Source organism: Symphodus melops (genome assembly GCF_947650265.1).
Source record: "Symphodus melops genome assembly, chromosome: 4".
NCBI lineage: Eukaryota > Metazoa > Chordata > Actinopteri > Labriformes > Labridae > Symphodus > Symphodus melops.
In genome coordinates, this window is record NC_136694.1 from 4,765,713 (window position 1) to 4,831,963 (window position 66,251).

The window sequence follows — 66,251 nt, forward strand, 5'->3', positions numbered from 1 at the left end:
TGATTTTTGAGAGTCTTATTATTTGCTAACATTAACAGTGGTATTTAAAATCGACGGTCGGCGATACTGGATTGGCTCTTGTGCTCGACCAATCATCATACACTGACCTCACTCAAATTCCCTCTTATGCTTGAAGAGTTTCCACTGTAAAGCAGGAGCAAAAAAAGGTTCTTATAAATGAGGTTGTCCAGATGGAAGGTCCTTAATTAAATCTCACCATTAAAGAACTTAACTGTGCCAGTTTCTAACTGGGATTTTGTGACCCATTTCCTACTGATACTGGAGAGATCCAATCAAAAAATAAAAGATGGGACAGAACATTTGGAATAATTTGATTGAATCGTTAATTTGTCCAAAATTACTAAATGCCCCTTGGTGCAGAATGGGACGTCATACATTTGAAACGTTTAACAGAAAGAGAAATGACAGATATTTTGATGTAAAAACACCCATGTGCTTTATTTAAATACATGTGGAAGAAAATGGCTCCCACTTTTCATTTCATCGGGACATTAATGTCCAATGTCCAAGACACACCAGGAGCCCAGCAGGTCACACTGCAGGCAGAGGTGAGGCGAGCAGCATGACAACAAAGTGAACAGGATCCATCATGACCTATTCCTCTTAAGTCTACTGAGGAGACATGATGATGGACATACTGGACATGATGATGGACATACTGGAGCTTTATTTTCTCTCCTCTGCTCTGTAGAGTTCACGTGTAATGCTGTCTTGACTTTGAAGGCTGGAGGGAGAGACTCTCCTCGTATGATTTAACATACTTCAACAGTGGTTACTTGAGGGCTTGGCTGTTCTTTAGCTCCTCCAGAGTGGCCCGCTCCATCGGGTCTCTTTTCAGGCACATGCGCAGCAAAGTCCTGCAGTCTGAAAACCAAGAGAGAAAGAAGCACATCAAGGTGTTAATATCCAATGGAGAAAAATACATACTGTCATTAATGAAACTTTGTAGGTGTTTCTGTGCTCTAAAGTGTGACTCTTACCTCTGGACAGCTTCTTGTTGATTTTAATTTCCTTGTTGATGAAGTCACTTGTGGTGAAACGCTCATGGCCAGGCAGTAGAGAATAGAACAGAGCGCCCAGCTGCCAAACAGTGGTTGGGCAGGCTTGGTACCTCTTATGGTCCAACCACTCTGGAGGGGCGTACATTTGGGTACCTAACACACACAAAAACAAAGATGGAGGTACACAAGAACGATGAGATCACTAAAAGCATAAATTAGATTATACACGTCATTATTTAAAAGACTGAAAATGAGAAATGAGCGGAAACAAGAGGTCATACCGCTGAAACGGTCAAATGTCTCTGTGGAAAAGCTGCCACAGCCAAAGTCTATCAGGCGCACTGTTGTTGCATCAAACTCAGACTGAATCAGGACATTTTCTGGCTTAATGTCCCGGTGAAAGATGTTCTTCGAGTGCAAATCGATGGCTCCATCCACCAGCTGCCTCAAGATATCCTGAAATGAAAAGAGACAACATAGGTTGACATCTGAATGTTTTATATGGACACTTAAACGACACTTAATTTAAATTATAAACCAATAAATGAGCTTTTTGTGAGTTCATGTAACTTATGTCCACAAGACCAAAGCTCTGGTGAAATCAGCATTTATTACTTCTAACTTCTTTTCACTCAAATGTAAACTTTATTGGTTCCCTTCATTGATTGAATCACTAAAGGACACAGAGGAACTCTTGGCTAACTTCTTGGAGTTGAGGTTGAATTTTTGCACTGGTAATAATGAATTGTATTCAAACCATTTTGAAAATGCCAACTTATGAGAAGGACAGACAGTAGAAGTGAACGTCTCCAGACGTGCTTATGACGCTCTATGCTAGTTAGCATGTTCGTCCCCCGTGTCCACCTAGCGTTTTTTTCCGAGTGCTATTGTTCTTTTTTCAATTGTTTTCAATGAGGAGAGAGCGCTTTCAGCAGAAAGCAGCCGCCTGTATAAAAAGAGCAGCGCCCAGCTTCTTTCTTCCCGCTCCAACTTTTATGTCAAGTTGAATTTCAGAAAGGCGCTGTTGATGTCTCGACACACAAATGCTTCATGAAAGTCTTCCTGTGGATTCAAACAGCTCTTTTCTGAACGGTTAAAACGCTAGGTGGACAAGAGGACACGAAAATACGTCTGGTGTAAACTAGCAGCACTGCATGCAACTGTGAATTCATGTCTTTGTACTTCTTCCTCTTGTAACCAGGATTTATAATGTGCATGTTAATGTTAACAAACTAACTTAAAGAGTGAGATACAACTTCCTAGCTGGAGTTTGAACTGGACCGAATACTCAAATTTCTTCGCTCAGAATTCATACCTTTGCCTCACGCTCATCCAGGGATCCACCGCTAGCTTTAAGATACCGTCGGAGGTCCTTGCAGGGATCAGGTTTTTCCATAACCAGAATCAACTCGTGGTCCAGAGTGTACCAGTCCAGAAGTGACACTGCAGTGGACTGTCCAACTTCTCCTGGAGGACCTGCAGCTTTAAGCATGAGGGCCACCTCCAAAATGATTTCATACGTCTTTCCATTGCACATCTAATGAAAAGAATGGAAAGATGTTAAGCCTGCTATCTGCCCCAACATCTTTGAGAATAGTAAGGAAGGACATTATTAATTCAAAGCAGATGAGAGTTGATGTGAACAGTACTGGGGCATGTAATTAGTATTTCAAAGTTAGGTTTTTGGTTGCTGTTCATTACAGATCAAATTACTCACCACTTGCTGACGTTTTACTTTCTTTTGATCGATGTGTTTAATGGCAACCTGCAAGACAGAGATCATCGTTGTTAGTTTACTTTCCAAAGATCAGTGAGAAGGTTTGAACGTTAGAGAAAGCGTTTGTGTGACTTACTGGGAACTGGTCTGATTTACGGATGCCACTGTACACAAAGCCGAAGCCTCCTTTGCCGATTGGAGCGATCTCTTTGTATTTGAACTTAAAATTGGCTAAAAAAAAAAGCAAAACAAAAATACATAATCTTAACATCTAAAAACTTTCTATTTTTGTACATGTATTGTTTAAATTAATATATTTAATTGGTTTAACATACCTCTGCTTGAGTTCCCTGAGGAGGACATCTTGCAGAGATCTTCTGTCAAGATGCTCTTGGGTGTCGGGCTGTCAGCGCTGGACTCAGAAGAGCTGGAAGCTCTTGATATAGTGAAGTAGGCTGAAATGCAGCTGCTCGTCGTGTGGCTGCACTTCCTCTTACTCTCTGGGGTTTCACCTTCATCACTGGCCTTTCTCTTACCCCAATAGATACTGACATCCTCCATCGATTCACCACTGTATTTAAAGAGGTTGTTGAGGAAACAACCCATTTGTTTATGGAGAACCTGCCCATCCACTGAAGCCCTCTTCTTGATGCAAGGGTCAGTAGGGTTGGTCATTTTGCCTCCTCGATGAATCTTTTTTTTGGGTGCAACATCAGTTTCCAGCCTTTTTTTCTTCCTTGAATTGAGATTTGTCTCCATGTTGACGACTGAAAATAAGGACAACCCAACAAACGTCATGCGTTGTTCTTAAATCGCTGTTCACACATAAATTTAAAAAAAAAAAGAATAAGGAACTGTGTGTTAAAATGTAGAGATTTTTCATTATTTGAAAATGTAGTTTAGGCACCACTTCTAGTTTTAAAGTACATTTATCAGTTGAATCAAGTCACAGTATAGGATACCATGAAATATAAGTTATTTTAAGAAAGCAAATCAACATAACTCCTCACACTTACTTTGGTTTTCTCCAGAGGCCAGAGACGTGAAGTCTTGAGGAAGTCCAGGAAAAAATCAAACTGTTGTACTTTCACAAACGATGATATGAAGTTTTGAAAACCTTCGGATACCTGCTGCGAGTCTGATACGATATGTGCTGATACTGAGCGTGTACAGATACAGTGAGTGTGTCTTCAGTCTGAACTCAAAGACTCCAGAATGAGATGACACACTGTGACACAACACAATGGTGAAAACTCCAGAATCAAGATTATTTAAATGAGCATCCTGGAGTTCCATCCTGACAAGATTTGTTTACTTTCAAAATGGTGATCGAGTTTATTCAATGAAGGAGTTTGTGACTCCTTACGGTGCTCTCCTATCCTTTGAGACATTTGGTTTAGAAGTGCAGGTTTGTCCAAAAACAGATGTGTTTCTTGTCACTACAGAGTTATTAAACACATAGTCTCCAAGATGCAATGGTTTAAATAAAAGTGACAAATCATGGAATAATTAATCATACCTGGTAATGGGCTGGCCCACCATTTTCCAGAAGTGGTGTGATTTATAGAAAACGTTTCGGCTGGTATGAAGACATTTGTAAATCTTACATTTAACAAAACAAAACAAGTGGTTCAGGTCTTTGGGCCTTTAACATGACAGGTAGCCTTGGTTATCAAAGATTTGTAAATGCATATATACACACACATGTTGTGATGCCATATATGTTTGCTAAATCTTGTTCTTGTTTAGTGGAGTTGATACGTTCCTTATAGATTGACGTATTAGTAATTCCATGTTAATCCGCTAAATCACAGAGGCTTATTTTGGACTTTGGTACTCAAAAATGATCTTGAACTGTAAGAAGTGTACAAACTATGATTTAATACCATCATTCCTCTTCATTGGAAAGCAATTTTCTTGAAATTTGAAGATTTTTGTTTCAGTGTCATTCGTCACCAGCAACATTTCCAAGAGTTTTAAGTGAATAGAACATAATATATCAGTGCAGTTGAGTGGCCTTGGTCTGACTAAGGTGCCTATAGGTAGGTGAGACAAAAAAATCAGCACATTTTATGTCCTTCAAAGTATGTTAGAGCAGCGGCATACAGATCAACAACGGACCAGTTTCAGCACAAGGCCTTCATCCGCGCTGACGTCAGACATTCAGACTGCTGACTTCAGTGTGCGCCTGAAGAACTGTATTCCTGTGAAGTGTGCTCTTAATTTGCAACTTTGAGCCTAAAACCAAGAGTCTGACATACATGGTGAATTGTAAAAGTCAGTACAGTCCCTTGGATGTTCATTTTATCTGGGGCCAGAAGTGCTTCAGTGTCTCGTAGGTCAGAGGAGGAGAAGATCATTTCAGTTTACCGTGTTAGTGCTTCAGCCCTCTAAAAGAACTGACATCATCCATAAAAATGCAAAAAAAAACAGCCCAACACCGTCAGAGAAAAAGATGCAACCTTGTTAAAGGTTTGATCAAATGAGAAGGAGTCACATTGAATCTAAGTCCACCTTATTCTCACACATTCAGATTTGATTTTTTGTCAAAGTCTTGATATCAACCCCAACAAAGAGACACTTTCGGGTCTTAATCGTGAGGCCCAGCCAGGAAATCACTTTAATCCCGAGTTCTCATTCATTTAAACTTCTATTGAAATTACCTTTGCATGAAAAGGACTTTGTTATATAAAACCTGAGATCAGATCAGGAGTTGAAACCATCGGTTCACTGCTCTCTAAAGATCCCATTTTTATCTGACAGGGATGAAAACAATGGGAAAGAATATGTGGAAGATGGATGACATAAACAACCGTCCCCTTTAAGTGTTTGTCATTGAATACATTTCCCATTCAGCTGTGGCACTGAATCAAATCCAGACCTCACATTATGCTAAGCCTGCCAGTAAGCGCCGACTTAGTTTAAACACCTGGGCACATCAATATATGACAATCGAATATCCATTCAGCCTACATTGAACCTCCATTCAGCCGCTTTGCTCCATTTATTCAACAGCAAAGCTGAGAGCCCACATGTTGCTTAGTGACTTTTTTAATGATGATATTGGAGAGGGCTGTGTTTGTTGGGAGATAATATTCACCACCAAAACTCATAACCAGAAGAGCTCTAGGTTATATTATGTTATAAATAAAACAAGGTAAGGCACAAAACAGTTGAAGTCAAATTGACCACACCAAGATTACAAGTATCCTAAAGATCTGTTGTCTGATTGGGTGACAAGGATGGATCAAAGACTGCTGTGAACAAAACAAAAAATCTTCAGTCTACGACTCCATTTCTTACATTGTGCTCATCCAATCTTAAAAGAGCAATTTAGCCTTTCACCTGCATGATGCTGGGGGACTAACAGGACGCAGACTGAGGAATGACGAATGACAGCCGTGCACCAAATGACTTCTCAAGCGAGTTCACTCTCCCGAACACATTTTGAACGTTAGACTATAACGTCGCACACTCCTGAACTTTCATCTTACCATGTCAGATAGTTTTAAACCTCAGTCAGAAAGTTGTTAATTTCTGTTACTTGTATATCATATTCAACTTTTCACTTTTATCACGTGGCTTTACTTTCAGTTTGCTTCAGTTTCAGTTTGGTCAGTGTTCTCTCTCCAGCACTTAAGAGGAGGCAGCATTTGTTGTTTTATCAGTTTTTCTACCAATTGAAGAATTATAATAATTGTTCATTCCATATAAGACCACATTTATTGGTCTGATATTTCATTATAAATCTAAATCTATAATGTGTTGTGAGGTGAAGAAAAGGAGGATGTTTTTTGGGGGAGACATTTTTGGATAATCCACTTCTACTCGTATGCTATTTCTTGCAAACTGTGGGCCTATCATTAAACATTAAATGATGAGAGTTTGAAGAAGGTTATATCTGAGTGGTAAAGTAGGCCAGATAGAGCAAAAGAGACAGATCAAGCAGAACTAAGGGAGAGGAAATAGGGAGCTAATTGGGACATATTAGCAATCAAGAGTTAAGTGGAATAAAGGGTTAAAATTAGGGAGAGACTCCCTCTCGAATTGTAAGTGTTTGAAGGCCTGCTGATCTTTGTCTAGTAGCTACTAATGCCAACATAGCTAACATTATATAGCCTGATTGACTGTGGACTACCATACTAAGGCTACAGCGTTGTAGTCATGTAAACTGTAACAGCGAAAGATAAAACAAGGTGATTGTTTTGAACATATCTTTCGTTCAATGCCAGATTCCAGAATTCTAAAAGTTTTCCTAATTTCTGTCTTATTCTTCCGATGTTTTTTTAGACAAAAACAGTGTCAAAAGCGCAATGTTCACCCAACCTAAAGCTGCCAGGTTAAAGTGTGATTCTGGACGCTTTTTATTTCACTTTGGTGGGTTCGTCTGCAGAGACGTGAAAACATCTCAATCGAAGCGGCCAGACAGAAAACAGTCGACGGTCTCGGCGTCTGTCCAGCTGAGCTCTGAAGCGGTTCATTTGAGGTAAGACCTCAACAAGGAGTCAGGCACGCAGCCAAGGAATCCTGATTAATGAAGCTCAGTGCAAGGTTTCTCTGTCTCTCCAGCACAGACATGAGCTGCTTCAAATGATGTTGTCATGATAAATTTTCTTAATCTGTCTGTCTCTCTGTGGGTGGACACGACCTGTACAAAAACAAATATATCCCTCCATCACGGAGGTTGTATTACATCCCAGGGCTCCTATGAATAACTTTAATACAGAACATGTGTTGTAATAAAATATCCCTAATACATTTAATCTGTTATTAATGACTTCATCAGTTCTCTGGCATATACCAGGGTGATTACTGAAGAGCGAAAGTCGATTAAAGGAATTCCTGGTTTAAGCTTTTAACTCAATTTATTACATATGTTCAAAAGCATCTTTTCAACAAAGCCTCCACGTCTTTGGTTGTTGGGGTGCAACGCATGCCTTTCATTCTAAATGTAGAATTTAGAGGTCCTCTTGATCCAAGTCAGACAATGATTGGATGTTTAAATGGGGGAAATTATAGTTGGAAATTAAAGCAGCATTTTACCTTTTTGTTAACTAATTAGCATTTGGAGAGCTTCGAAAACATTGATCCCAGTGGTCTCTGCAATCATAGAACTCTGTGCTTGTGAAAAAACAACAACCCATAATTGAGACAGAAAGCTACCATTAAACACTCATTAAAGTCAGAATTGTTAATAGTTTTCAAATGATAAATGGACTGTACTTGTGTCGCGCTTTAATAGTCTTCTGACCACTCAAAATGCATTTACACTTTGCGTCACGTTTACCTATTAAAACACTAACAGCAGAGAAAGCTGTGTATTAACTAATCTCATTCATACCCATTCAAACCTGACGGTGATGCCACTTTGAACGATTTGGGATTCAGCATCTCGCCTAATGACAACGTGAAGTCCCCCAAATGAAGATCCTGAGGCAGTCGCCTCGAGTGCACAGCTTGAAGAATGCTGTTGAATGTAGCCCCTCATATGATGTTTAACATAAGTGTACTGCCATATTGTCAACATCCTAGCCCTGACCTGCTCACGTTTACTACTTCCTCTCTCACAACCCTCTGCCGACCCTGATAACACCGAGTGAGACGACAGAGTGAACTGAACTCTCTTCCCTCCCCTCTGCCCCCATGAACACTGAACATTGGAACCTCCTCCTGTTTGAACATTGAAACAGAACCCTGGTCACTTATTGCACATTGCACGCATGCACAAGTTTCACTTTTCTTATAATCTTGTTTTATACTCCATTTTATTTAACTTAGTACTTTTGCACATTTAGGTTTATTAATGTAAATATTATTTATCTTTTTACCTTGTTTTATTTTATTTACCCTTTTATCTACATTGCACCGTGGGGAGGGGGGAAACGTAATTTCGATTTCACTGTATGTCTGACATATTTTGGAATTGACAAATAAAGAACCTTGAACCTTGAACCTTGAGTGCTCAGGTGGAGCTCTAACTATGGACGCAGGGTCAGAAAGCCTCTGCAGCGTTTAGTAACATGATGTAGACTACATTTCTCTTATCATGACCGTTGTGTCTGATGCCACTTTATTCCTGTATGTTACACAGACACTAAGTCAGCAGTGTGTGATGGAGGAAAATCACCCAGGGGAGAGTCACCTTGTTATGTGGTAAAAGATATCTCAACTCATTTAAGTCTAGGACTAATATGGGTTGGGTTTAAGAGAGGCTGCATGAACTTCATTAAAAGGTTCAAGTATGTTCTGCTGCTCCAGACGGATACTTTTTAAGGTAGCTGTCGGCAAATTGTTCTTTTGATGGAAAAGGTTGCCAACTCTCATTCTAGGCAAACAGTTAAAACTGTCACAATACTCATTATACTCGAACTCATTATGAAGCCACAATCATTTTGAATCAAAAATAGATTTTGAAACAAATCATGACCCCAAGAGTCAAAATCGAATCAACTCATCAGACACCCAAAGACTCCCAGCTCGATTACAGAGTCACTAAGACTACAGATTTTCATCAAATCTCATATGAGATAGGACATGCAGGCAACGGAAAAGTGAAGCTGGATAACAAAGCAGTCACTCACTCATCAACCAGGATTTACCAAATGTATTCTAGTTTTTGTACAGAGAAGCAGAAGAAATTCAAAGATTTTTTCCAAAAAAAAGCGAAACAGTCCTTTTTGGTTGTTTTGGATTTATTCAAGATCATCATGAAAGCATAGAAGTTGTTCTCAATATTAGTGTAACAACATACAGTGAGTACAGCTGTTAAGACTTGAGGATTTCTTTTGGCACACAACATTCAATCAGCTACATGTGACTAGAACGCAGGCTGACAGAAATGATGATAGAAGAGAGGGACAATACGTGATAAACTCAAAGTTCTAATTAAAGGTAGACAGCGTCAAACCTTCAGCCACATTTAAAACAGCACACCAGATCAAAAGCTTGAGCTAATTAAGGCTGCCATTATTAATATGGTCCGCCTTTCACAGTTTCATTACGAGTGCGTCCAAACAGCTCCCTGGATGAGCACCAGCACACGGCGTTTCATGTTGTTCAAAGATCCCTTTAAAACGTCACCAGTCTGTACTCACCTCCTCACTTATCAACGACTCTTCCTGGAGAGTCAAGCCAGAGCAGTGGAATATAATGAGCATGAAAAACCATTACAAAGTCAATGCAGCTGCACCTGCCAGCTGCAACGTCAGGTCCACTCAGCCGCAGAACATGTATAAATCAATGGATGACGCGGAGTCCACCGAGGAGGAGGAGGTTGTATCATTAAAAGTTCTCTTTAGCCACAGCCACTTTAACTTCTCTTTTCATTTGGTCATCAGCTTTGTTGCGTCTAACTTTTCTCCCTGAGCCTTCTAAACACTTCAACAAACACTAAAGGAGGCGCTGCATCAGAGCTGAATTTCACTACTGAGCCAATGAGCTTCAGGAATCTGAATCTCCTACAGCCAAACTCAAAGAACAGCAGGACTTCAAGGAGCATCAAACTACAGGTTGAATCTACGTATTTCAGTTTAGCCAGAACTTCCACTTTGAGGCATATTCACTGTTATCTTTGCTGAAACATGGTATAGTCAGAGGTTTAACTTTAAAGGGATAAAACAACACATCATTTGTATCCTAATAATATTTGTCCATGTATGCGTCCTTTAAATTAAGCCCTGTTTTATTACCCGCTTGATAATGAAACTCGATTCATAGTTTTCAGTCATGTGACTGGCACCGAGGCCTGGGGGGGGGGGGAGGAGAGAGCTTCAGAAAGCTTGCGGCACAGACTCAAGTTGTAGGCACTTGTATAAAATCTGTGAAGTCCTTGCTAGAAATATATCCTGTCATAAGAGCACACGACTGGAGTGAGCGTCAGCCTGACTCTCTTGTTACCTTTTGGGGTGTCCTGGCTGTGATGACACGGCCTGTTTCTGTTCCTCTGGCGCAGTAAAGATTTAAATATTTAACAGATGGTGGCCAGCCAGCGTGTGATCATGCACAATGTAACATATAACGCTATCGTGCTGTTAGGACACATTGTCACACTGCTGCCACAATGAAAGCTTTAAGTAGTTGTTAGCTGAGATCATCCTGAGCGCTACAGCAAAAATACACTGCAGAAGTCCAACTCAGGCTGGTCTTCTTGTCGGTTAGTGAATCCAATTGAACTAAAAAAAAAAATTAAAAAAAATAAAGATTCTTTGAAAATTCCTAAATTGTTGAATGCTTAAAACATGTAGGTGTCAACTGAGCAGTGCAGCAGTGGGAAGAATTTCTCACCTGCCAGGTGGGCGGTGCCATAAGTGAGTGACATCACATGAAAAGTATGAATTGCTCGTTTGAGTCATTTAGCCTGAAATCTGGTGCAACTCCATCAGGATCCAGGTAACTTCATTCTGACCATGATACTATGTTAGTAAGCTTTAGCAAAGTTCTTGGTTTTACTGTTTGGAAAAAAAAAAAAAAAAGACAGAACCATGGAAGCTGTACATTTCAACCTAAACGTTTGGCACCAACATGTAAAAGAACTTTCTTAAGCTTGACATGGCTTAAGGATAGAAGAACCTGAACGGATCATTTAGATTTCCCAGACACAGACACGGCCCGAGAATGTCTCTATTACATTTAAACAGTTTAAGTTAGATCTACGGACAACAGGCACACTACAACAAGTACAACGATTTTCAGGAGACTGGGAGTGTTAACGTGCTATCACGATTTACCAGTTAAAGTGCAGATGTTTTTTTTTTAGTGTTTTAAAGTTGTTCACATTGAAGGTGGTTTCACATAAGGGACTCGGGCCTGGATCCAAGTACACTTGACCCCAAATTTTGGTTCATTTGGTCAGTGCCAACACAAGCACACCGCCCGCTCAGGGTCAAAGGGTTCAACTGTGAAAACGCTCTTCAAAAGTCACGTTAGTCCGTACAACAAAACCATCCAGAGTGTCATGTAAACGTGAACTGCACAAATACAGTCAATTAGAAGGAAACATATTAATCATTTTGATTAATGACATACAATTAACTGTATTAAATGATTACAATATGTTGAAGTGCAAACATCAGAATCAAAGTCAAACTAAATGTTAAGAAGGAAAAGTTTCACAAGGTTGAAACGCACCATTAGATTATATTTGACACTTCCAGCTTTAATGTCATCTTATCTTGTGTTTCTTCTTTAAAACAGGAGGATAATTCATTTACTGCCCATGTATCTGTTAGAATATCAAACCTCTTTACTATTTTATGAACTACTAATAGATCAAATTGCCCACAGATGACATAATTACATTTCCTGAGATGAAGAATACCTCTCTAAAACACTGCCCGATTTAATGCATTAAACATAAAAACCATTATTCTTCTTTGAATGAATATTTAAACAAAACCATTTGTGGTATCTAAGAGCTTCCGAAATTGATGGCAGTCAGGAGAATTTGATTTTGTGTCGGATATTCTCTTTCAGTAAGAGCCAACCACATCAAAAAAGAAAAAATATTTCAAAAATATCTTTTTTTGTTGTTGTTGCTTCTGTGCAAATAAGCTTTGGCCAACCATCTTTTCATTCACTTTAAATGAGCACATTTCTGTGTGGCTGCAGTAACCTTCGAGTTAAATGGTCAGTGTGCAAGAAAAAGTTACTGTAAAGCCTTTAAACACCTGTCATGTGGATGACTCACACAGCTGTGAATCTGGAGCCTACAGATCCAGAGCTGCACATCGTGCTGGTCACCAGTGATGACGATCCCTCTGCCTCCAGAGCCTCTGCTCCTATCAGGCCCTGCTGGTGCAAGTTCAGTATGGAGTCGGCGATGATACGCGCCGTTTTCTTCTGGTATCCCCCTGATGTCACCATGAGTATTGGGACGCCTCGTCGCCTCGCGGCTCTGAACACGATCTCATCTCTCTTTACAATTCCCTGGAAGGACAGGAGGAAAGAAAAGCTGCTCTGTTAGTTTATCCAAAGCCTACAATGGTTGCAATTTCTCTGAATTCTGTCGAGCTACAGGCTAACATTCCTATCTATGCTCCCTTCCTCCCCCCTGAGAATTGATGGAGGTCTTAAGGCGGCCATATCTCACGACTCCACTATGCAGCACCAGGTCCTTTAGGGTGACACACATGGGGGAAAAGACACACACACACACACACACACACACACACACACACACACACACACACACAGGAGGGGGAACAGCTTGTGTGAAAACTCTCATTCATTATGGAGCTATTTGTAACACAAGGAGCGGTTTTAATCTTTATTAGCCATGACAGGAACACATGTTCAAACAGAACTTTAAGTAACAAAAATGAAAGCCGGACTAACCAAGCATTTCTTTTGCTTTTTCTTTTAAATTCAATTATATTCCACTCATAAGGCCATCTCTGCAGCAAATCAGAGCCCAGTCCTCACACAGTCCCTTATTTGCAGTAATCACTTTCTGGGATTTGTCAGATCACTTCTCTGCACACAGGAAGCAATAAATCTGAGTTTGGCTCATCAGATCGGCTCTCAGTGTGATTCCAAATCTCCTGACAAATAAGTTTCATGTAGTTTTCAGCTTTATCGTCCTACTTTGCCAGTTATAGCTTTTTGGACTCTTAAGAATGACCATCTTTGACGTGACGTGTTAATAGAGTAAAGGAGGAAGTAAAGTAATCTTCAGATTGGAAGTCACTTCTTTATCACTTGTGTATAATGTAACAGACTGTAAACGCTGCTTCAGGTTGGGGTCTGTGGTTTCACAGGGCCAGCTGTCAGCCAGGTGACGTTCGACCTTTTTTTATCTGAATACTCTCTTACTCTTTAATGCACCAAAGACTCCCATTTTAGATCTCAGATTGAGGGGTGACGCCCTGAGTCAGCCAGGATCAGTGGAGGGAAAGTTGAAGACTGCAATATTTAGTTTTTATGTTTATTATCTTTATTTAAAGTTTTAACAGAACTCAACTTTAAAAAGACAGATTATCTTTAGTGTGAAATGTTAAACCTGCAGCAGCAACAGAGTGAACCTTGCTTAAACTTGTATCATTAAAATAATACAGAATGAACAATTTAAGTCAAACTTGGAGATGTTAGTGGATGTATTTCCTGTTCACCTTCGTCTTGATCAAAGACTGTACATATCAATGAATGTATTAATGTTACTTCAGGTCTGGAGGCGCACATGCAGCAGCTGTCATGCTGGAGAATCGGCTAAATGTACAAAAGTGCTTTTTTGCACTTCTGAGGCTCCTGCAGCCTGCCTCAAGTGGACACTCGATGAACTGCAGGGTTTTTCAAGACTGGAGGTTGCTAGATGGTCTTGACACTTTGTGGTGAAAACTGCTCAGCGTTTTTTCCTGTTCTGAATGTTTTTACCTTGATTTAATAAAGGCATTTTAACTTTTTCCTTTGCTCTCGTGAGAGTTCCTAAAGTGACCCTCATGCTTTAGATAACATCTACAGTATAAAAAGGTCTGACACATCAGGTACAGCACCTGTGGAGATATCGAGAGTCCTCCAAGCGGGTCTCCGTCCAAGATGTCTGTCCCTGCGTTGTAGACGATGATGTCAGGTCGTACCTCGTTCAGCGCTCCCTCACAGTGAAGTTCCACTTTCTGAAGGTACTCGGAGTCTTCAGTGCCCCAGTCCAGCTCCACCTTCCTCTTTATGGCTCCTGAAGAAAGGAAAGAACGGAGACAGGAAGTGATGCATCATGGATCAAAACAGAAATCTAAACAATCAATAAAGCAATCATTGTAAAATAGTACAGTATAAACTGAATTATAGTAAATGTGTGGGTAAATTCAGGGACCAGATATAGACTATACGCAGGTTTGTAATTATGACAATGAATGAATTCCAATCAATGGTCAAGTAGGTATTCTTGCTTCTCCTTTAAATACTCTCACATGTATATCAAATGCACTGCTAAATTAATTAGCATTTACATTTCCAGTAATTTATGCAAATGATGAAAAAAAGGTTAATTAGGAGGTCATTCTTGCTAGTTTTTTCAAGTCTTGTTCTGCTTCTTTCTAAAGACTTCAAAGCAGAAGAAAGTGTCCAAATAAGGGATATTTTAGTCTTTGAAGGTACAATAAAATAAAGGTGTCTCGGAGGAAAAACATAAGGTAGAAGTGCAATGTATTTTATCTAAAACAAGCCAGAATGTGTGTTTACTTCATGCTCTTAAGGCTGGATGATTACAAAATGTTATAGTTCAATTCATTTCAGTGAACAGGAGGAGGACCAAAGGAGAGAGAGAAATTTAAAGGTCACATATTATAGTCCTTTTAAACAGGTTTAAATAGTCTCAGAGTTCCCCATAACGCGTGTATGAAGCGTCTTGTCGTAAATCCAATCTGATCCTGTATTTGCTCATGCCTATAAACCCCTCTATTTCAGTCCTGCTCAGAACAGGCTGTTTCTGCGTATGTAGCTTTAAATATGTAAATGAGCTGTGTCTGACCACTCCCCTCTCAGGATGGACTTGGGTGTCTTGGGCTTTCTTGCAACACGCCTCATTGTTTACAGCCAGAAGGCAGACTCAGAGGGCAGAACAAATACCTAGCTGTGGGAGTGTCATCCACCTGGAGGAGGAGCTACTGCCCTTTGTGATGTCACGAAGGGAACATCTCCAAACAGCTTTTTTGAGAACACATTTTCTGAAAAGTGGAGCAGGAAAATGACAGAGAATGGACTATTCTCATAATTGAAGGGTTCATAGACAGACTAGAGACACATGCTAGTGTTCATGGTATGGTGCATTTGTAAAGTGCGTTTTGGATAATATGTGACCTTTAAAGTCAGGACTGTAACATTTCAACTGCAAAGTGAAGGTTAGAAATGGTGTTAAAACGTAAACTGTAGTTGCCGTCAGGTGAGCTTTAATGTACTGGCTTATTCATTTGTGTAAAAGCTTTGATTATTGTGTTGCATAGGTTGCTGCATGACGGATCTCCTGCTAAATGCCAACAGAGTGAGTGGTAGTGGATTGGTGGAGCAGCAGGACAAACAGCGGAATCAAAAGGCAATGTAATCAACCGCACTCAACCTCGAGCCGAGCATCAGGAGGAGGAGTTTACCATCAATAATGCTTTCCACTCACTTTTGGCAAACGTATCCCCAGGATAAATGTAGCGATTATACATATCCATGATGAAAACTCTCTTGTCCTCCAAGAAGTCTCGCTCATGTCCATTTCCCTACAACAGAGCAGATTTATTACAAAAGTTATAAACAAGCCCTTTGGCGCCGACTCTGCTCCTTAAAAAGTAATCCAACTATGACAAACTGGATTAAATAGTTGGTTTTTCACCCTTCATGTTTCCTCATTCATGTGTAATACAAAGCAGTCCATAACTCAGAGCAGTTTGACAGCCGACTACATTACACGACGGTGCCAAGGCCGCACAAGTGTCACTCACACACTTGTTCACCTGAGATACACACTAACATGAGTGACAGCACCAGGTCAGGGATAAATAGTCCTGTCATCTTAATGTATTTAATGGTGAAAACATTTCTAAAGAGTCATTGCAACACCATCATTTTTCATTTCCTGCACCCCTTTTGCCACCCGAGGAGCCGGGCTGCTGTCAGGAGGGGATTAGGCTCTGTGCCAAGTTTAGTATTACTTGATGAAAGGGACGATGTATAGATGTGTAGAATGGTTCAGTGTCAGCTGTACATCATCCCCCCTGAGACTGTGTAATCCATTGTTAAAGCACATACATTCTAATGTGCTGCTTCTACTACAAAACTAAGTATAGATCAAGCTGCTGTGTATCTATATGAAAAGAGAAAGCAAAAACTTTTGGGACCTGTGTCCACCATGCATTTTTTCTGGGCAGAAAAGCGCTGCACGTCTGTCCTGTCTCTATGACAACAGTAAATTGTCAACATCCCTGTATGACGAACATCGCTACCATAGTTTTTACCTAATGCTTTATATTTGAGGTTATACACGGAGCGAGGAGATAGTTGGTACAAGACACGTTCTGTAGGTGGCTAAACTACAAAGTATATTGTACATTTGGAAAAGAGCACCGGTGACGTCAACAGCTTCTTTCTGAAAAGTTAAAAGGTTTACAACTTGAGTGCTCACAGGGGCCACACGAAAAAAAGGGACGGATCGCTTGGGGAAAATACTGTTGGCACTGCGCTTATTCTCTGGATTAAGATTAAGATTGATCATTTCCATAAAATAACTTGTGATGCTTGTAACCACTGCAGCTGGGTGTCAGACAAAAGCAGATAAAGCACCTTTCAGAAACAGCCTACGTTGTAATTTTTCATAGCAAAGTTTCACAGTGAGTGATAAAACTGACTAAAGACTGCAGGATGTTTTCACATGTGCAGGACAAGATCGGTGTCAAGATGCTTTGTCCACAGGGGGCGCCAAAGTCGAGACTACATTTATACACAGACACAGACTACATACACAGAGTTTTTATCAGGAGGATTTTCGGAAGCATGTCATTAAAATAACATGTAAATCATGAAAACATACACACCTAATAGCTTTAACTTGCTAATGTTGGTATTGTTCTCTGGAAACATGGGAACTAAAGTCTTCCTGAGCTCGACATAGCAGACTTTCATTAACACCACAAATCTGACTTGAAAAACGTACAAGGTCAAATGTTGATTTTTGGCATAATTGGTAATTTATAATTGGATAAGCCTGATGATAGGGAAATGTGTTAGTTTAATAATAATCTACACATTACAAGTGTTGCTGCAGCTGTATGACCTCCTAAAGCCTTCGTTAACGCTCCATGCACATAGTAGTTGGTGAAGTTGTACCAGAAAATGCCAATTTGCTTCTTCAGTGGCATAACTGGTATATAATGTGAAAATATGGTTGCTGACATTTTTACAAATCCCATCCTGTCTGAAGGTCCTGCTTCTATCGTGCTAGCTTAAAGCGATCTGGGGCATGGCACCGAGCACACCTGAGAGCTGGGGGAAGGGGGTTAAGTGGAGTTCAAATCAAAGGTGGTGAGGATTAATTAAAGACCCTGGTCTCATTTTGTTTGGGACAGACAAGCCAATCACAGTGCTGCATGATGACAACCGTTTCACAAAAGGAAGGAAATCCCATCGTTATCTGGATGAAAGAGAGAAATATTATGAGGACACAGAGCACCAGAGGTGATTTTTTTGTTGTTGTAATTAGTGAGTAAAATAACACAAATAAATTCCTTGACCGACTCATTTGGCACAGTTGTTTGTATTTGTATTTAATTTACCAGAATACTGTTTCCTGTTATAATTCTACTTTGTTTCTGGATAATAATAGAGTTCAATCAAATCTTCAGATGTGTCAGGCAGACTTTGCTTTGAAAAGCAGTTCATAAACAGCTGAATTTATCTTTCACAAGGGGCTGAAGAGGCTCAAACATGCAGCATACTGAGTTAAAGAGAATCCCTCATGTGTGCAGAGGTATGTGCGTGATTATCCTGAAGCAGCTTGCTTTCATTAACACGTGATTTATAAACACGGTGAGAAGATTCTAGGAGATGGCACTGATCTATGACACAGCGCCTCTCCAATCTGAGGCAGCAGATTTATCAAGACGTGCGTCCTACAGCCTGCAAAGGCCTGCAGGGATTTAAATACCCAGAGGAAGTGTTCAGATCTTAAAGGCAGCTGGTAAATACTGATAATGTTAGAAAGGCTCAGTTTCCTTCACAGACAAACGCACATGCACTAACCAGCACTTTTGTGTTGTTGTTTTTTTTATACATCCAATGTAAACACATCCACTGGCTGGAATCTTTATTAAAGTTTCTTATTTAAAGATAACTAGTTAAAATTCAGGGATGGGCATCTTTGGTCAAAGCAAGGGCCACATGCATTTTATTCTCACTGCCAGGGGGCCAAATTGTAGAATACGAAAATAATTACAGTCAATCATGTCTCAAAATCAACTCAACATATATGATAAACATGTTTCTGGTTCTTAAAATAGAATAAAAATAGACCTGAGGGCCACATTGAGGGTTGATGGGGGGCCTTCAGTTGCCCACCCCTGGTTGAAATGGTGGGAACACTGCTACTTGTGCTGCTTCCTGTTTCGTAATGAAAATAGGGCCACAGAAATAAATGCTTTACTTACTTCCCGTATATTTGAAGTACGCTAGTGGAAAACAAGCCGGGGGTAAGATTAAAACTGGAGGACTCCAGCCTCTGTACATGGACAGTGTGAACAATGGTTTACTGATTAAATCACAAACACGGTAGGCCAGGCGTCCCATTACTTTTGGTAAATGATAAAGAGACTTGAGCTAGTATAGCGCTGTGGCTGCAGTGTACATCGACCATCAGAGGTAACTAATCCCACCCTAAACACATTCATATGCTGCAGACGAAGGGAGCGATTTGGCCTGAAGTGTCGCGCCCAAAGAAACATCGGACAGGTTGCTGCAGGAGCTGGGGATTGAACCCCCAGGTCAGGAGAGGACCGACTCTACCAAATGAGCCTCAGCCACCCCATTGTGTGACCTGATCAGAAAGAGCGAAATTACTGATAACATACTGAATATCAATTCCCAACACACACAATCTGTTTGTGTTCGAGTGCAACAAGAGTCTTATTTTCCCTCGCTTTAATAGTGTGAGCCTAATTTAGAGTAGTGATAAGGTCATATCACAATACACAATATAATCACGTTAATTATCAACCTATAAGGTTGTAGAGTAAAGTTACTAAAATAAACAACAAAACTAAACAAGCAAATTGATTTTTTTTAAGAGACATCAAGTGATTTAAAACAGTTGGTTGAAACAACTTGAAAAGGCTTCATCATTGTAAAAGGCTGAGAGCGGCGGTACATCTCCAGTGTGCATATACAGAGTAAATACCACATTGAGTTTTGTGTTGGCTGTTCAGTCTGCACTCTGTGGATTAACCAGAGAACTCGCTATACGGCTAATACAAGCTTCCTTGAGACAATGACTAAATCCACATGTAAGTGAATTCAGTGCTCCGTTGTGCCTTTAAAAGACAGCCTGAGACTATCAATCAGCTCATATGCAGACTAACCTCCTGCTGCCAGCAATCTTATTAGTCCCATCCTCTCCCCCATATACTTTACCATAAAAGATGGCTGCTTCAAACCATTTGTTATTGTCAGACAAAAGCCTGACTTATTCCTTGGAACAGCCTCTCTCTTTTTTTCTCTGCTCCCTTACCAAGTTCAAACATCTGCACTGAAATCTTTGATCCATCCTATTTCGACCTAAAACAGAATGAAAAGGGTAGATGTGCAGCGCGAGGAACACAGAGAACAGAAAAGAGAAAGAATGCTTGTAGAAAATGTAAGTGGTCATTAATGGTTATTATCAAAATCTTAAACATGTAGATCATTTTAAGGCAGTTGGTCATTTTCGAAAACTAGCATGATTTTGAAAGTAGTTTTCCCTCAGTGCTCCGTCTGCACTCACCCCCTCCCCTCTGTGTTCGCTCAGAAGCCACAACCCTACATGCACATGCACAAGCACCATTGGTCCAGAAGCGGACGTTAGCTCATACTTTGAGTGTGGACTCGTACATGCATGGGTTAGAGAGCGAACAGGGAGACAGGGAGGTTTCATTGGTTCATCACATTGGTATCTTGTGGCAGACATTGGTCGAAGTTCTTACATCTTCGACCAGTTTACAACCGCTACAGATGACAAATTTCCTTTGTTCCTTTTTACGGAGCATGAATTATTAATGTCTGTCAAGACGTGAAGACAATTTCCCCTACCGAATTTCCCCCCTGGAATTGATAAAGCCTTTCTGATTCTGAGTTAAACCAAAATCTTCAAAAGCGTATCTGAAGAAAATGACCAGCCCTGCCTTCAACAGTGACAACAGCACATTTCTAAATGAGAATGTAGCTTAGCTCTATCAAGAGACACATTTATGGATTTAGCAGTTTAGTGCATCAGCTAATGAATCTCTCACACAGCAGACAGATTGCTCAGAGACAACCTGCAGAATGACTCAAAACTTTCAGACACCACATTCGTCGTTGGTAAGTAATCTGTTCATTCAACAAGGTGGATTTGTTTGTGTTTGAATGGGATTAGTTGACACAAATAGAGACTTTACATAGCAGCCCCTGGCATCAGTGTGTGAAGGGGTGTGAATGGATAGGCGTCACGCCTAAGATAAATATAAGTCGTCTGACTGCATGCATTGTTCCCTGACCCCTGGTTCGGGACGAAAATAAAAACCATTACAGGCCTAATATTAGCTAATCCCATTAATACACATTTATACCGAAGGGGAAGCAATTTAGGGTTACGTTTTTTTGACCAAGGACAAATCTAATGTGTTGAATCACGACTCCCCACTATCCGTATGAGACGACCGACCATACCAAACTGAGAGTCGACCGACTCTACCAACCCTCACTGAACAGAAGTGGATGGTCGAGGCTCTATATCAATGCGTGGGTGCATTGGGTGCAATTGCAGACACACACAGCTCACACCAGTCATAGTAGAAAGCCTCTGAAGCATAGCTCAGTCAAACTTGTTCCAAACTCAACCTCAAATTGATCATTAGAGTTTTGTTGTTTAGCAACACAGCTGTCTAAGCAATCATCTCAATTGAAGTGAGGACAGAAGCACTTTAAGTGTCATGTTTCAGGGTTGTAATTAGGATCTAGTCCACATCACCAATATTTCCCTCAGTCTAATTATCTGTGCGTTGGGTTCTTGAAGCATTCGTGCCGATCTGCTCTTTTGCTCTTCTTCATGAATTATTTACTCAGCATCTGTATTGATTTGTGTCAACAGGTACAGGCACATCATTACCATTGAGCCAGAGCTCAAAAAGTAAATGCTTCACTTCTGGATTATAGCCATGGACCTCCGGAGCCTTGAAACATCATCAGTTTTAAAACAGTTCTCAGGGCTAATTAGAGGGGGGTACAAGTCATGATGCTTAAAACCCAAAGTAGGAATAAAATATGATAATCAGACATCCAAAAATGTTGAGTCATTATTCTTTAAAGCCAGGATGAGCTCAGTCCACCAACATTTAGCTGATAAATCAGAATCAGAGTCTTGGACCGCCAAGTACATCTCAGATAGAGAATTCACCTCGGTATATTGGTGCATCATAAAACAGCTAGTGAGTAGAGAGTGAAGACGCGCTTGTTTTTAACAGTGACCTACATTTCACAGTTCAGTATAAAAAGCATGAATCTGCTTCATGTGCTCCCCATCATGTTCAAAGTTGACATAAATAAAAGGAAAGTGTCAAAGCATGTTTTGTTCGTATTTTAAACCGTTTCTTAGAAACATATGTTCTTTAAACAATCAGGATAAGAAGATAAAATTCTTGTTACTTTACAAACATAGAAATGAAATCTGAACATATTTCAGTTTACAATAAGAGACGATGGCTAGCGCTTATATGCTGTACACAGGAGGGGGTGGATATTATGTAATTAATAAGTGACAGTTTTATTTCTGCATGATTCATGTCTGACACAGTGGAGTATTTTAAACACAATCTGAACACCATTTTGTACCAAATGATTCATGAGTTAGGGGGACAGAGCATTCTCTTCTTCCTCCAACCCTCTGGAACTCACTCCGGATAAACATCAAAGACTCCCCACACTCACTTCCTTCAAGAAAATCCCGAAACCCTCCCCTCTTAAACACCGCCAACAATCTCAACTCTCATCCTCCTTCTTTTACATCATATCTTTATGGTGTTGCTTCCACCATTATGACGGTCCTTGTTAAGCTCTTTTGAGTATTTATAAGAGCGCTGTATAAATCAAATGTATTATTATTATTACACATTTTTCTTTTTAAACAAGGGAGACTTCTTTTTCACTTACAACATCTTTGCGATGCACAGCACACGTTATGATCTGACACTAAGAGACACAGAGTCTGATCCAGACTTAGACTCCACCTATCACAGTAACTCAAAAGGTACCCAGCTCAGTCATGCAGTTTAGTGACTCTATGTGAAGGACCTGCCTGTTGTCTAACAGCTTATATCCATGCTGGATGTATACTACCAACCCAAACAGTTGTGGAAATGTGTTCCTCAACAGGCTCTACAGCAGTGTTTCCCCAAACTTTTGTTCTGAAAGTTCTTGTTTTTGAAAATGACAATCCATCACTTTTAGCTGGGTCTTTGGCTATTATTTGCAGAGCAGGGATTGGTTCATTCCCTCATTCGTATGCTGGCTAACTTAGCAGGCGATAGGTTGGCGAGCATTAGCTGTAGCCTGTTTTTTTTAGCTTGTTCTTTCTTTTTAATTAGCCAAGCATCCATTTCTTGTTGCTAACTTCAGGCTCACAATGAGTTTGGTAGAGTTGCGGCACCTCATGTGGCTCCAATGTGTACTGCAAATATAAACCTTAAAAGACTACGTGATTTTGCATATTTATTTGGCGGCCCAAATAGAATCTCTGACCAGTCTCTGAGAATCACTGCTCTACAGGAGGATAAACATGTGATCTGCTAAAATAAAAAAGTGCACATAAATCACCTTCCATTAGCTCATTACTTTGTGCCTTTCTTTTGGAGTGGTGGGCGGTTGTGTCCGGGGAAACACTGAGTGCATTGTATTGATAAACTAGTGAGCACTCAGCTGTGTGCCAGTGGAGATGTTTTTTTAGATATATTCCACAGAATATGACAGTGAGGACCAATTGAAGCCACAGGGAGCCTCATTGATTGGTGTCAGCCTCTCAGCTCTGATGCACATTGACAGATGTAATGATGTGGGCTCACCTGATGAGCATCCAGATCGATGATGGTTGCCTTGGAGACGCCTTCCACTCTCTCGAAGAGAAACTGGAAAATAAATGGTCAAAAACATTTGATTTCTCCCGGGAATCCCGGAACAGCAGTGTGAATAGGTCATCCTTCCAGCTTCATGTTGACATTTCTCACTTACCCTAAAACTCTTTAAAGATTTTCTTCAGTCATACAGGTTCTCAAATATATGATGATGCCTCTATATGATCTAGAAAAGCAAACCAGGAAATCTAGAAGATTGTCGGTAATTTGCAGTTATTGTTTATGACTGTCAACAGGTACAACGCTCTAACAAAATGTGCATAAAATGACGACAAGCAAACTACAGAAGCCCGATGTTTGCATTTTCCTTGGGTGACATTTACTCTGTAGAATTACCTTCCCTGCGTAAAATCAAGCAGAAACATTTCCTTTAGAGTCAAAATGGGAAGAACAAGTCAATATTGAGTCAAACAGATTTAAGTTAAATAAGAAATGCAAGCATCATTTTAATACGCAGCATGGAATCAGGACAGTGTGTTTTTGGGGGGGCTTTGTGAGTGACTCTGTCTCTTTTACACATCCTGTTCAAGGTGGGCCTTGGTTAGGTTAGGCCTGAATGTGGCTTGCCTTGAGTGTAAAAGGAACAGAGTCGTTCCAGCCCTGAACCATGAGGGAGGCAGGAACGGAGACAATACAGAGAGGACAGTGTCTGTGTGAATGGCACATCCAACAGGACACAATCTGTATGTGAAGCTCACTCAAATGTAGCTTCTCTTCTATGAACACCAGAGCCCTGTGTAACAATCACAGACTGTACAAAGGCTGAAAAACTGAGATACTGTGCCGTCACTCACTCTCTGTGTATAAAGAGCTTTAGCTGATTTTCTGGCTCCTTGTTCAGGAATTTATTTAAATTACTCTATAGTCAATTTTTTTTTAACAAGCAGTACTCTTAATGTATTTCTGAATTTGCATCATTGCTGAACTTGCAGCCATTTTGGTAGTTTAAGCGTGTTTCCCCTTTTGAGCAACCAACGCATCTTTACAGAATGAGGCATCAATCAATCCAGGAAAGTTTATGAGAATATTTGTCATATCTGTAAGTTCAATGTGTTATATGAGGCCTGTTACAGTTACAGAAACATACTGTATAACTTCTCTGATACATGTTTGAGCTGAGGATAAATCAGCCAATTCACTTTTAGAACCTTAAAGGCCCCTCGGTTCGAGTTGGACCGGCACCGGTCTTTTTGGACGATTCAGGGCGTTGGTGAGAGGAATTACTCTGATTGGCTGTTCAGGGGTTTCATGTATCTCCAGCTCGCGACACAGGTTCGATAAAGCCACTTGAACATGCCGCTGTAGTATCCATTATTTGTCAGCCCCGCCTCTTTTTCTCCTTATCCACTAAAAGATCAAGGGCAAACAACCCCAGAGCTTCTTTCAACCTTTCTATTAGACATCATTTTAAATTAGTAGGCTACCGATAAATGTGAAAATGGTCCCTGCTGGCATGGGGACTTATTTCCTCTCACGCATGCGCAGAGCGTACGTTGTCCTTGCGGTGTGTTCAAGTGCAACTTTCTGGCAGAGACAAAAGGTGAATTGAGGCGACGCCACTTGTGGACTTTGTCACATGTTGTTTTTTAGTGTCTGCTTGATGTTTCAGGGCCTGAAGATTTTTTTTCCAAAGAATTTTTGACTTTGTTTTTACAAAAAAAAGTCTTACTCTTAAATTCTTCAAATCATTTCATTTTTGTGTCCAATTCCATTAAAGCCACAGTTAACTATTCGAGTGACTCTTTCTATATTGTGCTTGACATTAGACTTACCTTGATGGCCAGAGTGATGTCGGCGTAGGCACAGAAGCCCCCTCCCTTGTCCCCTGAGCAGTGGTGGAAGCCCCCTCCTGGGAAAGAGAAAATCCACTGGCTCAGTGTTGAGGCCATTAGACACGCAGAGAAGGTCCTATCACACCATTATTCTAAATGGCCATAATAGGGAACTTAAAATACACTGTTATTGAGTTTATTGCAGTTTATAAAATTGTCTGCTGTTCCCCTGAGGAACAACAATAGCTGTGCTGACATCAGAAATGGTCCATTCAGTGGCTCCTTAAATGCTTGGAGAGCGATGTACAGGGATGAAGGGAGAGACTGTGAAGAGACTGGTTTTTTTTTTAAATAGAGAAGATAACCATTAATTTAGGTCAAGAGTTATTGTCCCCTCTGCTCCGCTGTGCTCATGTTCATTAAAGCATAGGGTAGAGTAGAATTTTAATAAAGGCAAGAAAGGAAACCGGTGAAATATGATTATCAGTTATTGCCTGTCTTGCTAAAAACACCCGTTCCAAAGCCTCAGCGTCCCCGCCTGCGTGGAGGCACACATATGCAAATGTCACAAGCATTTGAATAACCTTTATATCTATATTAAAATCCTGTTTATTGATGCAGAACAATCTGTCCCGCAGATTCTACAAGAGGCCGTGTGAAGGAGCTGAGTAAGCAGAAGCTACGAAGTCAAATGTCTGATGCAGCTTTTTTTGTTTCCTGCTTGGCACTAAGTGGAGGTGTGAAGGATGACCCTGGCTTGTCAGCCAAAGACCCTCGTGTTCTCTCCATCTTATCACTGATGGCAGGAAGTCAGAAGGAGATGTATTATGTTTCAGGATAAGGATGTCATTGGGAAGGACATAAGCAAAATATTGTAAGCCCAGCCTCTGATTATACTGAATTGAATTGCAATTCTCAGCATATCGCAAAATGTTTAAAATCGCAATAAGAGCTTATTAAGGCTCAAGGATTGTGATCACATCGTATCATGGGGACTTTGGTGATTCCCACCACCTGTATTGTCAATTATTGCTTGGTGAGATTTTAAGACAATAAGCATTAAAGCTGGCCATGATGGCTGTACAGCAGTTAGGTGTCAGTGTCTTTGTCATGAAGACTGAAGGAGCCGATCTTCAGAGAACAAACCTGAGCTACAGCTCACTATGACGCGATGGATTTAAATGTTTTCCAATGAATAGTCGGAAAAGTGGAGAGCAGTTTTTATTTCATGATGTATGAGTGTCTGTACCTGGTAGGAACTTACCTACATTTATGGCCCATCCTTTGTCCATAGCCAGTTTTCCTGCCTGTGAAAGACAAAACATTACATTTCATTTTTCATCATTAACATATACATGTATGAATATGACCTTTCCGGAAGAAACATAATCCAAAATTAAAAAAAGCCAAATGACCTTTTAAAGATAAACACAAAAATTCAGAAAAATAATGATCTGCCAGCTTTTGTGAAATTAGAAATCTGTCTCCAGGCAATGACTTCAATTACAGCTTTTCAGTGCAGGGCTCATATCATGATGTAACTCTCTATATGCTGAATGGAATAACCTACACTACTGTTAGATTTCCACTTCAGTAAATCTGACCTTAAACCATGTTGTATGAATTTAAAGTATTTAAATAGACGATCTAACATAGATACATGAAAGGATTCCTCAGGAGATCTTGAGTTGTTTAAGAATGGTGTCTGAAAAAGGCTGGTCAGTTCAAAGCATCAGCAGCTGAGTGTATGATCCCTGATCTATAGGCAAAGAAACGCTTCCACCCAGCCTGAGTTCAAACCAGTGGTTTATAATTAGAAGGTCATGGTTGTCAAATTGTATTTTTCTTAATCATCTATTGATGTTTATCTTATTTTACTTAAATAAAAATATTTTATTCTATTTTATTTAAGTACTTGTTATTTTAGCCTTGTTTTTTTATTTTGCACCAATAGAACAAGACAAATTCCTCGTAAATGTACTTGGCAATAAAAAACAATTCTGTGTCTAAAATTACAGCCAATGTGTGGCTCTTCAAGTCGTGTCATAGTGTCCCAGGAGAACACAAATGAGCCCCCACAGCCCTTTTATTACTGAGAGTCAATGAAAAGCTTTAAGGCAGAATGAGAGATGGTAAATGGACTTGAGCTTGCATAGCATGTTTCTTGTTTTCTGACCACTAAAAGCGCTTTTACACCACAGAGTCACACCTACACACTGATGGCAGAGGCGGCTATGTAACATGCCTGTTAGTATTAACTAATCCCGCCCGCGGTTGAACCAGCAGGAGACAAAGGGGTTAAGTGTCTTGCCCAAGGATACATAGAACATGTGGCTGCAGGAGCTGAGGATCAATCATCCGCTTCAGACTTTCAAATCTACCAACTGAGCCACAGCCACTTCATCAAGGCATATTCCCAGCTCATACAAACATAATCCCTCTCAATCATCGCCTATGACTAATGTCCAGTTGAATACTTACCAGTGTGTGTTTGTATTTCAAACATGAAAGCAAAACTTTCAAGTTTCAGTCTGCCCAAAGAAAAGGGTTGACTTGACTTAAAGCACTGAGTGCTTTATCTCTCAATATGATATTGGTATATAAATAAGGTATTCATGAATGTCAACGTTGCATTAAAAGTAGCACAATGAATGGTATATTATAAGGAAGGTGGTATATTATTTTGACCCCCAAACATTCAATTAATGGGGTGCCAGGGGCCTAGTGGTTAATGTGTGTGCGGGCCTGGGTTCAAATCTGCCCCATCGCTCAATACAAAAAAAAAAAAATCACCTTTGTAATCACCATTTACATGATGGTAAAGCTGCAGATTGATTATTAGTTGTGTTAATTGTGTATACCCTCCCCCATACACAGGGAACATCTGTCAACTAGTAACAGTAGCAGTACAGTGTTGATAGATAAACTGCTGTTCATTAAGATATGATGTAATTCGACACAGAACACAGATTTCTTTCACCCATCAGAGAAGGAAGACATGTTGCTCTTCCAAAGCCAATAATGAACTAATGTGTTTCCATGTAAATGTAGTGGCTGGAGCAGAACACTCATCTATGAAACGACCGTGTGTGGTTCTGCATTTACTTCAAGGACTCACACGGCTCACATATATATGCTCGACCTGCTCCTGAGAGCATTATTACTGAGAAAAGAGAGACGTGCAGGGTTTGTCTCACATGATGATCAACTTCATCGAGAAGTGCATGGACACGCATGAGGAGGGTGTTATTTGAGGCTGGATGCTCCACTGGCTCATCCTCTATAGAAAGAAACCACTGAGGGCTTATCTAGGTAAAACTTCTCTATGGATAAAGTCTCAAAACATTTTAAGAGCTTCACAGCTTTAAAGGACTGACAGCAAAAATGTAATGAATTAATGTACACATGTGACTGTAATCTTCTTTCCACTGAGTAGATTATAACAGGCAGAGTGGTGGGCGCCTCGGTCCCAGGCAAGTCAAGATTTTGTTTCCAGGGTGAAAACGTGGGCTTCGCTGTGTTGTACTCCTGGAGCTAAGCATGCAGGACTCCTGAGGTGAGGAGATATGAGATGAGAAGATTGTGTGTAAATGCCAATATGTGTCTCTGATGGATGAGTAATAACACATCAGCATGTGTGCACACACTCGGGCCAGGGCTCCGAGACTCTTCTCTGGAAAACAAGCACTTAGAGTAAGCAGTGAGAGTGCCAGGGACATTTTACTACAACCCTCTAATTGGATCTCCTCGACTCCATCAAACCATCAGACGCCGAGTAAAAAGACTGTTTTGCATGATGCTAGCTCTACCATTGTTTGTATTTGGATCAAATAGATGGAGTACATACAACACACTGTGACATTGTTCTTTTTTCCACCACATGAGTTTTCTGTTGACTGTTTGTTCCTCTTGTTCGGTTTCTACAACAATTTAACCAAAAGTGGCTTTTAGTGTCTCCCTGTGTTCATCTGAAAATGGAGTAAACTGCTTTACATCAATACAAATTGAAACAAGAGATTTTGTAGGAGCAAAACATTCAATCCAGACATTAACATGGAACAGAGGTAGATAAAGTCAACTGAAATTCTTCTTGTTTTCTAAATGAGACAAGAGAAGTGTACTGCTGTGCCTCGTCGTTAAAGAATTTAAATGTACTTGAAAGAAAAACGTGGAAACAATCCAATAAAGTTACTGAGGTTGTCAACATGTGCAATACTTTGACTATGTTAAAAATGACCCAGTCTTCAGGGGCGCCGATAGCGCAGCGGCAGTGCACGCGCCCTATGTAGCGAGGCTTTGCTCCTCGCGCGGGCGGCCCGGGTTCGCGTCCGGCCTGTGGCCACCTTGCCGCATGTCTCTCCCTACTCTCTCTCTGTTTCCGACTCTATCCACTGTCCTTCACTATCAATAAAGGCCAAAAATAAACCTTCTACTTTATTATAATGATCAATTGTACTGAAACGCACCGAAGCCTAACACAAAGACAAAACAGATACAGAAAATCGTTCGATTTTAATTAGTTTCATATAACAGGGTGCAAGTAGTGGACCGAATTGTCCTTGGCTTGAGCTGCAAGTGCCTGTGGCCTTGATGCTGTGACAACCTGGCTGGGATCTTAAGATGCTTATATGATATTAAAATAAGTCTGAATTATGTTATTCTTATTTTTACTAGTCTTTGACTAAAACAGATTTTATGCTAATGGGGAGGAGCCAGCCAATCCGTTCATAAACATGATGTAAACAAGGGCTCAACAACAACACAGCTGGCAGGACTCGCACTTCCGACTCATTGTAGATAAACATGACTCCGAGAGACATGATTGTATTTATGCACAGAAAGTCGCACATTCTTCCTTTAAACGAAGGTTCAAATAATGGACAACTGTGTCACAGAAAAATCAGCTGGATGTTAACTGTTACCTCTGATCGGATCGCTACATCTTACAGCAAAGTACTGTAACGCTAGTGAGTAACACTGTGAGTTCCCCCCTATCCTCTTTACTGATTTACTTTGGATAGAAAAGGCTTTTAATTTGAAGACCGGTGGTTCAATCCTTGTTTGTAGTTTACATTGGGATGTTTTATGTGAAAATACTCACAACACTTAAGTCGTCACGTATAAGAAGTGTCCTTGTACTTACAAGAGAACTATAAAACATTCAGTTGTGTTCACTTGTTCTCCTTATCTGTGCGTACGTGTACGTGTACGTGTACCACAACAGTACATGATGTGCCCTTGGTAAATGAAGGTGAGTTTGAATAGCATAAATGGCACATAGTGTTGAGACTAGTGTGAAAGACTTGAAAGGTGCTCTAAGTGGAGTCCTATTACCTTTCACTTCAGGGCTCAGTACTCAGCTCTCTAATGTTCTTTCTTTAGTATTTTCTCTTGACTCAGCCATTGTACATGAACTCTCATTCTTCTGCTGACACAATTTCAGCTCAGACAACTTGTATCTGAAGGGCTTCGCTCTCTAACTTTATCCTGCATCACAGTGGCAGCATGTTAATTCTGGCAGCTCTTTGTGCCTGGAGATTACAGTCTACAAGAGGACGTCTATTCAGTGTACTTATACCTGCCCCATCCTGTGTCTGATCCTTTGTCTTTGACTTATCATCAGTGTTGGATGTACAACATTACTAAATAATATATTAGTGTAGCTCCACTACTATTTCAAGAAACTAGATGTGTATTACATTTTAATTCTATAATGCTATTACAATTACAGAGATTTGAGAGGACTAGTTAGAGAGCTAGAGAGCCCAGTTCTGCAAACACTGGTGAAGGAGGGACAGCATGCTAGCTCTGCAGAGCAAAGAGGAGCTACTCCATCTAAACAGCCACAGTTTGATTTTCAATTACCAGCATAGCTCCCCAATCTGTAAGCTTTGATTTAAAGACTGATTGTCTCATATGTTGTTCAAGACATACTTACCATATCTACTATTAAAGGTCCAATGTGACAGAATGACCTCACTATATGATCAGACATTAAGGAAACATGCTGTGTTAAAATCACTGGACCCCCAATAACAGGCGTCGACTTACCCTGGTTCCCCTTTACAGTGAAAATCTACAAAAATATATGATTTGTAACACTTTGATTTTTATCCCCTACTTCCTTTATTCCTTCATGTTTGCATTACAGTTCTCAGGGGGAAAAACATCTACTTAAGGTTTAACTTCACCAGGTGACCTCTCCTGTTTCATATGTATACCTTAACGTCATCTGTACATATAGGCAACGATGCAGAGAGTTAAATTTAATTTAATTAATCAAACACAAAATACAAATACATAGACTATAAGACCAGAAGAGTAGAGAAGTGTATTATTACTATATAGTGCATAACAGCCAGGTCTGCCTGCATCAAAGCCCAGTGAATGGGTCCTCTCAGAATATCATTAAAAGACCCAGAAGACCTCCTGGTCTCACATTAGTTCCCCCGGCCTGGCTCCCCTCAGCCTCTGGAGTGGACAGAAATGAGTTTGTTAATAAGTTCTTCTTAGGGTCAGATGGCTCAGTCAGCTCCATCTTTTACTTTATCTTTCTTTTCGGGCATCCTAACAGGTCCTGAAGTTACAGTTAATCCACCATAACTTGCATAAAAGTTCACTGAGCTCGCTTAAGTCAGTACCTTTCCAAAAAAATGAATAAAGTCTCCTATCATTTTAAGAAGACAGGTTTGACACCAGAAGCAACAATGAACACAATGTGTGTTTGTGTTGCTTTCAGAGGTAATGATGAGTGTGTAGGTGAAAAACAAAAATGTGGTCATTGTTGCTTATAATAAGGATGGACCATGTTTTTTTTAACTAACCTCCATGGGACCTCAAAATGTGATGGGGCCCCAAAAAGCTTTCCTCGTTCTCGTCCCTTATGGATTGTCATGGCAACAGCCAACCAGAAGTATCATCTCATACAGTCATCTCACCTTTGTTGACACAATGGGCTATCTTTGTAACATGTAACACCACAATGAGATTTTTATTTCAGGAGAAGAGAAGTCATATTTCAGGCTTATCATTGGTAGTGGAATTGCAACAGGAAAGGTGGAGAGTACGATGTTGAGATATTTAAGAAAGGAAATCTGTATTTCTAGGAAATCTCTTCAACTTCTGTTCAAATGATAAATCCTTCATGTTTTTTTTGTGCTGCTGAGATTGTGCATCCGTGATCTTTGGTGCACCTGAAGAGCTGGTAATATCCTATAGGTTACAGAGACAGTATTGGACCACTTCATTATTTGATAGCGCCACACTGCAGATCATTATCAGGATTTATTCCCTTTGACAAATGATGCTTGATAAGAAGAAGATGGATAAAATATGTTAATATTATCAGCTGCAGGCAAACACATAAAAAAGGAAATGAATCTAGGAGATGTCCTACCATTATTGTTCCTCCAGTCTGTGTCCGCAACGGCCTCAACACTCTCCGCTGCACCAGGAAATTAGGCAGCAACATGAGGGGTGGGATTTCTGTGATGGTTGCCACTACCAAAGACCACTAAAGTGAAACAGAAAAGGATTAGATGCAGCGTGTGGAAGCCTTCTCTGTGAGCTCATAGGCTAGACAAAAATCACAGAGGGAAACTCAAACAGGTTTAATTTGCACCCAGCAGAGTTTGGATATTAAGATGTTCAAGCGGTGACTACAGAAAGAGATAACAACGTTGTCAGTGTGCCGACTTGAGCCTCGAGTCTCATACACAATTTAATGGCAGAGAATAATGCAAATACACAACAGAGTAGTGAGATGCTTCTCCAGGGCCCTCTGACAAATCGCTCTGTATGCAGTAAAGCAGGGATGACCAACCTGCGGCTCTTTGCCCGGTCTCATGCGGCTCCTCACTTTAAATCAAATTTCTTGTGTTCATCTTTAGTTTGTGTTTAACATTCAGTAATTCACACGTGCTCTGTGCGCTCGGCGGTCCGTCAGCGCCCCGCACCTCACTGTGGGATACTTAGCTGCTACCCTCGTCAGTCATCATGTTCACACAGCGGGCGCTGAGGTCCGTCTCTGGAGTGTGTCACCGCCCCCTGCTCCGTTTCAAATACGCTAAGTCTACTTTCAACGGCACGCGTCACGCTGGACAGAATATGACAAACCGGACAGGAAGTCAGGCAAAGAAACGCACAGAACATCTGGTCCATTTCAAAATAAAACTCAATATCCAGAATATCGATGATTTTCCCGTATTTTGTTTGCGTGGAGTGGACGTTTTTGTAAGTTGTTATGCTTTTGTTTGTGGAATTGATTGTGTTGAGAGTTTGTGTGTGTGACACAGTACACACACTATTCATTGTTGACTATGACCGGTCTGTGGTCTTTGTTGGTTTTAGGGGCTTTTTTGGTCAATATCATGTTGGTGTGACATTTACAGTGTGTGTGCCCGAGCAGAGGTATGCGTCTGTGTGTGTGTGTGTGTGAGGGTGTGTGTGTGTGAAGGTGTGTGTGTGTGTGTGTGTGTGTGTGTGTATGTGCACGTTTGTGTGTCTGTGTGAGGGTGTGTGTGTATGCCTCTGTGTGTGTGTGTGTGTGTGTGAATGTGTGTGAAGGTGTGTGTGTGTGTGTGTGTGTGTGTGTGTGAGGGTATGTGCATGTTTGTGCATTGTTGTTTTTTAGATTTGAAATCAGTGTGTGAGAGGGAACTAGAGAGGAAGGTGAAGGGGCAGGAGGATGTTCATGTGTGCCCGTGTGTATGATGTGGCTCTTCAAAGTAAAATGTGACTCTTAGTCTGTGAGCGGTTGGCCCTCCAGCAGTCGAGCAAAGAGAGAATAAACAGGCTGCAGAGTCTGAGAATATGATATTAAGGACTGTTATCAGTTCATCATCACTGTATGAAAGATTTCAACAATGTCTTCGTTTTTTAAATCACTGAGGGTATGAAATGTGCTGATGTCAGAGGGAGCTGCTGCCTGGTACTAGTGCTGTATAGTCAAAACCAGACTAAACGAGACCAAGACAACAAACATGCAGGGATAGAGACCGGATCAAGACCAGGACCAAGGCAGGATAAGGCCTAGAGTAGACCAACATCATAAGTGTCAACGAGAAATCCTCCACCTGTGTGCAGGTGCCGTGTAATTCGGCGAGACCGTAACACTGGGGAGGCTGCAGCTTAAAGAGGCAAGACTGAGTTCAGATCCTGAGATGAGAACGAGACCTTCAAAAGGCTGGCACCAAAACCTTGTCTTCTAATAAACTCAATTCAAAAGGCAAATAAGGTCTTACTGACTGCAATTAAAAGTGGCTGTCTCCTGAATATGCTTTACATGATTGATTTAAATGAGGGTCTAATTCTCCCCGATGATTAAGCCACCGTATTTCAATGAGAACTTTGTACTATCGTTTATCATCAGGCTGCTCCGGTGCTCTGTGACCCTGTGGTTCCACTTACAGTATCAGGTTCTGTAACACACGGAGCATCTTTCTTTTTTTTTCCAATCTTCACTCGGACAAACAGCCTTCGTTGTTCAGGGGATCAAAATGTGGAGCGCCTGAGCTGCAGAGGGGATGACTTTAAACTCAGTCTGTCGTCATGCACGACCTTTGGGCTTCTACTTCCTGCTTCCTTACAGTGCAGACGCTTTTTCTTCTTTCTCTCTGCTTTGCTTGCATTCTTTTGCTGATATCTTCTTTTTTCAAAGCCAAATTTAATCGAGATCCGGTTCTGGACTTTATTAAATCATCAGGACTATATCCTTCGATAGATTAAGGAGGTCTTTAGCCATATTTTTAACATTTTTTGACCTTGTCATCGCTACATGGTCATTGGTATACTGTATTGTTCTGTTCTGTCGTATGATTGTTACACTTGTCTTGAATTTCCCTCGGGATCAATAAAGTATCTACCTACCTACCTACCTACCTACCTACCTACCTACCTACCTACCTACCTACCTACCTATCTATCTATCTATCTATCTATCTATCTATCTATCTATCTATCTATCTATCTATCTATCTATCTATCTATCTATCTATCTATCTATCTATCTATCTATCTATCTAGCTATCTATCTAGTTGATTTTTGTCTGTTTCAAAGGCCCATTAAGAGAACAATTTACCATTTAGCTCAGGATATACATTAGGGCTAGGGCTGGGTATTTCCCACGATATGATATGTATCACGATACAGAGGCCACATTACGATACCCATCCGGATATGAATATGATTTTGCATGCAGACCATGTCCCACACAGAATTCACTCAAACAGTTTGTGAGTTAGAAAATAAGAGCAGAGGAATTTTAAGGATCCTACAAACCGCCTTCATTTCACATCCTCAGAGATCCTAGAGCAGGGGTGTCAAACTCCAGTCCTGGAGGGCCGGCTTCCTCAGACTGTTAGATGTCTCCCTGCTCTAACGCAGCTGAAACCAATGAGCGGCTCGTTATCAGGCTTCTGCAGAGCTTGATGACGACACATGGGTTTAAAGCAGGTGTGTTAGAGCAGGGAGACGTCTAAAAGTCTCAGGTATCTGGCCGTTGACACCCCTGTCCTAGAGAGACATCAACATATGTTAATCCCAGAGCTTTGGCGATGGTGTTATTGTGAACTGTACCATATGTTAAGTGTTCAGATTGAAAACGGTCATCACAGCTTTGCAGCCATATGGATTCTGTAACATCTGCATCGATACGTGTATTTGCAAGGAGCATATGAAACTACAGTATATTGCCATCTGGACTTTCTGAGCACAGCTCTGCTATACATGCTGTAGTGTTGCCTTAGTTTACTGTTTCTTATGTCCCTATACACAAACATTACATTTAAAGATAAATAAATAAATGATTCCATCGCAGGCAAATGACAGACTAAGTAAACGTTTACCCATTTGAATCAAATTCCAAGTATCTTTTCATCGTAATAATACATCACTTAAAACATCCTGGTGGATTTCTCACCGTCTGAATTCTAAGTAGTGACGCACAAAAGACCCAGACGCTGAAGAAAAAAAGAAATGAATGCCCTGCTGTGGTCATAAGCGTTGTAGTGAAGGCTGGCGGTGTAAAGAGAAAACAGAGACCTTTAATCTGTTGAGGTAGCCTTTGGTGTGAACCACCAGCAGATCCTCCTCTGTAGCTTCACGGGCTTCCACCAGCTTCCCCTCAGTGATGAACTCCTCCTCTGAAAGAGAGACAGTGTGTGTGTGTGTGTGTGTGTGATGTCACAATCATTCCTATAAAGATCTTACTCTACATGTACTCCTCTGAACTAAATAAAGGATTTTTATTCCAACAGGTTCAGCTACTGTGTCTTATAGATTTTTAACATAAGCAGCCAATCCACATTCTCTGTTTGGCACTAAGTGGGTGCGTGTTCACCGCAGTTCTGCTGCCGAACGTCGAGGAAAACTAACTGTCCAAAAAAGAGACAATTTAAGTCGAGCTTGACCAATACATTTGAATTGTATTCATTTGAAATACTATTTGTAATGTGAGTGACAAGACAGTGTAGTACAGAAATGAGAGCTACAGGTCTCTGTTACATTGTTTAACCAGCAGAGGGCGCTAACAAGTTCTATTTTTGAACAATAACAATCATTTTAAAGTGAGTGAAGCTGACACTTCTGTCATTTCATTAACAGTCAAATAAGTCCTCCTCAGACATCCAACCTGACCAGTTAGTTTCATCATCATCATATTCAGTCCTCTGCTTACACATTCGTGTCACGACAGAACTCTCTACTGTTGTTTCATTTCCAAGTCTTAGCAATGGACAACAAAATATAAAAAAGAAATAAAAAAGAAATTCTTTTGTTTTTGTTTGTTTGCTTTTACTGGTCAAGTTGACGTTTTCAGTGCACTGAACGGTAATAAATATCAAAGTTATCAATCAAAACCGTTTGAACCGAGCGACATGGACCAAAGCTGAAATGTCGATATTGTTGAGCTGAATGGAGAAACTCGATTTACGTTGATGTCTTTTATTAACAGTCAGACGCACAATGTCAACTTGTAAATGAAAGATGACATCAAAATACAATACTTCAACGAAAAAGTAATTTTGATTTATTCTCCAAGTTTAACCAAATTCATGGATGCACATTCACTCATTGCAATTTATTGAAAAGTATTGGAACTCTTATTTCAAGTTTCAGTAAAAGGCCACCAAACATACGATCAGAGATGAAACAAATCCATGTTTGACTCTTGTCCAGAATGTCTCAGTGCTGCAGTTTACTTTATATTAGAAATAAAAAATGTTCTGACACCTGACACAGTGACTCTGAGTCACTGATATACCCATAATTATAGAACTGAAAACTGTCCATGTTACCCTCTTCCATGTCAGAAGCCCTACAGCAGGGGGTTCATGAAGTAGTGACACAGTAAGTCACTAGTGCGCCTTAAACAGGATTTGCCATCCGACTTTCAAGAGAAGAAGAAAGACGTCGAACAGCCAGTCACGTCGCCGGGTGAAAACGCCGAAGAACACGCTGAGCCTACCGGCTCAAAGGACGGCGAGAACCCTGTCGATAAGAGACGGCGCTCAACTTCAGGGATATTTACAGTCCAACAAAAATAAAATGAACATGCTCTGTAAAAAAAACACGCCGATGTTTATCGTGAAATTTCAAATTATATGACATTTCATTAAAGTCCTATTGCTCAGGCCTTATTTTGTCCCTCCCTTTACTACACTGTAATTGACACATCAGTGCGTTAACTCACAGCACAGAATGTGACCCTGACATGACACTTTGTCAGGTTCTCTTTGAGCTAGTGTTCAGTATAACAACTCGATTTTAACAGGATTAGAATCACAAAAAGAAAAACTGTCTCTGACTTTCAATTCAATTCAATTCAAAAAACGTTATTTGTCCCTGGGGGGAAATTCAAGAAATGTAGGAAAAAGTCAAATCTATAACAACTTCCTCTGGGAGAGTTTCTGAATATGCTGGCTGCGTTTGCTGTACCATCCACTGTCACAACATTTTTTTTGCAAGAATAAATAAAAATAAATCAAAGGTTTTTCCCTGTCAGCAGGAGCTCAGTTCTTCATTTGCACTCTGAACTTCTCAAAGTTTGTGAATTCATTAAGCAGTGCGGGGGAACTTTTAATGCAAAGACAATCAACGATGCAATTTGACAACAACTTTGTGTGAAGTCGTGCCAGTTAGCAAGTCACTGTTTTCCCTCGGCCTTGGAACCTGTGCTTGGCCTCATCTCCTGTACCTGAAAAGACTCCCACAGGGACTTTTTCTCTAATTATCTGAGCTCTATTGCTCTGAATTTCCCCTCTTCAGCTTCTGTTTCTCACCTCTCTACCTCTCTCATCTCTCTCCCCTACCTCTCTTTGCCTCTTTGATGCACCCCGAGTGATTCCATATACATCAGCTCGGGGAAATGTCCTCCCTACCTACCACTCTGTTTCTCATTCTCTTACCTTTCAAGAAGTGAATGACTTTGCCCCACTTCCCTGCATCGAATGGATGGAGCTTTTCAAGGCCCATGAAGGTGATGTTGTAGTCCGGGTGGTACACAATGGGCAGACATGTTCGAGGGATGCTGCTGTACAATTCAGTGCGGTGAGGGCTGAAGGAAGACGGTCAAAGAGGTGTTTAATGTCATGTTGCATTAGATTTACATGAAATGATTTCCCAGTGGCTTCTACTCTATGGCTTTGTTAGCTCTGCTTACCTGTTTTTTCCTTCATTATCTTCTTTGTGAGACATCCTTTTCAGGCATTGCTTTTTTCATCTGGGAGGGAAAGGGAGGATTATATTAACTACAAAATCACTGAATTCACTGTAAATGTTAACAGTCACTCCAAAAAGATAGGACTCAGAATAAGATATTTTTTAAACGCTTTTAACCTAATGTATCATTCAAAACCCAATTTCATCGATGTCTTTACAGAAGCGAAGATTGAGGCTTACGCAGATACGCCACTGAATTACACTGGTGACGGTAAATGGACTTTTTGGTCTTCTGCCTACTCAAAGTGTTTTCACACCTAAACATCCACACATCATCCCATTCACACACATTCATACACGGCTGGAGAAGCAGCGGGAGCGACTTGTTGTTCAGTGTGGTGTCACATCAGACATGTGGCTGCAGGATCTGGAGATCGAACCCACCCCACTTTCCTGTTCACTAACAACCGACTCACCCACTGAGCCCACTGAATACTGCAGCATTGTCTGAAGTCTTCAATCATAAAATACAGAAACGTTTTTTAAAAATCAGTTCTGGGTTGGAGACAGCTGCTGATCAGCCCTTAACAGTGTGATTTATTGGACTCTAAATTTCATGTTGTATGACTCTGTTTGTATATATATATAGAAAGAACCACAAGATCAATAATGATCATTTGGGTCATTCCGCCAAAAGAGTGCAATTTGCTCATCGTAACTCTTCAAAATTAAAATTAATTTTTCATTCCATTTCAATGTAGAATTGAGTAATATACACATTTACTCATTCAAAATAAGCACTGGTCAATCTCAGGCTACTTTTTTTAATTTATTGCAACTATCGAAAGTTTATTATCATTGCATTTTTTTCTCTGCTGTTGCCAAAACACAAATGCCATTTTAAAACCATGTTTAAAGGAATATCAACCACATACATTGTTTTCACTAAGAAAACAATGTATGTGGTTGATACATTTCGCTCATGTCTGTGATGACTCCAGGGTATAGATCACCATCATACTTAAGCAGCAGTGCTCAATGGTCCCTGTAACTATGATTCACAAAACTGATCTCAGATGACAACAACTTTAGCCTATTTCATTTAAAATGCATACAATCATGTAAACTAATAATACTCATCCATTCATTATATTATTTCAATTCATTCATTCATTGTATTCTTTTAATTAACAGAAAAGGGCATCAGAAAGCACTAGCCTACTCATTGCTGTTACTCTATGTTTGAGTAACAGCAATGAGGGTAACAGCAATGAGTTTTTAGCATAAAATGACCAATTGTGTGAAATCTATCAACTCAGCATCCGTACTAATATCTTGAGTATATAGAGCACATTCTTAGGATTTAACTAAATATTTTACTTTTGATATCAACAAATATTGTCTTAGAGATAATTTAGATAACAGGACTGAGTTTTTAGATTGACCGTCTCTGACGCAGCTAATATATCCTTAAATTTAAGGAAAAACAAATGAGATTACTTCCTTTTGGTCTTGCCATGACTTGCAGAAGGCCCAAATGATGTCACTTCCTGCAGAACATGTCACTGATGAAATGTTCCAAATTTTTTAGAAGGGGGAATATGTTTGGGTAACAGCAATGAGTGAAAACCTGGGGACAGCACTAAAATGTGAATTTTAACCAAAATATAATGATGTTTTTGTAAAACTTTTTTCTTGCAAGTGTATATTGAATATGGAGTCACACTTAAATGCAAAAAAAAAAGGATTTTGTTCATGATGCATTGTGGTAAAATGTAGCTTTTGACTGTGGGGACAGGCAAGAAATGCCACATATCAGTGTTTTGGATGCCTTTTTAAAACATTTAAAATATATATATCTGTAATTTCTACATTGATTCATGTGTACGGTGTTTAGTATAATAATACTATGTAATTTGTATTGTATAATTACTTGTGTTTACACATTTAATATACAATAATATGCTGGGGACGGAAATGTTACTCTTTTGGCGGAATGAGCCATTTAGATGCATTCTATCTGAGGGCTCTCGGACGACACAATACAAATACAGGACATGGGTGTAGGAGAATGATAAAGAAAGATATCACCTCGGCAGGCTGTATAAAAAGTGTCCACAGCTGACAGAGCTCGGGGAAATGACAGCTGATCCAGCTGCGCATAAAGCAGAATCATTTCTGTAATTTTACACGGTATCTGCTATTTCAGATCCCCCGTTGCTTTAGACAGAACCAAGTAAAAGAAATGTAAAGTCATTACTCATGTGAGAGAGACCATAGACATATTATGTCTATGAGAGAGAGACTTAAGAGACTTCGAAACGCTGCTTCCGCGCATGCGCAGTGACACGTCAACATTTGCAAAGACGCAACGACATAAGGTGCTTCTGCCGTGGAGTCATACAGCCTCCTTGCACTTTCCGTGGACACTATTCGCATTTTTACTCGGCTAATTTCAGCGTTGAAGACAAAAAGCAATTCACAAGTGCTCTGTCAAAGGACAGAAGCAGAAGTCGATGTTACTCACCTGCTACTGTATGTGGAATAACGCTGGTCACACTGTAAATAAAATATGACTCGGAAATATCAGCGTGTTTCCTTTCCAACAGGATTACACTTAGGTTATTCGTCAGTATCAAGCCAAAATACATTAAACGACGTTATTTCGACAGTGTCATTTATCTACAGCGTCTTTATTTCCTCCAGCTCTTTTTCTACGTACAGTAGGCTGTGCGTAAGTCTGATGCGTTCACAGTGCGCACGGAAATTTAAAGCAGAAGAACCAGTCAATCTCAGTCTATCAATCTTTATTTGTATAGCGTCCTTACGGAGTTGATCTCAATACACTACAACAAGCATGTAAAATACCTTAATCATTATTAGTTTATGTTTATAAAAGAGCAGAAAAGACCTGCATACAAATCAACTGGAGTTAAGATAAGCTTTCCTATATTTTAATTTTCAACTTGTCCAATTGTATTATTGCTTCCTCTTGAACTTTAGGGCATTACACAAAGTTGGCATGAAAATGTGTGGAGGTCAACAGCTGAAAAGTTAAGCTTACTTGTCTCTTTTATTATATCTTTATTTTTACTTTTGATGAAGGTAGCTACAGCCTGTATTCTAGGCCTTCTCAAACAGTTTGGGGAAGGCTATAGCAACAAAACAAAAAAAAAGCAGCTGTAACCATACTATGGCAGAGTAAGAAAGGTAACCAATCTGGTCTGAATGAGAAATGTATTTTTCATGTTGAATGTTAAATACTAAACAATGCTTTCTAATCACTTTATTTTTCTGTCCTCTAGACCATATTTCACTTAGTGATTTCATTGCAAATGTTTTTTTTTGTGAATAAGGGTTGGCATGTTAACATGCCTGAAACTTAAGGTACTTCCAGTGATGCAGTATTTTTTTATTTATAATTTTTCCAAAACAGAAAACAAAAAACCATGTACTCCACTTACACCTACAACAGAAATATACAAAGACATTACATAACGGTATACAATACCAGATTGAACAGCAGACAAGACAAGGGGGGTGGGGGCGCGGGGGGGGGGGGGGGGGGGGGGTGCAATTCATTTACAGTACCTTCAATCATACGTTATATTTTCCAATTGCAATCTGATAAAGTTCCAGGGTTCTTCATCTCCACAATCAAACTCATGGACGTATTTTCCAGTTCATTATAATGATACGTTTCACTGACAGAAAGGCCAATGTGGTGATACGTTGTGAAAGCATTGACTTCATACCTTTTACCCTAGTGCCGAGAAGGCATACTAGTGGACAAAGCGGGATTCTTTCTTTCAAAATAAAAGACAATCTTCAGTTAACCTCAGTTCAAAAACTCCTCGGGCAGTACCACAATAGGTGGATCAGCGTTCCTGCCTCACCGCACAGTGATGCAGTATTAATGCTTAATGTTATTGAAGGTATTGAGGGTCATCATGAACACTAGATTTTTATTTTATTTTTAATAATTTTCCAAACTTTATTTGGAATTATGCCATTGCTTAAGAATGCATATCCAGGTTTATGGTGAATTATTTTCATTAGGGTGTTAGGATACAGTGGATGCCAAAACATTTTTTTTTATTTAGTTGAATTAATATTATTATTATTGGTTTTTGGGGATTTTATATTTGAGATAGAGCTATAGTTACCACAGAAAATCCAAAATTGAGACAGATTGGGGAATGACATGCAGGAAAGGAGCCATAGGTCGGACTTCAAACTGTCAAACTAAACTTAATTGTATTAGAAAACAATTAAAGCCCTGCTTGTAATTGTGAAAAACACAATCGACTGACTTTCTCCCATGAACATTTGTCATTTTGTGTCATATTGTTCAACAAGTATTGCATGAAAAGAGAAAAAAGGGAAATATTACTTTTACTGCAGCATCACTTCAAATGTTCTCTCTGGGCAATAAAGTTTCATTTAATCTGATCATATTGTGGAGCTCCAGAAAAATCCCCTGAATGCTTGGGATATGTCTCTCAGCTCTTACATAGCTCAACAAATCCACACATCACAGTTTTAACCACTGCAATGCAGCCACTGACACTCGAAATGTTACCTGTAATTCCTGTGAACTGAGTGACTCTGTAATCCTGCCCATGAGCAGCCGCAGAGTCAGATGTCTATAAATAGCACAATATAGCCTGAGCATGGTAATAGAGGTGGTCTAACTCTGAGGCATTACGTCTCCACTGGGCTGAATACTAAGAAAAACATGGCTGTTGAACCTTTCAGTGATCTTATGATCTGTGATATATTTTTAGCTCATGTTCATTCTCTGTACTTTCTAAAGATCACTGCATCCAATACAATTTCATTCTTAAGTGTCTATATTCTGATCTATTTTAACAAGCTATAGCTTATGAAGATAGTTATTCAAGTATGACCAGGACTGGGGGATATTTAGACAATGTTAGAAATGCTTAAATGAAGAACGTGCAACTTTTTCATCCAGTAGTTTTGATTACCAGTGCGAAACCCAAACAAACTTCTGTTTGGTCGCACCTGACTTTTGGCGAGACTGTCCACTCTTCTCCAACCTCTCTCCCCACACCTTTGCACAAAGGGGTTATCAAATTGGCTGCATCATAATTACGCGCCGGACATTGACGGTCAAATTCTCCTCGGTTCGAGATGCACTTGCTTTTGGCCTGCATTCTTGTGTTAGCAGTCTACTGTTAGCACACTTTAGTTAGCTCGTAGCTTAAAATTGCATGTAAATTCAGCCTGAATGACCTTGATCTAAAACACTTATGTGACATTAAAATCAGCAGTGATTATTTTCTTTTTCTTTTGTCTAGTCCTCAACTAAAACAGCTTTTATACTCAAGGGGAGTAGCCGGCTGCCCCGCCCATATACCTGATGTTAACATGGCCCCGACAACAACACAGCAAGCAAGACTCGCACTTCTCACTTATTGTAGAGAGTCATGCCTATAGAGACACTTAACACTTACAGAGGATATACTTTCCTACTTTAAACAAAGAGCTGTACTAACCCGACAGCATACAGCATATCTGAGCGCTTTTAGTTTTAAAAGACTTTATAACAATGTGGACAAGATTAGCAGCAATGTAGAAAAGTTTTTCTTTTAAGAAGCGTGTAAAGAATTGTCAAGGATACCTTACTTACCCTTGCTAAAATGATGAACCATTTCTACATTGCACACCTATAAAATTACATGATAAGACATCTAATTATAAATGGTTTGGGAGTTCAGGTGGGTCAAATGCCACTTTTTTGCCATTTATGTGAACAGTGTGATATTGTAATATATGCTTACAATACAGTTGCATAGAACTGCAGAAAAGGTCGAACTAATGAAATGTAAAGGTAACATCCTGACTTTATCAAAAACTGGCCAGAATTGAATTACATCAAAAACAGTCTCCATGTTTTTTTTCAAGAAAAGGCATTCAAATTGCTTTCCACAGGGCCGACAAACACAAGTTAAACCACCAGAGTATGGTAGTGGCTTGTCTTCTGCTTCCTTGTTTTTTTGTTGTTTTCACACAGACACACACTGCTTGCTAAGTGAACGCTAAATGTCAAAGAACATGATGTAAAGGTAGCAAATGATTAAAGTGTCCATCCATGGATGTAGGGTAGCCTACAGTTTGTCAGCCCTTGGCATGGGTCTCCAAGCCATTGCTTGCTCATTTAACAAGCAGTAGTACATGATAAACATCAGTAAAATCAAAGTGTTAAGACTACAGACCAAACTTCCAAAATGGAGATAAATATGAAGAATAGTAATACAGACCTTCTTAAATGTAACTTTTTGTCACATGTGCATGATGGTTATCACTACAGCACCACTTTAGGCTCCTACAGTGTCACCTTGAACACACGCTCATTCTTTTACATCATGGTTTACAGCTGCACAAACATTCTTTCAGTCTGCAGTTGTTTTTTTGTTTTTCTGTTTCCCTGAAGGGAGGGCCACACCTGACAGGAATTATATGGTCTGCTTGAGGCCATGAACACCTGACCAACAACCCTGAGCATCTGTTACCATAGCAACTGTCAAAGTAGATATGACAGAGGATATGGCATTCTGCTCAATATGAGCAAGAAGAACAAATGAAATAGTGATCCTAGACCATAGTTTGATGGTTTAAAACACAATAAATGAAATCTCTGAAAAACATACGATATAACATGATTCCATATCACCTCTTGTATTCTTACGTGGTAATCTTTGGATGTCTCCATATGGACCAAACAATCATTCCTTGTTGTTGAATGGCTTCCCGCAAGTCTTCAGAGAAGTATTTCCAGATCAATCTGTGTTTTTCATCTGCACAGCTGAAGCCAGAAGGGGCAATTATTGTGCAGGGATGAAATATTTCTTAGCAATGATTCACAGGATTATTCCTCCAACAGAGGGGATTGTTTAAAGCAATCGACCGTCCTGAAACATGCTTCAGGCTTTAGATAACACATTTTTCATTAATAGAGGAGAAATGTTGGATTACACGGTGTGATAGTTTTGATGGACTTAAAACTGTCTTAGTTGTTTTTCTTTAAAAATACGAAGTGTTGGCTTCAACATAGCAAATCAGAAACTGGGATACTATTATTGATCATGTATACAGGGATATGAATAACCAGGTTTCTCTGTGAGCATGTAAACATCATAACCTTCATTTGATTAAAACCGAGATAAGGCTCATAATGTTACCTTTAACATTTCACACTTCGACATAGCATGTTCTCACAGTGGTTTAAGGTTTCTTCCTCACATCTGGGAGGACAATCTGGCTGCTGCACTGTTGACAGAGAAGCCAACACTTCAACAAAGCAGGTTTCCTTAATGTCTGATGATATAGCAATATCAACTGTAAATAGAATATTAAACAGACTTGGACTTGAATTAAACTTGTATGGTCTTCTGACCGCACCCCTCGTTCTTTGCACTACATGTCACATACTGTATACATCACTCACTGATGGCAGAGACTGCTATGTAATGTCCAACCAGCCAACAGTACTTATTGGGGTCACACACTTTTATTCAATGGCAGAATAGCAGCTGGAGATATTCAGGGTTCAGTATCTTGCCTAAGGACTCCTGAGCTAAGGGGCCGAAACCCCTGACCTTCTGGTTGAGGGAAGACCTGCTCTACCACTGATCCACTGTTCCCCTTAAACACTACAAAATTAGTAAATTCTACACTGGCCTCCCTTAATAAGACAAGAAGCATCTTCTTTTGACACACAGTCTATGGACATGAATCATCTGTTTTTGCTGTTTGCTCAAGCAATAGTGTTTCTGATGAACCCACTATGGAAGTCACTTGTGATGTAGGACACCTAATAACACTGCAAATACAAGGACGATCTACTCATTCAGCAAAACACAAGGCATAAAGGCATTTTTACAACTGAAACAGCACAGTACAGCTTGCGAGCCTTTATTCGACAGGTCACAGATGTGAGGAAAACCCTTAAACCACTGTGAGATGTCATTCTTTGACCTCCGTTGTGTTCAGGTCTGTTGCTGCATGTGGAGGGAAAGCAAAACCTCTCACTCATATTTTGAGTTGTAAAGCAGATATAGTGCTCGCTGTGCTTGCATTATTTTGAATGACAATGAGCCCGCTAGCTCTGTGGGAGCCTTTTGGGGGATTCACGTTTTTGGACTGCTATCTGGAAGACTCGGGAGACACACTTCATTTCATTTCCAGTCAAACAATGGCTCTCAGTTTTCCCTCTGCTCGAGCTGATGCAAACAACATCTGACTTCCCGAGCCAGGCCGTGATCTCATGAAACACCACCTTTATGTTTGTTTGTCTTACCATTCTGCATCTAGCTGCTTGCCCTCTGTTGTGGTTTCATTCAGATGCCAAATCTGAGCTCATGCAGGAAACGAATCACCAGTGGATGAGAGCCAATGTCCTGACTAGCCTCTATTTACCTTTTTTGATTGCCAAGTTTTTTTTTCTTCTTCACTAAATGGCTTTAAAGGTTCCCCAAAATGCCATCATTACATCCTGTAGAGACAATAAATCATAATGTTCTTCTGTAACACAGCAGCCATTTAACATCTTTTAGCTAAATGTTTTGTTTTTATGGCCTGAAACCTGAATGTAGTTTGTTCAGTCTCAACCAACTGATGGATATAATACTATACAGGATGTGTCATATTGAGACAAGGGCTGTATCCAAATCACACCTCCATTCCCTACTCCTCTCTCCTACAGTGTCTGTATCCAATAGTAAATGACTTTTAGAAAAAATGAATTTCAGCCACTTTAAGCTTTCTCAACGGCCACCACATGACTTGCTTCTGCAACACTCCAATAAGTGCTGTTTAAATTTCAATTTCATCTTCAAAAGACAAGGTTGGACAATAAGTGTCTTTGTTACCTGGTGCACACATTCAGCTTTCAAGCTGTAATTAAAAACATGTTTTACAGAGACTCAAACTATGCTGTCCAGTATGAATCAAAATCCTGATGTGTAAATTGTGTTCCCAGAAAGCCACTGTGCCTCCTGAGGGAGCCTCGGCCACTGCCACTCACAGCACAATGGTCCTGACAGAGAATATGCTGCAGAGCCATGGGAGGGTGCGGCAGGCCCACAGCATGGACATCAATGCGCTGTCACAGCAAGCATCCAATCCCTCTTATCCAGCCGCACATCTGACAGCTGCTCCCATATCACTACTGCACACTGACGGGGATGAGTAGAGGTAGACTACCAAAAACAATAGACACTATGTTGCTACGCTGTGATCAACAGAAGAAATACTCAAAGAATCACTGTCAGGGTTCACATACAACTAAAGGGTGAAGACAAGTGTTTCCTCTCCTCTTGAAATAGTCACACAGAGGTAAAATCCAATGTGGGATATTCTCCTGTCAACTTGAATATAGATAAGCTCTTCTATTCTAACTCACATTTGCATTTTCAGTTCTCTGAGGTGACTTTGGCTCAGAGTTTAAGTCGGTCGTCTCTTGACTGGAAGGTCAGGGGTTTGATCCCCAGCTCCTGAAGCAACATGCCTGACGTGCCCTTGGGCAAGACACATAACCCCAGGTGGCATATTAATGTGTATAAATGGGACTTCTTAATACTGATGGACACTTTGCATAGCAGCCTCTACCGTCAATGTGTGAATGTGTGCAAAGCGGTAGATAGGACCTGCAGTGTAAAAGCACTCAGAGTCTCCAGAAGACTAGATACAAGTCCATTTAACATTTGAATCATTTTGAGCTGGTATGCATCAACTTGGATGTTATTTTACTTTAAGGGTTTGAATTATTATCTTCGTTGTAATCTGCTTTTGCTCTTCAGGATCTATTGGCATCAAAACATTAACATTGTAAAAAAAACTGCATTCAGTGTATGTTGACTGGAGACTGAACAGATTCATTGTCCTGTTATTTATGTTAAATATGATGATTGCATTTTGAACAGTAAGCCTGTTCCTTGCATTACTGTTGAGGCAGAAAATGTAAAAGCAATTATACAGAAGATCATTCAAATTGAATTTATTGCATTTCTGAAGAAAACGTGTCATCTTAGCAAGAAAAGAACAAGTGTGAAGTTTGCTGATGAAGGGTGGATTTCACTTAGAGCAGTGGTTCTCGACCGGTGGTTCAGGAACACAGTTTTGGTTAAATCTGCACCAAAAAAAATAAAAAATGACACAAAGCTAAATTTAATAAAAGCAAATTCTGTGAAATTAGAGAGAGAGAGAGACTGTTAAAGCCAAGTGGCTGTCTGTGATCTGTGAGTCATGCTGCATGGCATCATGTCGGCTCTGTGGGGAGCGGTAATGAAAAGGGATATTAGCTGTTTGATTTTTTACTTGTGTGATCCGAGCAGTGTCAGCGAGGATTTGTGTACTGATGTGGTGTATGTAGGCCTATTGAGAATTACCTGAATCGCAGAGCCTCACTATATGACACACACCTAAGGGACACCTCACAATAAGAATCAAACTCAAACAATAATCAACACAGCTGAAGCTCTCCACTGTGCTGAGGTGTTTATGTTGTTCGAAATAATCCATAAAATGTGTCGGCTCCCTGCCTGCAGGCCCCCTCCTTCATTTATCACTCACTGACCATTTTGCACAGGAGCATGCCATGATTGATTGTGTTTATGTTACAGCCTGCTATTTGACAGATGAGTGAAGTGTGTGTGTGTACTACTCTGAGAAAGGATGTGTTCACTCTATGCATGCTGGTGTCCTGTGCTGCTCGCAGAATGAGCTGTGCATGTGGAGTTGCTCAGTGACAGACTTCTAGAGGACCTTAAAGTGTTTGTCAAGCTTTATCACAAAAAGATGAATTACTCATTCGGAAACGCTGCTGAAGGTGTTTATTTGTATTTGGGGTAAACTGAGCTGTGGGCTTTTAATGTCACATTGTGCGTCGATTTCTCCTCCCTTTAACGTAACTGTGCAACACTGTCACTTTAGTTAAAGGCAGGGTAGAAGATTTTCTCCAGATACACTTTTTAAGATTTTGATTGAAATTGTCTTTAGGTGCTGACAGTAACTGGACTTCTTATGCTTACACATACAAACACAGTAACTCCCCTATGGTGTTGTAGAGCAGAGTCACCTGAAAACCTCTGATTTAAAAAACATACCCGCCTATGTATGGCCTCTCATGGCTTTGTTATAAAGCCCCTGATACAGAACTTGGTGACTGATGTTTTTTTTTTTTATCTTTCCACACATGCTACAAGGGCACAGAACACAAATGATGACATCAAACATGAAAAGTTGCCTTCTGTTGTGCAATTCTAATGTGGTCAGAGGTGTCTCAGCAGTGCTGCAACTTGTTCAAAGTTTTTGAATTGTAATGTTGCTGCAAACTTTGGTCTTTAAACCAAGTGAAATATGAGACTAGAGCTACAAAAGAAAACTATGAGTATGTTTTTGTCTCAATTCTATTCAGGCAGAGTAAGAGAGTGAAGGGGTTAAAGGATGAAGGTTTGAAAGATGCTGTATGTGTGAATGCCTTAAACTGACGCTGTAAGTTAAGCACACACATTAACACACAGAGCACTTGGGAACAAAATGGACCAGTGAATCATTCTTAATGTTGTAAAACATTACTTTAAATTAAAAGTCCTTTCACTTGTCCTGTTCAGGGTTAGAGAGGGGGCTGGAGGCAAACCCAGCTGTCATTGGATGAGAGGCAGGGTACGCCGTGGATTAGTTGCCAGCCAATCACAAGTCCAAGACAAAAGCAGCCACACTAATGTTCACACCTACAGACAATTTATCGTCACCAATGAGCCTAACGAGTAAGTCTTTGGACTGAGGGAGTAAGCCAGAGTACTCACAGGGAATCCAAGCATGCATGTGGAAACCATGAGAACCCAACACAGAAAGGCAACCGCACAGCCAAGGATCTGAACCATTAATGTCCAAGTGCAGCAACAACATCTGATGCCCCCTACCAGGCAAATGTGGAACTTTTTAAGAACTGTTTTTTACAGGTCATATGCAGTTTAAAAGCTGAATGCCTGAAAACGTGTTTATGTTGAACATTTAAATCCCTTTGTTTTCTAAAGCTCTGATACTTTCTGCCCAGAGGGGAAGCTTCCCATTGCTCCCATAGCATGTTGTTTTATTGCTATACTCAATGAGTGATTTGTACTCTGTGGGACAGATTTGATTTGGTTACTGAGTTTTTACTCAACACGCCTTGACTTGATTAAAATCCAATGTAGCTCATTTGGTGGAGTCCAGAAGCAGATGGTTCACTGATTTAAGGTCTGTCAGCCAAAAGTGAACGCTGTAGGGATGCAAAACTTTTTGGATCAGTGACACTATATATAGCTTTTTTAACTTACCTTGTATGTGACCAGACTGATGCCAGCAAAGTTTTGTTATTTTCTTTTACACAATAACAATAATGTGCCAATCAATCTACCAGTCCAGAGATAACTTTGGGGGGGGGGGGGGGGGGGGGTCGAATGAAAGACAAGTGAGATATTAGATATCCATGAAAAAAAATCAGGACTTACTCAGGAAAGATCTCTGTTGGAAAACTGAAATGGGAATTTTAGAACAAATCAAAGTAATCTGCACACAGAAGCAAATAACATAGATAACTCAGACGGTTACTGCATTTCATATAGTTTTTTTAGCCTCAGCATAAATTGAAAATCATACATTTACGATCGAGGTTTTGTTGAGAGTTTGTCTCACTGAGATAAATGGCACGAATTAAGCTGACAGAAAAATGACAGTACATTGTGTTGTGTCATTGAAAATTTCTGTGCCCTCAAACAATTACAATAAGTTATATCTGGGAACAGTAGACCTAAACCACACCTGTGTATTTGTGTAAATGAACTAATTAAATCATTTTTACACTACACATTTACACCCTGATGGCAGAGGCTGCTCTCTAAAGTGACCATCAGAAGTAACTTATCCCATTCAAACACTGCAGACAAAGCAGTGGGAGCAATTCGGGGTTGAGTTTCTTGCCCAAGGAAACATCGGACATATTGCTGCAGGAGCTGGGGATCAAACCCCCGACTGTACAGTTGGAAGACAACTGACTCTACCAACTGAGCCACAGTCTCTCCCTTTCATCCATTTCGAACATAAGTTTGCTGCCTCCTGACTGTTTTTTTTAAAGTGTCAAAATTCTACTTTCAACAATAATGCATGATGGTTTATCCTCTGCACTTTAACCGAGCTGAGTGGAGCACGTACTGCCACAAATATTACATTAAACAATGCAGCTTTAGGTCTTAGTGAGGTTTGTAGTCTTTGTGAACACATGCACAGCGACAGTCTAACAATGGAATGCTAATGAGGAGCCACCAACTACATCTTAATTAATTCATTGTGCTCTTTGCCAACAGGAATATTGAATGTTGCTCCACTCCGACAGGCGGTTAATTACTGGATGTGGCTGCAGTTTACATTTAAAGTAGGGTTCCTATGTTCATGCTGTCTCTCAGAGCTCATTATCATGAAGTCAGGAAGTCTGTGGATAGACCTTAACACATGAAGGAGAAAGGTGTACTTTTTTACTGGTGTTAAAGAGACGTGTCCATTTTTCTTATTAACAATTCAAGTTTAGCAAAAAGCATCATATTGCATCACATGAAGAAAACTTCCAGGCAAAGAAATACATATTTTTCTTGTCTCAGGGCAAAATGAGGGTTGGATTCACGACCATTCAACACTGCTATCATGTTTCTAATGATACAAAGCTTCATGCAAATGGGTGAAGTATCCCTTTAACATTTAAACCTTCACTGCAAATGTCCACTATGTGATAGCATGTTGACCACACTGACCTGTTTAGCATAGAAATGCTTCCAGCAAACACTTTATCTTTTTTTTGTGATTGTTTATTTCAAAGTAAATGTTTTATCTGGAGCCATTTCATGGAAGTAAAAAGCCTCTTGTCCCAGTTTAATGACAACTGTATGACCCATCTTAATGTCATTAAATGCCAGGGGCGAACTGTGTGACAGAGTGCTCGTGTATTATCCATAAGAGCTCCCCATCTCTGCAGAGGAGACTCACAATCGCTCTGTTTACAACACACTAAGGAGCTCACTATTGTACCAGAGAACCATGTATGTAGTTCTGTATACATGGCACATACATAGGTGTTTGGAATCCTTTCAGGGGCTCCTGCAGATGTTCAATAATGATGCATGGCACAAACAAGTGCTGCAGTAGGCCTACTGTATGTGTTGGATTTCTTTCTTTACACACAGTAAGCATTAGGCTCTTGGATTTGGGGATTTTTTTTATATTTTTACTTATTTACTTATCCTTTGTTTTTTGTCACCTTGATGCATGGTTGTTTTTGGACTTCAATTAGAAAATGTAACTCAAATTGTACCTGCATGTCCACCTCAAACCTCAAAGTCTCAAAAAAAAAAAAGTTAAGATATCCAAATAAACCCAAGATGTAAAAAGTAAAAATGACGACAGATAACAGACGTATTTCTTAAATCTCACTATTCACTATCTTTCATAGATAGATAGATAGATAGATAGATAGATAGATAGATAGATAGATAGATAGATAGATAGATAGATAGATAGATAGATAGATAGATAGATAGATAGATAGATAGATAGATAGATAGATAGATAGATAGATAGATAGATAGATAGATAGATAGATAGATAGATAGATAGATAGATAGATAGATAGATAGATACTTTATTGATCCCGAGGGAAATTCAGGGCATCCAGTAGCAGTATACAGACAGGCAGGACACAAGACACAAGACATTGGTTACAGTACAAAACATCGGTTACAATACAATACACACCCGCTGTCCCCCCTCCCCTCTCTATACAATAATCCCCCAAACAAGATTTAGCAGCCCCTATGTGACTGAGAGTTAAGGCATTAGCATAAGATTTAAAACTTATGTAGCATGGTGTACCTAACCTGTGAGGAGAGAGAAGCATGTGCGCTGTTTGCATGAGAGAAGCATGTGTGCTGTGTGTGCTGGGTGTATGTACAGAGGTCTTTGAGCTTATGCCCGAGGTGTGAGTACAGTCGTTAAACAGTCGTTAAACAGTGAGCAGTGATTTGCATTAAGTGTCCTAAAACAAAGAGGTGAGACCAGGGATGATTCGGGTGATTGCCAATTAAGTACCCAACTATTGAGGAGCAGATTAGCATTAAGTGTTGAAGACAATAGAGTGAAAGATAGATAGATAGATAGATAGATAGATACTTTATTGATCCCGAGGGAAATTCAAGGCATCCAGTAGCAGTATACAGACAGGCAGGACACAAGACATTAGTTACAATACACACCCGCTGTCCCCCCTCCCCTCTGTATACAAATCCCCCAAACAGATTTAGCAGCCCCTATGTGACTAAGAATAAACATAATTATATGTTAAACCTGTGCAGTTAGCATTAGCAGTTAGACTTAAAACTAATATAGCATAATGTGCATAACCTGTGAGGAGAGAAAAACATGTGTTGGTTAAAAGAGACCTGTAAACAGTTGAAGAGCCTTAGAAACAAAGTGCTGACCTTTAGAAACTAGTTCCATGTGCATGTACAGAGGTGTTGGAGGTAGTGCCAGAGGTGTGAGTACAGTCATTAAACAGTCAATGCAGGAATGTAAATTGGCTCACCAACTTAAAGGAGCAGTGATTTGCATTAAGTGTCCTAGACAATATGGTGAAACCAGGAGTGGTTAGGGTAATTATCGTTAAGTACCCAACTATTGAGGGGCAGATTAGCATTAAGTGTTGGAGACAATAGAGTGAAACTTGACCTAATTAGGGTGATCATGTCAACCCTTACAGATGTAGCATAGCAATACAGTAGGGTGGAACCAGATGATTAGGGTGATTATCGTTAAAGTGACCAGTGCTCAGTAAGGTGACTATCAATATGCGTTAAAGTGTCCAACTGGAGGCTGACTCTGAGGTCGGCAGTGCAGATGAGGAGTGAGAAAAAAGTGAAAAAAGAGTCCAGGGATCACGTGCGCTTCTTCCCTGCCGTGACAGTGACGTGTTGTACAGTCTGATGGCCAGGGGGACGAAAGAGTTCTTGAGTCTGTCCGTGGAGCACGACTGTGACAGCAGTCTGTCACTGAACATGCTCCTCTGCCCGGTGAAGGTGCTGTGCAGAGGGTGTTGTGTGTTGTCCATGATGGAAAGCATTTTGTCCAGAGACCTCATCTCTGCCACTGTCACCAGTGAGTCCAGCTCTGCACCCACCACAGAGCCGGCCCTCCTCACCAGTCTGTCCAGGCGTGCTGCGTCCCTCTTCTTGCAGCTTCCTCCCCAGCACACCACTGCGTAGAAGAGGACGCTGGACACCACAGACTGGTAGAACATCTGCAGCAGCTTTTTGCAGATGTTGAAGGACCCCAGCCTTCTCAGGAAGTACAGACGACTCTGTCCCTTCCTGCAGGTAGTGTCCATGTTAGGCGACCAGTCCAGCTTGTCATCCAGCTGCAGCCCCAGATACCGGTAGGTCCTGACCACCTCCACGTCGACCCCCCAGATGGAAACAGGTTCTTGATGTGGTTTGTTCCTTCGGAAGTCCACCACCATCTCCTTGGTCTTGGAAGTGTTTAGTTGCAGATGGTTGTCACTGTACCATGTCACAAAGTCCTTGATCAGGCTCCTATACTCCTCCTCCTGTCCATCCCTGACACAAGCAACTATCGCAGTGTCGTCCGAGTATTTCTGCATGTGGCAGAGCTCGGAGTTATACTGGAAGTCAGAGGTGTACAGGGTGAACAGGACAGGGGAGAGCACGGTCCCCTGTGGTGCTCCGGTGCTGCTGACCACAGTGTCAGATGTGCAGTCCTTCAGTCTGACGTACTGTGGTCTCTCTGTGAGGTAGTCCGTGATCCACCTCACCAGGTACGAGTCCACCCTCATCTCGGTCAGCTTGTCTCTCAGTAGGAGGGGATGGATGGTGTCGAAGGCGCTTGAGAAATCAAAGAACATGATTCTCATCATGCTGCTCCCTTTGTCCAGATGAGAGTAATCCCTGTGTAGGAGATAGAGGATGGCATCGTCCACGCCCACCTTTGCCTGGTATGCAAACTGCAGTGGATCCTGTGCGTGTTGGACCTGGGGTCTGAGGTGTTGGAGCAGCAGCCGTTCAAAGGTCTTCATAACGTGGGATGTCAGAGCGATTGGTCTGAAGTCGCCTGGCTCACTGGGGTTTTTCTTCTTGGGGACCGGGGTGAGGCACGAGGTCTTCCATAGTACAGGAACCTTCCCAAGCCGCAGGCTCATGTTGAAGATATGCTGAAGTGGCTCCCCCAGCTCAGCAGAGCAGGCCTTTAGCATCCTGGGACACACCTTTTCTGGGCCGGCTGCCTTCCTGGGGCGGAGTCTCTTCAGCTCCTTTCTAACCTGGTCTCTGGTGATGGTGGGGGGGGGAGGGGGGATGGATTGTCTTTGGGGGTTGTGTTTGTCCTGGTGGAGGTGTTGGGGGGAGTGAGAGGGGGGGAGGTGTTGGGGGGAGTGAGAGGGGGGGAGGGGGTGTGTAGAGGGGTGCTGGGGAGGGGGGGCGGGGGACAGGCACTGGCTGCAGCAACGGGGCTGTCAAACCTGTTAAAAAACAAGTTGAGCTGGTTTGCTCTCTCAGGGTCCCCGTCTTCTGCGTTGTTATTTTTCTTCCTGCAGCCTGTGATGGTTTTCATGCCCTCCCAGACCTCCCTCATGTTGTTCTGCTGCAGCTTCTGTTCTACCTTCCTTCTGTACTCCTCCTTTGCCTCTCGGAGTCTGACCTTGAGTTCCCCCTGCACACGCTTCAGCTCTGCCTGGTCTCCCTCCTTGAATGCCCTTTTCTTCCTGTTAAGGATCTCCTTGACATCGCTGGTGATCCAGGGCTTGTTGTTCGGGAAGCAGCGCACAGTTTTAGTGGGAACCACAACGTCCATACAGAAGTTCATGTAGTCAGTTGTGCAGTGTGTGACCCCCTCAATGTCATCACCATGAGTCTCTTGCAGGGCACTCCAGTCAGTGGTCTCAAAACAGTCTCTGAGCTCCTCCTCTGCCTCAGGAGACCACTTTCTGAAGGTGCGGGTAGTTATCGGTTGTCTCTGGATCTTAGTCTTGTACTGTGGCTTGAGTAGGACCAGGTTGTGGTCGGACTTACCCAGAGGTGGTAGGGGGGTGGCAGTGTAGGCGTCCTTCACGTTTGCATACAGGAGGTCTATTGTCCTGTTCTTCCTGGTGGGACAGCTTACAAACTGGTGAAAGTCCGGTAGTGTGGAGTTCAATGTAACATGGTTAAAATCCCCTGAGATGGCAATGAAAGCATCCGGGTGCAGCGTTTGTAATCTCGCGATGTTTGAGTGGATGACATCACACGCAGTCTCGGCGTGTGCACGGGGTGGAATGTAAACACAGACCACGATCGCGTGAGAGAACTCCCTCGGCATGTAATAAGGACGGAGACCCACCGCCAGCAGCTCGATGTCTTTGCTGCACATTGCCTCTTTACAGTAATATGTCCATGGTGGCACCATCTGTTGTTAATAAACAGCACGAGTCCTCCTCCTTTCCGTTTACCGCTGAGTTTCGTGTCTCTGTCCGCTCTCACTGTAGTAAAGCCCGGTAGATCCACGTTAGCGTCCGGGGTGTTTTGAGTCAGCCAGGTTTCTGTGAGGCACATTAAACTGCACTCTCTAAATGTCCGGTTGTTCCTCACGAGAGCAGCCAGCTCGTCTGTTTTGTTGGTTAGACAGTTTACGTTCCCCATAGCTATCATCGGAACCGACGGCTTGTACTTCCATCGCTTAGCCGCGAGCTTAGCCCTTAGCAGAGCCCCAGCTCTACAGCCTCTGTAACGCCGCCTCAGCTCATCAGGTATCGGGTGAACGACGCCGGCTTGTCCCGCTGACCGGAGCGAGAGCAGCGTCTCCCTTGAATAAGAAAGTTTTCCGCTGCTATTTCCACGAAAACACGAAAAAGTATCCATAGGATACATGAAGTTATACACTGAAAGTGTACTATAAAGACTATAAAACTATAAAAGTAGAAGTTGGCACAGAGCCAAGACAAACAAATGACATATCACGACAAGTACGACAGGGACGGAGCTACTGGATATGCGGCCACTCACGTCGGCGCACAGGTGAGAATGCAATTACTGCATGCAAGATGGAAGTGCAGGCAGGAGGGAGGGAGGAAAATGCAGGCAATAACAAGGAAAGCAGGGATATGAAAGTATTTATTTTTCATTTCTTTTCAAATGCTGCACGTGGGTGCTGTGGTTACCGCTGTTGCCTCACAGCGAGGAGGTTCCTGGTTCCCTGTGTGGAGTTTTAATGTTCACTCTGTGCATGAGTGGGTTCCCTCCAGGTTCTCCAGCTTCCTCCCACAGTCCAAAGACATGTTCGTTAGATTAATTGGTCACTCTAAATTGCCCATAGGAGTGAATGTGAGTGTGGCTGGTTGTCTGTACAGTTTACAGTATGTCAGTCCTGCCAAAAAAGTCCAGAGTGTAGCACGCCTCGCACCCCGTGACAGCTGGGATCAGCTCCAGCCCACCCTGCAACAACGAAAGGGGAAAAGCGCTAAAGAAGATGGACTGATAGATTTGATTGTTTTTTTTAATACAGATTTTGGAAGGTATACAGGAAAACAAATTGGTGACAGGGAAAAGGAAGGTAGGTTAGCAGTAAAGCAGGTGTAATGTCCAACAGAAACAAGCACATAATGAGTCACAAAGAAAACAAGTCCCATCTGGCAGCCGTCGATGACGAAGACCTCAATGATTGCCGAAGCTTAAATGAATGTCCATAATGACGATGACTATGTAGGGACAGGTGAGCAGGTGGGTGGAGAAGGTGAGGTGACTGCAGGGCTGGTTATGTTCAGGGAGAGGTGTGTTGTGTGGGGAAAAGAGAGGAAGTCTCAGGCCATCTGTTAAAGAAGTGAAGAATGGCAGGATGAGCAGAAGGAATATATCCCATGAGAAGTGAGTAGGAGTTGGAGATGGGAGGAGCTGGCGGTAATGTAACTTGATGTTGAGTCAAAACCAAAGATCAACTGTTCAATTATTGCTTTCAGAACAACTTTAACCTTCACGGCTGTTAAGGCAGACACCATGGGGTTTTCAAACGAGTTCTCCTTGAGTTTTCTTTTAAAGTTTACAATCAGTAACTTTAGTATTTTATTATGTAGACTTCCTTGGTTCATTTTTTTTTGCAGTCAGTAGGCTAATATAATGAAACCTTGGCTCTCACATAGTGGCATCCTCAAACCTGACTGACAGGCTGTTGACCTCTGGCTGACTGGCCATCTGTGGAGAGGACCAACAGATACACAGTACCAGCAGGTAAATATGGCAGTGAAAGACACCATTATGTGCAAAACGTTATTCTTTATTATTACCTAACTCCTGACACTACTCCTAAACCAAAATGAAGTGACGAGGGTAAACAGATGAAAATATTCTAAAGTAACAAATCATAAGCTGTTAACTAAGGGCGCACTACATCAGGCAAACTGTGCCGTGTCCAATCACGCTTGGTCCCAAAAGTCCAGTTCATTTCACTATACTGTTCTCAAGCACAGTACACTATGGCCCTGGAATGGTTGGGCAAGATGTACTCCAGCACAGTTACTCATGCATGAGCTAAAGCACAAGTACGCAGCATGGACATGACATATAGGTTGATAAATGTGAGTGTTTCTTTAAAAAATCATTTTGAATCAAAGGATTCACATTGGTCCAATGCAGATGTCCTGTGTTTACAATTGTTTAATATTCAGCTGTACAAAACCCACAACAACACAGAGGAGTTTGGGAATATCTGTGACAATCCAGTATACAACGTGATGATATTTACAAGAGGTAACTGTGATAGGCCCAGGTGAGCCAGGTGTATGAATGCAGGCAACTGCGGGATTGGATACAGGGCAACTGGACTGAGTTTTGATTTATGAGTCATGACGCACTCAATTCTCACTGTTGTTTTCCAGAAAGTTCCTTCACATATGTCTGCTCATTGGTTCTGAACCGGTATATTCAGTAAGTTCTTTCATTTATTTCTTATCTAACAGATTACACCTGTATTAAAAATAAAACACTAAGAAATTGTTACATTTACACCAAAACAGTTAAATTGTGGTCTGGACAGCCTAACAATGAGCTGAAACGTGTTTTCTTTTTTCTTTCTTTCTGTTATTTCTCTGTAAATCACTGTGAGCTACATGTTCACAATTTCATTATTTTTGAATATGTTAACAATACAACACAAGGGAGGAGTGGAGGAGGAGTGTTTAAAAAAAAACACCCGAAGCAAACATGAATTGGGGGCCCCTCCACACAGCGTTCATAAGCATTATGTCTACCAGTGTCCTGACGCTTAATTGTCTTCCCCATCATTTTTCTCTCCCACACAGATAATTCCTCTTAATTATCATTTGCTGACTTTCATTGACAAAACTTTGGTTTACACAGCAAAAACGCACAAGATGCTTCTTAAAGATTAACTGTGCACTTAGGCTCTTCAGTACAGCAGATAATGATGGAAAATTGTATGTCTAATTATATGTGTTGAAAATCGCTGCTGTATAGTGTTTAACCTGTATAGATAATGACCAATCAGAACAAAGGTTTCCTGGACTGGAGGCTTGGCCTGTGCCTCTTGGATTTAATGCAAATCCAGCGAGTTTAATGGCCCTTTTGAATTGTTGCCTGAGTACAGCACTGTCTGCTGGAAGGGCTGTTGAGAAAAAATTGCTAAATTAAGTTGGCTGGTCGCTGTCCTAATAGCCACAGAGACCAGGATATGGATTTTCATTTAATTCTTGTGTCATGACATTTTCAAGTAGCAGAAAGCATGTTTTTAATGATTCTCATGGAGATTTTCCAAACTAAAATACAGCCGTACATAATTATTATTTTTTTCTTCCATTCAGCAACAACAGAACTACGATCCCTTTCACTGAACATACACACTCCTTACAATGAATGTGTATTGGAATGTGCATTGTTTTCAGACGTTGTGTCTTCTGATAAGTAGGAGAGAGATGTCAGCTGTTCTCAGTAAAATCAGTGAGCCGGAGAGGAAAATTGGAACTCAAACCTGAAACCACTGGCACGAGCAGCCTGCTATGCATGCTCATTCCTAATTGATTGTATTGCTTTGTTTTGTGGTGGCTCACAGCTCATCAGAGGCCTAATGTGCTGTAGAGATGTGTGCACGGAGAGGGTGATGGCAGGAGGTCAGTCAGGAGCGGGGAGCCTCTGCAGGACAGCAGCAGGTCAGACACAAGCTGAGCGATGACTGCACAATGAAACTGCACTGTGAATGTGGTGACCGAAGGGGGTCTCTGCATGCAGCTAACAGGACTGCTTATCACAGTTTATATGCTTTAACACACTGCTCTATGAATGGACACAGGAAAGCAGAACAAAGAATGTTGATCAAAAGGGAATCTCTCATTATCCCTACGAGCATCTCATTCTCACTAAAACAGGATATGAATGAAAGCATGCACCTTTCAAACTAACAGAGAAGAACAAACTACAAGGTGATGAAACATGACAAGCAACACATAGTGTCATATTTAGAACTGGAGTCCCAATAATGATTGGCTCACTTGCTTAATGAACCATGCACAATTAAAACATGAGACTCTATGGCACATCTGAAAACATAACCAAACATGCCATTGACAAAATTATTGAAGACCACATAGGCCTTATGACCACAGAAAAAGGTCAATTAATTAACTGTCCAATAATATATTGATATCAATCAATAATAACAAACATTTGTCCTCACAGTAGTGTTTGCCCTTCTTAAATGTTGCTAGGAAAGGGCCTCATCACAGAGACATGTCACTTTGGTGTGGCCTCTCAAAAGATGACCGAGAGTATCTTAGGGGAAAAAAAAACCACAAAAAGGGAGCACCTGCATGTGGAGCGGGGGCTGCAACACATGTTTGTATCTGTAACCAATTAATGTAAGAGGGGAAAAAGTGGATGTGAGCCAAGCCCAGCTCTCTAGCAGGGGAAAATGTAAAGGGAAAGCCTCCTAATGGATATGAATGACTGCTTTGGCCCAAAGCGACATTGATGAGCACTGTGACGTGTCTTGAGCTGAATAGTTGAACATTTTATAAATTAAATGTGTGACCAGAAATGCATTCACATTTTTTTGGTGGCAGCAGAGATGAGCACCCAGCAACCTGCAGCTCATGATTTATAGGTGTCAGGAGTTTAGACACATGACTCTGGAGTTTTTTATTGTAACGTGTTATGAGATAAACATGACGAGCTCAAAAACAAGAGTTTGACTTGGATATGTAGTGGTTTTGTTTCTGTCAAGCAACCTGAATGCAACCCTGCGGGAAATTCTCCTCTGTGTTCAAACATTACAGGACTACATGCTGCTTTAGCCATTAGCTTTTTACACATTATTCCATGCTTCAGTTCAACACCATTAAACAACACCACACCATTTAGAAATGCAGAGTAAGACTGTGTTCTATGTTGAGGCTGTTAATGAATTAAATGTGTGTGTGTGTGTGTGCATGTGCTTGTGTGTCTATCTGTGTGTGCGCGTGTGTGTGCTGGGATGAGATTGGGAAATATCCGCAAATCAGAACAACTCTCATTCTGCTCTCCCCTGGAGCTCACTGTTGACTTTCAGCTTTATTGGATTACACAGACTTTAATAGTATCCCCTAATGTGTCTCTTCGAATACTAATCGCTCCTTACAAACACACAATTTAGTCTTTGAACATAACGTGTGTGGACACCAAGAATAATGCCAACCTTTGCCTTCCTCAGCAGCCATTTGTTTGAGGTGCATTGGGTAATCTAGCTTGATGGGAGAAGTTTTCAGTTGTTCAGTGTACATACTTTTTTTGTGATCAATTATTTATTTTGTACCTTACAAACAAATGCAAAGACATTTGTTTTTTACAAGGAAAGAAAAAAAAATAAAATATATAAAATAAAAAAAATGAAACCCCAGCTCATGGTGACACCCCCGACCCCACACAGATTTTTTTTTTTTGTCACCACAGAGAAGTATGATCAAATGTCTTGAAACATTTATAAAAAAAATAAAGTTAGAGGAGATTTCTGGTGTTCCTTTTTCAAAGTACAGTATTACATATTATGACATAGTTTCATTTCAGGCTATGACATGACTATGGCTATGACTTTCATTGACATAAATAAATAATAAATTTCCTTAATCAATATGCCACTGTCGAAATGCCATATTATTGATTGTACCAAATGTATTAAACAAGTTAAAGCACATGTTGAATAAGCACATACGTACGTGCCACACAACAAGATTTTGAAAGGGAAAGTTATTAGGTTGCTACAGAATGTATTCAACAAGCTGTTCTCGCTGATGTCTCCATGTGGTGATGTTTCTGTGCTCGTTCTGCCCCGAGGCTGTGAATGCAACATATTAAGGTAGTCTGTTTTTTTAGATCTCAAATCTGAGAGCTCATGAATTTTTTTATCAAACAATGCTTCATAGAATCGGTTGACTTGGGGAAATGGAGCCACACAAAGTAAAAAACTCAAAAGAATACATCATATGCAGGATTCTCCAGTTCAACAGTTTAACCGATGCGCTACAGAGATGACAGTGGAAGATGCAAATAGAAAGCATACCATCTCTATCTACTTCTCCCTCATCAAACCTCTGTTCGGCTCTTTCTTTGACTCAGAGTTTGAATCAGGGCCAGCCTTTTGCAGAAGCCACACACAATTGTGTGATTTCCTCTTATCGGCTTCTCATCAAATCTCACGACCCCCTGCTGTGGCCTGAAAAAAAGTGGTTAAAGGATCTCAACAATGGAATTAATTAGCTGTGATTTCAGCACTTCAACATTTCCAAGAAGGCTTAAATAGTTCTTTATGAGATTAATTCACAGCCCTTCCTCTCTTAGGAATGGGAAACATTCCGTTTAAAACTCATTTGATTTTAGAAACTGTGTGCATGCTCGATGAGTCTTTGGAAGGAATAGAGGACTGACACGTTGGGGTTACATTAAATGTCAGACGAGTCATGTTTCTAGCTTCCCTATCAAATAGGATGGCCCCTTATGAGTCAAGATGAAATTGCAAACGAACAGGCATTGCAGCGGTGGAAGCAGGCAAGCAAGCTGGTTTAGATATAACAGATTCTGTCAGACCAAAAGGCCATTTGTAAAAATGTGAAAACAGGGTCAAACAGGATAAATATCAGAGAACATTTAAAAGATAGGAGATACGCTAGATGTGAAAAAAGTTCCAAGAACAATGCAGAGCTGGCTAAACAGTGAAGCTTCTGTGTCCGTGAAATGTGTCCGCTTGCACAACAGATCTATGGGAGGAAGCAGAGCTCGTCAGTGTTTTTAATATGGACTTTCAGTACCCATTTTAACGATATGTGACAGAGGTAAGCTCCTTTACACAATGGGACTCCATTATTAGCTAATGTTGATGAGAAAAAACTAAGAATAAAAATGAACTACCTCAAACTATCAAAAGAGATGGCTAGGATAGGATTGACCAAATCTGCAAGAATAATATCAAGCAGCACAAATGATTGTAGAAATATTAAAATTAAAGATTTACATCAGTATCTCAAAATATCATTTGTCAAGGTGTAACTAATACAAAAATCTCTGAAAAAATGTCTTCAGTGGTGCAAGGATGTATGGAACATCATTTTGATCAGGTTTGTGCTGGGCTAATGTTTCTTTACACTCCTGGGACACAAAAGGTTCAATCGTGCACCACGTGTGACAACTTGGAAACTATACTATTGTAGTCATTTCTTATTCAGCAGACACACCAAGAAAATTTTACAATCAGATTAAAATTGGGCAGAGTGACACTGTTTAAGTGGACCAGAATAATGTAAAACACTGAAATGATTTGTTTAAACCCTGAAAAGATTAATGTGATTAACTTTTGTTTCACACTTCCTGAATTGGCCATGAGGTTTGTTCTCTAAGAAGCAAAATGTCTCCATCTTTATCATCTGTTATTTTTCATCCTCAACATTTCTTAGGTCACAATAATAATTTGATGAATACTTTTTTTTTATTGCAAAAACTGGCGCTGGGGCTTTGCAAATATTCACAACATGCTAACAAGTGTAAGCTATTTTATTATGTTATTTGAGTTACCTGGTAAAGCAGTGTATAGCCTATATCGGCAGCTTTTATTTTGAAAGGTTCAAGGAACGGAAGTGTGTGGTTCGGGATCCGTGCTGTGTCTTCCGCTGTGTGCGGCAATAAAGGAGCAGACATGTGTTCAACTCATCGAGGACTCGGTACTTCTTTATTTTATAGTTTCCTAAGTGTAGGCGTCATAAACACCCTCGGTTACACAAGCTACGTTAAGGTGGCTACATTATACACACTTAATGAGCCTGTTAACACAGTCATCATCAGCATGTTACTGTGTTACAGGTATGCAGACTTGGTCCTGCTCTGTCAGAAATAGGGCACAGGGGAATTTATATAGAGAAAAGATATATGGTGTTTCAAAATATATGCGTCTTGTTTGCATTATAATTGGTCTTAAAGAAGGGGTCTCTGACCTTTTGCATCTGATACTGTCCTTTGGGACGGATGCAGTTAAAATCATAATATTTACATTTATATGCTGCATTTCTTTTGCTCAATAAGGGAATGTGTTCAAAGACAGGATCTGTTATTAACACCAAACCCGATGTAGTTAACCGTTTTCAGCGCTCACTGTTCTTTGCGCTATAACATCCTCGACTGTTTTCTTGTTGTGTCGCTCACAGCGATCTCACAGTTACCTCTTGTACAGGAACGGGGCCAGGATTATTTTCCCTGTAGCTGAAGGGGAGCTTGACTATGTTGGGGTGCTAATTTTACAGTTTATTTAAAAAGAAACAAAACTACCAAAAGGGGGCTTAACAGGGGCTAGACAGATTTGTGATGGGTCTATAGCGCCCCTTAGCCCCCGTGTAGTGTTGTGCCATTCTTGCAATGCCACTTCTCCCTACACCGACAAATCAAAATCAAGAAGGGGGGGGGCTTCTGATGTCAGATTTGTCAGCAACAATGGCCGACAATTACAATCATTAATATTAATGGACCAAGCCTTAGCGATGTCAGCCATCTGTTGCTCACCTGCTGCCATGCTGGAAATGCTGTTACAGCCTAACTTTCAGACAACCTAACGATAGGCTGAGAGCTGGAGCTGATTCGGGTTTTAAGCCTGTTACATCACGCTGGGAAATCGGTCAGCTAACTATGGATAAAACACATCGTTCAT

The 66,251-nt window shown here is 40.7% G+C and overlaps 2 protein-coding genes across 2 annotated transcripts; both read right to left on the reverse strand.

Moving 5' to 3' along the window:
- Positions 1 to 432: 432 nt before the first annotated feature.
- LOC306822493 (serine/threonine-protein kinase pim-2-like) lies at positions 433 to 3,382 on the reverse strand. The gene is made up of 7 exons (XM_079341575.1): positions 3,075 to 3,382; positions 2,876 to 2,970; positions 2,740 to 2,787; positions 2,338 to 2,559; positions 1,304 to 1,478; positions 1,002 to 1,175; positions 433 to 885 (listed from the first exon to the last, which is right to left on the reverse strand). The coding sequence occupies exons 1-7, from the start codon at positions 3,343 to 3,345 to the stop codon at positions 794 to 796; spliced, it is 1,077 nt and encodes a 358-aa protein (XP_079197701.1). The 5' UTR covers positions 3,346 to 3,382; the 3' UTR covers positions 433 to 793.
- Positions 3,383 to 9,413: 6,031 nt separating this feature from the next.
- hdac11 (histone deacetylase 11) lies at positions 9,414 to 41,725 on the reverse strand. Its single transcript, XM_079341137.1, has 11 exons — positions 41,518 to 41,725; positions 38,992 to 39,051; positions 38,738 to 38,886; positions 36,375 to 36,475; positions 32,730 to 32,846; positions 26,598 to 26,640; positions 25,334 to 25,410; positions 23,493 to 23,555; positions 15,839 to 15,935; positions 14,226 to 14,404; positions 9,414 to 12,663 (listed from the first exon to the last, which is right to left on the reverse strand). Exons 2-11 carry the CDS (start codon positions 39,024 to 39,026, stop codon positions 12,421 to 12,423), a joined length of 1,104 nt encoding a protein of 367 aa, XP_079197263.1. The 5' UTR covers positions 39,027 to 39,051; positions 41,518 to 41,725; the 3' UTR covers positions 9,414 to 12,420.
- Between the last annotated feature and the right edge of the window lie 24,526 nt (positions 41,726 to 66,251).

Excerpts from the sequence above, each read along its gene's own strand:
- LOC306822493 (XM_079341575.1), bottom strand. The coding sequence starts at position 3,345 with ATGGGTTGTTTCCTCAACAACCTCTTTAAATACAGTGGTGAATCGATG. Across the intron at positions 1,479-2,337 it reads TGGATGAGCGTGAGGCAAAG|GATATCTTGAGGCAGCTGGT; the intron begins GTATGAATTCTG and ends TTTTCATTTCAG. Across the intron at positions 1,176-1,303 it reads GACATTTGACCGTTTCAGCG|GTACCCAAATGTACGCCCCT; the intron begins GTATGACCTCTT and ends TGTGTGTGTTAG.
- hdac11 (XM_079341137.1), bottom strand. The coding sequence starts at position 39,026 with ATGTCTCACAAAGAAGATAATGAAGGAAAAAACAG. Across the intron at positions 32,847-36,374 it reads GCTACCTCAACAGATTAAAG|TGGTCTTTGGTAGTGGCAAC; the intron begins GTCTCTGTTTTC and ends GTTTCACTTTAG. Across the intron at positions 23,556-25,333 it reads ACATCACTCTGGCCATCAAG|TTTCTCTTCGAGAGAGTGGA; the intron begins GTAAGTCTAATG and ends TTTATTTTCCAG.